The sequence below is a fragment of the Myotis nattereri genome, assembly GCF_964212035.1.
Source record: "Myotis nattereri genome assembly, chromosome: 20".
NCBI lineage: Eukaryota > Metazoa > Chordata > Mammalia > Chiroptera > Vespertilionidae > Myotis > Myotis nattereri.
The window spans coordinates 3,606,149-3,675,576 of NC_138096.1; the positions used below are offsets into that span (position 1 = coordinate 3,606,149).

The 69,428-nt window shown below is 51.3% G+C and overlaps 4 protein-coding genes across 9 annotated transcripts in view; 1 reads left to right on the forward strand and 3 right to left on the reverse strand.

Moving 5' to 3' along the window:
• Positions 1–4,371, reverse strand: part of LOC308535425 (uncharacterized protein C1orf198) — a gene marked incomplete at its 5' end in the record, with an annotated part of 18,342 nt that extends 13,971 nt beyond the window's left edge. Inside the window, one exon of the mRNA XM_081114316.1 lies at positions 4,039–4,371. Coding sequence (XP_080970442.1) covers positions 4,039–4,371 — 333 coding nt within the window. The remainder of the gene's footprint in view (positions 1–4,038) is intronic.
• Positions 4,372–11,228: 6,857 nt separating this feature from the next.
• TTC13 (tetratricopeptide repeat domain 13) lies at positions 11,229–54,453 on the reverse strand. 6 transcript variants are annotated; one of them, XM_081114293.1, is made up of 23 exons: positions 54,164–54,446; positions 47,494–47,588; positions 44,271–44,346; positions 41,736–41,806; positions 35,744–35,809; positions 34,600–34,692; positions 31,557–31,673; positions 30,479–30,589; positions 27,473–27,555; positions 26,116–26,257; positions 25,680–25,854; positions 23,977–24,133; positions 22,533–22,663; positions 21,313–21,445; positions 20,226–20,318; positions 19,530–19,613; positions 18,744–18,828; positions 17,324–17,430; positions 15,527–15,662; positions 14,599–14,678; positions 13,158–13,236; positions 12,949–13,028; positions 11,229–12,088 (listed from the first exon to the last, which is right to left on the reverse strand). In XM_081114293.1, exons 1-23 carry the CDS (start codon positions 54,423–54,425, stop codon positions 11,974–11,976), a joined length of 2,571 nt encoding a protein of 856 aa, XP_080970419.1. In that variant the 5' UTR covers positions 54,426–54,446; the 3' UTR covers positions 11,229–11,973. The 6 variants fall into 6 exon arrangements, with proteins under 6 accessions (XP_080970419.1, XP_080970424.1, XP_080970421.1 ...); XM_081114298.1 differs by having other exon boundaries at positions 17,324–17,433; XM_081114295.1 differs by lacking the exon at positions 34,600–34,692.
• Positions 54,379–60,579, forward strand: ARV1 (ARV1 homolog, fatty acid homeostasis modulator). The gene is made up of 6 exons (XM_081114319.1): positions 54,379–54,901; positions 56,393–56,512; positions 56,688–56,841; positions 58,084–58,308; positions 59,294–59,440; positions 60,102–60,579. The coding sequence occupies exons 1-5, from the start codon at positions 54,698–54,700 to the stop codon at positions 59,434–59,436; spliced, it is 846 nt and encodes a 281-aa protein (XP_080970445.1). The 5' UTR covers positions 54,379–54,697; the 3' UTR covers positions 59,437–59,440; positions 60,102–60,579.
• A 3,079-nt stretch (positions 60,580–63,658) lies between these two features.
• The window catches only part of FAM89A (family with sequence similarity 89 member A), a gene marked incomplete at its 5' end in the record, with an annotated part of 10,983 nt that continues 5,213 nt past the window's right edge, over positions 63,659–69,428 (reverse strand). The window contains one exon of the mRNA XM_081114323.1: positions 63,659–64,805. Within this exon, the coding sequence (XP_080970449.1) occupies positions 64,533–64,805 (273 nt within the window). The 3' untranslated portion in view covers positions 63,659–64,532. The remainder of the gene's footprint in view (positions 64,806–69,428) is intronic.

Genomic DNA, 69,428 nt, shown 5'->3' on the forward strand with positions numbered 1-69,428 from the left:
AGACTGAAGGGTTCCAGGTTCGATTCCGGTCAAGGGCATGTACCTTGGTTGTGGGCACATCCCCAGTAGGGGGGTGTGCAGGAGGCAGCTGATCGATGTTTCTCTCTCATCGATGTTTCTAACTCTCTATCCCTCTCCCTTCCTCTCTGTAAAAAAATCAATAAAATATATTTAAAAATAATAAAAGGACTGGTCGTGCCCGGCTGGTGTGGCTCAGTGGTTGAGCGTCAACCTATGAACCAGGAAGTCAGGGTTCGATTCCTGGTCAGGACACATGTCCGGGTTGCAGGCTCCATCCCCAGTGTGGGGCGTGCAGGAGGCGCCAATCCATGATTCTCTCTCATCGCGGATGTTTCTCTCTCTCTCTCTCTCTCTCTCTCTCTCTCTCCCTCCCTTCGTCTCTGAAACCAATTAAATAAATAAATAAATGAAAGGGCTGGTCTTATTTTTTCGAGAAATGGCTCTTTTGGCCGGCGCTAAGGGGATCTCTTGCTTAGGGTGTAAAAGTGACTCCTGCCAATCAAATGGTGACTCCAGACCAGCCACCGTGCTCTCAGCGGTCCCTCCCTGCCTGACGGTGAGCTAGTCATTTCATTTCTCTGCCAAACCTGTTCCCCGGCAGCCGGCAGCCGCGGGGGCCAGGGAGGGGCCTGTGCTGCTTGCTCCCCGGGCTCAGCTGGGTCAACGGCTTTCCTCCCAGGAGCCCCAGGGGCAGGGTACCTGCCAGGTGCTGCTGTGGGCAGAGAACCCCCCTGCCCCCCCCCCCCCCATCTGCAGGGCAGCTTGTGCCACTGGCTCTGGACTCATAGCCACGTTCTCTCTAACTCCTGCCCAGAGCCAGGGCTCAGGACGCCAGGGGCAGAGACACCAGAGCCACACTACCCTGTCATCTTTTCTAAGACATCCACAGACCTGCCAGACGGCGGTGGGGACCATAATGACACATCCACATTCTTTAAAAAAACAAACAAGTCCAGAATGCCGAAAAGCAACCCTCAAATTTCCCTTTTGCTTTTTCTGCCGAAGGCTGCCCTAGCCGGTTTGGCTCAGTGGTTAGAGCACTGGTCCTCGGACTGAAGGGTGTCACGGTTTGATTCCAGGCCAAGGACATGTACCTGGGTTGCAGGTTTGATCCAGGGCTCCAGGTGGGTCTTGAGCAGGATGCAACCAATCCATGTGTCTCTCTCACACTGATGTTTCTCTCTGTCTCTCTCTCCCTCTACTCTCACTTAAAATGCTATGGGGCCTGGCCAGCGTGGCTTGGTGGTTGAGCGTCAGCTTATGAACCAGGAGGTCACGGTTCGATTCCCGGTCAGGGCACATGCCCGGGTTGCGGGCTCGATCCCCAGGGTGGGGCGTGCAGGAGGCACCAGTCCTCCTCCATGAACGGCCAACCTTTCGCCAGCTCTAGGGGATGCATTTTTACTTATTTATTTTTAAATATATTCTTATTGATTTCAGAGAGGAAGGGAGAGAGAGAGAGAGAGAAAGAGAGAGAGAGAGAGAGAGAGAGAGAGAGAGAGAGAGAGAGAGAGAAACATCAACGATGAGGGAGAGTCACGGATCGGCTGCCTCCTGCACGCCTCACACTGGGGATGGAGCCTGCAACCCGGGCCTGTGCCCTGAGCGGGAATCGAACCGTGACCTCCTGGTTCATGGGTCGCCGCTCAACCACTGGGCCACGCCGGCCGGGTTAGGGGATGCATTTTAAATTCCATGGTGCCGTGAAACCACAGCCACTGCAGGCAGAAAGACAGACGCCCGGGACAATGCCCGTGGATCTCCCCTTGGAGGCCGTGTCTGTGCCTGTGCCCTCCGTGCTGAGCTGGTCAGGGCCTCAGCCGCCTGCTCTAGGCCCGCCTGGCACAGCTCAAGGCTGACAAACAGGGCTGGTTTGGTCTGGAAGCACCTGCAGGTACGACCGTAACAGTTCCGTTTGTTTTTAAATCAAATTTAACTCAGGAAGGGCTCAGCCTGGCACCCGGTTCAGGAATGACAGTCCTAAGTGAACTTGGCCACCTCTTCCTTATCAGGGGCACTGGGCCCTTGTTTGGCCCCGGCTTTCTGATGGGGAGCAGGCCTGTGGGTATTCTTAGCGAGACCCCAAACTAAGGGAAACTGACAGTCACTCGCCAACATTTGGTTTGTTTTGTGTGTGTGTATGTTTTGATATTTTTTATTGATTTCAGAGAGGAAGGGAAAGAGAGAGTGAGAGAGAAACATCAATGATGAGAGGCAATCATGGATCGGCTGCCTCCTGCACGCCCCACATGGAGGATCCAGCTCACAACCCGGGCATGTGCCCTGACCGGGAATCAAATCCTGACCTTCTGGTTCATAGGTTGACGCTCAAGCCCTGAGCCACACCGGCCGGGCACGGGCCAGCATTTGTAAGTACAGTGCTTACAGGTTAACTTCCTCTCGTATTTATTTCTTCATGACTTTTCCAAAGAGGCGCTGCCGGCATTTTCACCTCCCCGCTCTGAGCACAGACCCTGCAGACATCTTTAGAGAGATGCATATTTTCGCTCTGGAAAGGTCTCAGCTCTGGGAATACATTTTCGACCTATACTGTCATCCCTCCGGCTTGCCCCACCCTCTTTTTCCTGGCTAAGCAAGTTCATGTCTAATGGAGACTTCTTTTTTTTTTTTTTTTTTTTTGTAAATATATTTTTATTGATTTCAGAGAGGAAGGGAGAGGGGCAGGGAGATAGAAACATCCATGATGAGAGAGAATCGTGGGTCGGCTGCCTCCCGCGCGTCCCCCACTGGGGATCAAGCCCGCAACCAGGGCATGTGGCCAGACCGGAAATCGAACCATGACCTCCTGGTTCATTGATCAACCACTGAGCCACGCTGGTGCCACCCTTTTGCCAGCTCTAGGGGATGCATTTTTATTCATTTATTTTTTAAAATATATTTTTATTGATTCCAGAGAGGAAGGGAGAGGGGGGGAGACAGGAACATCGATGGCGAGAGAGACTCTTTCTTTGATGCTTTCAGAATAAATCGACATCGGCCGCCTGTTTCTGTCCTTCCCATGTCCCCGGCATCCACGTGGGCTTAGGGCCCGACCACAAACCTTTTGTGTTAACAAATGTCCCCGCACAGCCAGGCCTGGAGATCGCATGCAAACCTCCTTCTTGGCCAGAATCCCTCCCACCGGCCGCAACTTCCTTGGCCAAGCTCTCCATGCGGGGCGCCTCCTCCCTGCCACCTCCCAGCCTCACCACCAGCCTGTGCGGGTCTCACTGTCACGCCTCCTGCTCCCTCTGACTTGGCGGCTCTCCTGCAAAAGTTAAGTCTCAAAGGCCCCCCAAAAAGCACCGCGCGAAACCTAAGGGCAGGTTTCAGCTCAACCAACTTCGGAGGAAAAGCCCGGCTTCTGAGCAGCGCGGGGCCCCTCGGGGCCTGGTGACCGGGTGGGGGGCACCCCTGAGCTTTTCTTTGCAGCGTCTGTGTCTCCCCAAAACGTACCCCTGCGTTTTTTTCCGGCGGAAACAAGAGGCCACCATGCTCGCCCCCCAAAACAAGGCTTGTGCATCTATTGGCTCCCTCGGAAAATGTCCCTTTCCAGGCCTGGGTTTTGCCCCTTATCTCCGGGGGGGCACCTCTTCCTCCCCCTTATCTCGCCTGGCAATTCCACGGCCCCTGGCAGCTCACCAACGCGACTCTGTCATGTGCGGGGCGCCCCCCGCGGCCGGCTCGGGGAGGGGGGGTCTGAGGGGGCCAGAACCCGCTCGTCCGGCTTAACACCCCCGCTGTGTCCACTTTGAGAAACAGCCCGGGAGGCCCAGCGGAGAGGGCGACACGGGGGGTCCTTAAAGACCTCCTCCTGCTCTCGGGAGCCCCCCAAACTCCCGGGGAGCCCCCACGCCGCCCCTCGGCTCCTAGACCGCCGCTCGCACCCCTGCGCCCTCTCCGCTCCAGCCCCCGCTGCGGGCAGGTGCCCCCCCTCCCCCGCGCGCCCCGGACGGGCAGCCTCGGCGCGGGGAGGGGCGAGGGTCCCGGTGCTGGTCCCGGCCCGGCCGCGCCTACCTCGTCCCCGAAGCGCACCAGCTTCTGGCCCGTGGGTCCGCGCAGGCCGGGGAAGCGCGCCGGCTCCTCGGGGTCCCCAGGCGCGCGGGGCGCGGGGACGCTCGGACCCACCAGGCAGCGGTCGATGATCGCGTCCTGCTGCGCGGGCGGCAGGCGCGCCCACTCGGGCCCGTACTTCTCGCGGATCCGCTCCTTGTCCTGCATGATCTTCCGCGCCATGGGGCTCAGCGACGCGAAGTAGGAGAAGCGCTTCCGCTCCCGCTCGTCCAGGGGCCGGTTCCCGCTCATGACGACCGAGCGCGAGGCCGCGATCGCCGCCGCCATGGACGCCATGCCCCGCCGGCCGCCGCTCCCCGCGCCCCCGCCCCGCCCGGAGCCCCCGCCCCACCCCGCGCCCCGCCCCGCGCGCCCTCCCGCCCCGCGCCCCTCCCCGCGCGCGCGCCCCTCCCCGGAGATCGGCGCCCTTCCGCCCCGGGAGCCCCGCCCTCCACGTCCTCCCACCCCCGGAGTCCGTCCTCCGCGCCCCGACCCCCTGGGATCCCGTCCCCCCTATCCCCGCCCCGCCCCCGGAATCCCATCCTCCGCGACCCCCACCCTCGGGAACCCCGCCTCCCGCTCCCGCCCACCCCCGGAACCCCGCCCTCCACCTCCGCATTTGTCCCCTGGTGACACCCCAAAGGTCCCGGCGGCGTTGTCCGGGTCCGCCCTCGATGGTTCCCGTGGGGCCCCCACTTCTCGGGGCTCCCCCAGGCCAGCTCCGGAGGTGGCGGGCGCGTCCCCTGGTCCCGGCGGCCCGGCCCGGGGCTGCTGGAGCCGCCATGGCGCCACGTGGCCACTGTTTGACAAAGGAAACTTTTCTGCCCGGTAACGTGCTGGGAAGCGGCATCCAGCGACCCAGCCGCCGCCTATGCCTCCCCGTCCCTTGGCCCGATGAGCGTCTTCTGTTTGTTTTTAAAGATGCTTTAACAAAATAATTTTAAAATTGATTTCAGAGAGGAAGGGAGAGGGATAAAGATGGAAACATCCATGATGAGAGTCATGGATCGGCTGCCTCCTGCTCGCCCCACCCTGGGGACCTGCCACCCGGGCCTGTGCCCTGACCGGGAATCCAACGGTGACCTCCTGGTTCCTAGGTCCACGCTCGGCCACTGACCACGCTGGCCCGGCTGTTCTGCTTTTCTTCAAGCCCAGGACACTGGGCCATTGTCCTGGCGCCGGGCGCTGACACAGGAGGGGCGGGCAGTGGGCAGCGAGGAGGCGGAAGGGACGGCCTGGACTAGTGTCCGGGGTGTTAAAAAGAAAATTAGTCCCCGCTCCTCCTAAAGGGAAAAATGAAGTGGGAGGTAGCTCACAGTGCCTTCCCTGCAGGTGGCAGTTCCTCCCACAGGGCCGGCCACCTGCCCTGTGTTTTGTCGCTGTGGATGGAGAGGTCCCCAAGATGCTGCCAGGCCTCTTGAAATGACACTTATTTTGGAGTCTCGGAAAGCAGAACTCAGCCGCTGGATGTTTGCAAACAACATGGAGAGGGCCGGCCAGTTTCCTTAGGCAGAGACACACCAACAGTGGGGGCCAGGTTGGTCATTTTGAGATGAGGCCCACACCTCAAAAACCAAAATTACACTGAGCCCGTCCTGCGTGGCTCACTGGGTGAGCATTGACCTGTGAAGCAGGAGGGCATAGTTGATGGCCGGTCAGGGCACATGCCTGGGTTGAGGGCTCGATCCCTACTGTGGGTGTGCAGGAGGCAGCCAACCAATGGTTCTCTCATCATTGATATTCCTCTCTCTCTCTCTCCCTCTCCCTTCCTCTCTGAAATCAATAAAAATATATTTTTAAACATTATACAGAGCTCTTATCTATTTTACCATCTGGCTGATTTGAACTAGACTGTAACCCGGTCTCAGATGAGAATTAAGTATCATCTCTTAAATCAAAAAATTGCATTTTGGCTGTTCCTTTGCTTTCAAAGTAACACTTGGATAATTCTGAACACAATTGTACAGATAATTTACAAAGTTCTGTTGTTTTTTTAAAAATATTTTTTTATTGATTTCAGAGAGGTAGAGAGAGATAGAAACATCAATGATGAGAGAATCATTGATTCGCTGCCTCCTGCACGTCCCCTACTGGGGATCGAGCTCACAACCTGGGCATGTGCCCTTGACCAGAATCGAACCTGGGACCCTTCAGTCCGCAGGCTGACGCTCTATCCACTGAACTAAACCGGCGAGGGCCAAAGTTCTGTTTTTGTGGTTTTTTTAAAAATATATTTTATTGATTTTTCACAGAGAGGAAGGGAGAGGGATAGAGAGTTAGAAACATCGATGAGAGAGAAACATCGATCAGCTGCCTCCTGCACACTCCCCACTGGGGATGTGCCCGCAACCAAGGTACATGCCCTTGACCAGAATCGAACCTGGGACCCTTGAGTCCTCAGGCCAACGCTCTAGCCACTGAGCCAAACCGGCCAGGGCCCAAAGTTCTGCTTTAAATGTGAAATGGCCTTATCATCTTCTGGCCCAGAAAGTCTAAGAAAATATTTTTAGAATGTCATGAATGTGGCAAGCTCTGTAATAAATGACGCTGTTATCAACAATGTTATCAGCATGATATCCTGGGAACAGCCGCCAGATCACAGCCCGGATTGCACAGTATGTGGAAGACTATGTATGAAGCCAAAAGGATGAGAAAAACTTTTGGGGATTATTATTCTCTACTAGAGGCCCAGTGCATGGAATTTGTGCATGGGTAGGGTCCCTAGGCCTGGCCGGCGATCAGGGCCGATCTGTGGGGCAACCGGGGGACCCCCGCTGGCACCCGCCTTGGTTGGCCTGGCGCCACCTGCTCATCAGCCCTGCCTTCTGCTGCCGCCACCAGTCAGGGCCTGCAAGCTGGGGGCAGCTCCTGTGTTGAGCATCTGCCCTCTGGTGGTCAGTGCACATCATAGCAACTGGTCATTCCGCCATTTGATCGATTTGCATATTAGGCTTTTATTATATAGGATTTAAGTTGCTACATAGGTCCAGTACACTAACCTGAGTGCCACTGATTTCTTCTGGGAATCCTTGCTTAATAGGGAGTGGCATATAAAATGTGTTCTTGAGAGTTAATTGACATCTCGGAATTTGCATAGGATACGTTCTGTGCAATTAGAAACCGGGTCCCCTGTGGTTCTTAAAGCAGCTGCAACAAACAAATGCTGCTTTAAGTTTTTCAGACCAAATGTAATTTATTGCCAGAGACGTCCTGATATAAGATGACCTGACACAATTCAAGGCCATCAGCCAAAAAGTATGTCAAGCCCAGGATCTGGAAGATGAGGGGTAACTAAAGAAAGACTCCTTCCAGGTTACAAGAAACTCGGGGAATTAAAGAACTTGGCTGAAACTGCTGGGGAATGAATATACATATTCATGCACTCCAGGGAAGAAATAAAAATAGACAAATTCCAAATAGCTAATAAGGTAAAATAGTGAGATGGATCTAGTGTTAAGAATTGTAAAAATTAATATAGCGAGCCTTTTTTTTAAGAGAGAAAGAGCGAGGGAGAGAGAAACATCCATTAGCTGCCGCATGCACACTCCCTACTGGGGATCGGGCCAGCAACCGGGCATGTGTCCTCACGGGGGAATCAAATCGGTGACCTCTTGGTGCATGGAACTATGCTCAGCCAACTGAGCCCCTTCGGCCGGGCCCAAAGGGTGCTACTTCCCGTGTGTTCGTGCCATGGTGAGCAGTTCATCTAAATAAAGATGATAGGCCGGCTGGTGTGGCTCAGTGGATGAGCGTCGACCTATGAACCAGGAGGTCAGGGTTCGATTCCTGGTCAGGGCACATGCCCGGGTTGCAGGCTCGACCTCCAGTGTGGGGCGTGCAGGATGCAGCCGATCCATGATTCTCTCTCATCATGGATGTTTCCATCGCTCTCTCCCCCTCTCTAAAATCAGTACAAATATATTATATATATTAAAAAAACAAGATGGGGATGGCATCTGCAACCTTTTGGGTGTCATATGAGCGAGGGGAGGCCTGGGGAAGCCCCTCCCTCGGGCCAGTGAACCCCTTGGACTCTACGTCCACTGGCCCTGCGTGTGCTGTATGTGACGTGTTCACCCACATGTCATGTTCACGTCCCTGGGGCTCATGAATGGCTATCCCAGGACCGTTATCTTCTAGTTGAAGATCAGGGCATGGCTCCTCTTCTCTCTCCGCTGCCCATCCCAACGTGCCAACGACACAGCCGAATGTCAGCCACATGTCTTGAAGGCTGTTAGTACAGGTGTCTGGGGAATGGCCCGGCCCGCATGGCTAGGTGGTAGAGCATCGACCTATGAACCAGGAGGTCACAGTTCAATTCCTGGTTGGGGCACATGCCCTGGTTGCCGGCTCGGTCCCCAGCATCCCCAGTAGGGGGCGTGAAGGAGGCAGCTGAACAATGATTCTCGTCACTGATGTTTCCATCCCTCTCCCTCTCCTTTCCTCTCTGAAATCAATAAAAATATATCAAATCACACACACACACACACACACAAACAGATGTTTGGGGGACGAATTTGTTTTCCCAGTTTGCGTGCCCATTGCCCCACGGAGAAACCGTCGAGATCATGGAAAACCACAGAGCCAGCATCCCGGCCCACCTTCTCCCAGCCCATGACCAGCTGACAGTGCCAGCCGGTTCGGAAACTGAGCGTGAAACCCCGGGCACCGTGGCAGATGATCGTCTGGGGGAGCCGCCCCTTGGTGACGGGGCTGGGCAGAGTGTGCGCTGGCGGATGAAGCCGCCTTCCTAATAGACACTTTCTGCTCGGATGCAGGCAGGCCCGAGGACGATGACTCAGCCGGCATCTGTTACTGGTTAGTCCAGATGCTGCCCTGCCTGGGCTCTGCACTCCACTCCCACCCCAGAGGATGGGCGGGGGGCGGGAGTGAGCCTGGCTTGTATTTTTGTTGTGGTTAATCCCCTCACCTGAGGGTATTTCCCCACTGATTTTTAGAGTGGAAAAGAGGGGGAGAGACAGAGAGACAGAGAGACAGAAACAGCAATGTGAGAGAGACACATGCGCTCTGGCTAGGGCCAGGGATCGAGCCTGCAACCGAGGTACATGCCCTTGACCAGAATGGGACCCGTGACCATGCAGTCTGCAGGCTGATGCTCTATCCATTGTGCCACACCGGCCAGGCGAACCCGGTTGATATAGGAAACCAGCCAGTACATGGTGTGGTTGGAGGGCCGAGTTCATGACCGAGAAGGGAAAGACAAGATGATCTGACAGACTTACTCTTGGCAGAAACGTCGTTGAATGTTTTAAGGGGTTCGGGTATTTTTCCGATTGTAGGGAGAACTGTCACGGAGTCAACCATGGTCTGTCACCAAGTCGGAACAGGGGCGAGGCACCCTCATGTCTAAGGAACAGAATCGCCTTTTCTGGGCAAAGTTACACGAGGCTCAAAACAGGGCCCTTCTGTCCTCTGATGGCATTTTTTTAAAAAAATATTTGTATTGATTTCAGACTGGAAGGGAGGAGAAACATCAATGATGAGAGAGAATCACTGATCAGCTGCCTCCTGTACGCCCCACACTGGGGATCAAACCCGAAACCCAGGCATGTGCCCCAACTGGGAATCGAACCGTGACCTCCTGGTTCATGGGCCGAAGCTCAACCCCTGAGCCACACTGACAGGGCTGGAAGCTTCTTGAATCTGGGTCCAGAGGCTCTTTACTGGATAGAACTCTTGCTAGGAAGCAAGTCCACACTTCATATGAGAGCTGCCCAGGGGCACGAGGCAAGCAGATCCACTTGCAAGGGGTCACCAGGGCCCCGGCTTGCACTTACGGGGCGGGGCGCATGCTGTGGTCACAGCTGATGTGTGTAGGCCCAGGACCCGGAGCACAAGTGGAATTTTCCTCTCAGCGGCGGAGGCCGGGTAATTTTCCAGACTAATTTAAACCAGAGGACGGCTCCTGTAAATCGCAGTGATTCAAGCCCCTGGGCAGAGGCAGAAGCCCCAGGCTCGGAGGCTGTTGCCTAACTCGGGTTAGCCCTCAATGGTAATCCTGTTTCCTGGTCCTGGGGCCTAAACAAGAACCCTGCTCGGCTTCCAGAGCATCCTAGCAGCTCCCAGAGCATCCTAGCGGCTCCCAGAGCATCCTAGCGGTTTCTAGAGCATCCTGGCGGCTCCCAGAGCATCCTAGCGGTTTCTAGAGCATCCTGGCGTAGGGCGGCCACACCCAAGTGGGGGCTGCAGATGTTTGGGGCTACAGATGTGATTCTCACGCACGGACCTTCCGGACTTGCTCTTTCATGAACCCGCCGTCCTGCCTCTCGTGATTTCGAACCCGCTGTCCAGGAGGCCGCTGGGCACTCGAGGACACGAGGCGAAGCAGAGAAAGGGAAGGGGAGGAGCCTCAGACATGCAAACAGGGTTCAGAAAGTGGCCTCTCTTAGACAGGCAGCTCACTTATTCGGACCATTTCACGAAGTGACCAATGGGTCTCTCGGGATTTAAAAGCTTAAAGGGCTGGTGATAAAGTGAGGAAAAGTCCTGGATAAAATAGAAGGATTTGACTTTGAGGTAAAAAGCAAAAAGAGGAAAAAGTAAAAACAAAACAAAAAACGTTCCTCCCCGCTCTCTCTAACCTCGTGCTTTGCGTCCTGCAGAGCAGGGGAGGCGGCCCTCTGGGCTTCCAGGCCTCGGGGGCACAGAGCGGGGGCACAGACCCGCTGGGTCAGGACTTGAGCGCAAGACGCGGACAGACACACAGAGGCTCCCGTGGACGGTGCCTCTGAGGCTAAGTGCCTGGGAATGGAGTCGTGGGTCCAGAGACGACGGTGGGCAGGGCAGGCCCTGGGGTCAGAGAGGACCAGCTGGAATCCGGGCCCCCACCCCTCCAGCAGCTGGTGACCGTGGACAGTCAGGACTCCCTGCGCCTCAGCTCCCTCGCCTGCAACGTGAAAAGCAGCGACACCTGTCTCCCATGAGCGCAGCCCACACAAACACGAGTGACAGAACGCCGGCAAGAGGTTCGCTCTTCAACCCAAATCAAGAAAAGGAAGACGAGTTGGAAATGGCAAGTTTAATGAGCCCATTTCACTCACGGCCACGTACCCTGTCTGCAAAAAATCATCAGTATTTTCTGAATGCTCTTATGCCTGAAGTGAAACTCGTTCACAAAATAAAAGCATACGTGATCCAGTGTCTAACACCAGTGATTCAGAGAAATCACCCCTGTTTATTTTTCCCAACAAAGAGGGGGGAAAAAAAACATGGTTCGATAATTCAGTGTTTCGGTCGCTGGCAAAAACCGTCCGCACCATTCAAAGCCGAGCTCCCGGCTGCGGGTTCCGCGCAGGCGCTGACGGCCGGCACCCCCACGGCAGCCCCAGCGGAGGGCAGGCACCCCCACGGCAGCCCCAGCGGAGAGCAGGCACCCCCACGGCAGCCCCAGTGGAGGGCCGGCACCCCCACAGCAGCCCCAGCGGAGAGCCGGCACCCCCACGGCAGCCCCAGCGGAGAGCCGGCCCGTGAGGTCACAGGAGTCGGAGCCAGACGCCCGGCACGATGTGCCTAAAAAAGAAGCTTTGGGAAAACGCAGACCTGTACAGGGAGGCAAACACTCCTGCTGCCGCCGGTTCCGTTCCTTTTCATTATTAGTTTTTGGTTGTGAAGTAAACGTTTTTGCTGTGAGGGAGGAGCTGTAGGACTTTTAAGTGGAAGCCAGCAAGCCACTGGCTAGTACACGCCTTCCCTCCCCCAAATCCTCTCATGATTTCTGTTCTGGTTCCGAAAGTAAAGAGAACGATTTCAAGTATTCAATTCCTATCAAAAATTGGTATCAAAAGTAATAAAGGACCTAATTTGTTTGTAATTCCACGTTTTAAAAAATAACTTAAGAAGCACGAGTCCGCCCTTTACTGTGTAAACCCCGCAGCGCGGCTAGAGCTGCTGCAGGCAGCGCGGCGAGGAGTCGGCGTTCAGCACCTCGATCATGGACCGCAGCGTGGGGAACGTCTCGGACACGGAGGGCAGGGCCTTGTAAGAAGGCGAAATGCTGAAAAGGAAAAACACAGGAGGGGTGTGAGCGGTCACACAATTTTACAAAAAAGGCAGAGCGTATGCTGCCTTCCTTCCTACTGTGACACCCACTTTCCAACAGCCCACAGAGGTAGTGACAGTGATTACAAACACGGAGCTGGGAGCGGAGCACACCCTCCTAGGCACCGAGGCACCAGAAGGCTCATGCGATGAGCTGCTCAGAAGTGCAATCTGAGTCTTTGGGGAAAATATTAAAACTGATTTGCACATGACCGTGAGGTGCACACGTCCCACGGGCGGGCACCTGGGTGGAGCAGGAAACCGAAACAAGGGTATCCCGGAAGAACGTGGGGCCGCTAGACACGCGTGGCAAGGCTAACGGGACGCGCAGACGGAACCAGAGTGTCCGCAGACAGGGGCTCCGTCTCACAGCCAGGACCACGAGGCATCCGCGAGCGGTTTCCTCCCAAGCCCACTCCCCTGCGGCTTCTGTAGAGCAGAGCCAGGAGGGGCAGAGGCGGCCGATCACGTGGCGTCCGGCCGTGTTCACTGACGCACACGCGTGTCCCTCGCTCCTGAGCACGGAACCCGAGGAGCGGGGGTGAGCGGGACACGAGCCACGAGAGCTGGCTGTCTGGTTACACAAATAATAAAGACGTTTGCCACTTCCTTCACAGCGTCTGTATTCATTACTGTCACCCACACACTCGCCCTTGAAGGGGCCTTACAGGACCGCAGACCACCTGCCCTGCACGCTCCTGTGTGAGAGGAACTCGGGGAATCGAGCGAGTCCCAGCCCCTCGGAGCAGCAGCCCCGGGAGTGGCCCCTTCTCTCCCGTCAGCTCAGCACCCTCTGCAGACCCCGCGAGGACTGACCTTTTCAAGTTCATCCAGCTTTTGGCTACTTTGCTGAAGGCCTCGGAACCAGGGGCTGTCATGGCTTCGAAGTCCACCAGCTGAGAGAGGAGCGTTAGGGAGGGGGTGAGACATGAGGCGCGGCTCTCCTGGGACACCTGGTCCCCTCATGGGTCGTCACAACCCATAGCCCGGCTGGAACGGCCATCCTCCCCGGGGCCACCGCCTACCTTGCCCTTGGGGATCTTCCCGGCCACTTCCTTCCCGCTGGCCATCAGCGCCCCCACGATCACCGAGTACGCGATCACACTGTTTAAACGAAGCACAGGTCAGTCCCCAGCTCACCGGGGCTCCCGTCGTGAGACACGACATTTTCTTTTAGGAATCCTCTGAACATTAAATGTAAGATTGCTTTCATTTGGTTTAAAAGGTACAGACTGATTTACTTCTACAAAAGGATCTACGATGTAAAATGCAAGGGTCAATGTGACCGAGAATATCCTTTTCTGAGGAATAAAAGCCTTCTTTTAATTAGGACGTTTCTTCCCACTTAGGTTTTCGATTCCTGGGGACAATGAGTTAGAAAATATGTCTGTTTATATTTAACAGCTTCATGTGGCTTGGCTGTCACATGCATATCGACAATATACTTGGTAGATTCAGGTTAATCCTATCACTTAAGCATTAAAAACTGGCCTTCAGAGAATAATAACAGAACTCGCTCTCCAGTGCTACCAGCGGGTTTGAAAAGCGATACGTTGTGTCCGTCTCCTTCCTGGCATCGAACACACTCCCTCCTGATTCTCGCATCTTTGTGACGCCCGAGCGTGTGCCCGTGCCAGGCGACCCAGGTGGCCCAGGACGCAGATAACTAAGCGGGGTGAGTGGGCCCCTGGGACAGGAGTCGCCCGGGGCTCCCCTACCAGGGACGAGCTCACAGAGGGCACGGCAAGGGCAGGAGGTGGAGGAGGCGGCAGGGCCTGGGCTGGCACAGCAGGAAGGCGCGGCCTGGGGGGACTTGAGGATGTGAGGAAAGGTGGGAGGCGGTGGGGGTAGGACCCTCAGAGGTTCCGCAGGGCAGAGAGGGAGGGAGGGGACGAGGCAGGATGGGGCCTGGCCCGGGCACCCTACAGACAGGTGCCAACAGCACATGCCAGCGACATGCACGCAGCACTGGGCACCCTACAGACACCTCCCCTGTTACTGACATCTAAACCCCTGAAGGGTTCATGAGCCAGAATTTATTCACATGGTAAAAGCAGTACAGAATGGGGGGTGACTCAAAAGTATAAAATATTAGGGCTACAGGTCAATTAATGGCCAAAATTTGGGGGAGAGAGAAGAGGGTGGGGTAACAGTGTGGGCGAATATGAAAATTAAGGTACAAGGAGCACGAAGCCTGCACACAGTAGGCCTTCAATACACCTTCGTGGAACGAATGAGCCCGAGCCATAGCACTCCAGCACACAACATCAGGACTCTCGAGCAATTATTTTTGATGATGTGGTGGATCAAGGACATAATGTGGGGGTGGACTTTGAAAAAACCAAAAGGCAGGCTTCTGGTCTTTGATTGGGCTACTTCTGTACCCACACCCACAGAGGGAAGTGTAAGCAAAAACAGAACATGCTTTTCCATATGAAAACTTTAAAAGTATAGGACAGCACTCACCTGGATCCTCGAGAGAGTGGCATTAAATTATAAAAGTAATAAACTAAGGATAAGATTAAGTTGCAAACAGCGTCAGCCTCCTAGGAAAAAAGACACATGCCCGTGAGCTTACACACCAATGACAGACTGAGTCTTTATCAGAACACATTGGGAGCAGGGTCATCTCACTCCTCCCCCACAGCTGCTCCCACTCCTGACACCTGGTGCTCTCCTGTAGTTTTGCTACAAAAGGGTGCACAGTCCAGCCTAGAGCCTACCTTCCCAGCTGTTTTAACAACTGCAAACGTTTCTGATAAGCATACAAATCTCTACCTCCTTTAATGCTATTTGCAAGGTCAGAATATACATTGAGATGAAAATAAGGCACTTATTAGTATCCATTATGCTCTTGACAAGCCTCCCTACCTCAAAAGATTCTGGTAAGCCCTCCTCTGCACAGAAATTTAGGTGGTAAATATGCTTAATTATGTATAAAACTTAGATGCTTAATCATAAGAAGTAATTGATTAAAACTGTGAGAGAAAGAAGGTGCCTTCGCGGGGCCACGGGCACCCGTTCCAGGACGTGGATGGAGTCCTCAGACTCTCGGCCCAGGGACAGCGCAGACATCCAGGGGACAGGCCAGATCCTGCCTCTGGGGAGCCCCCCTTGCGTTGGGGTGGGCAATGGAGGGACAAGGTCACAGACCAGAAAAGGTCACTTTCATCACATTTTTCATTTCAATCGTGACAAAGCCCAAATGTATGATAACATCTCCCCAGTGACTGCAGGTACTAAATATGGGGACCGTCTTGATCAGCACATCTAAACTACGTACAGGACCGTGAAAGCTGGTTTCAAGCATAAAACGCGTAATCCCAATGAGGGCAGAGGCTTAACGTTCACAGAGAACCGCGGGCAGCGTGGACGGAGGGACACACACACCCACCCCAAACTCCGACGAGAGAATGAGCACTTTCCCCTTTGCTGTCAGGTCTTTATAGAGGGCGTCGATTTCCGCGTGATATAATTGTGTTCTTTCTTCTGTGGTCTGAGTTTCCACAGAAAATAGTATGTTGCCGACCCTAAAAATACAAGAACGCGAGTCAGAGGCATGGGCGCTACAACCCAGAGCCAAACAGAGAGTCAGAAAGGAAGCAAATGGCACGCTGATGTGGCACAAGCCACGCGGAGAGCAGACCCCGCCTTCCAACCACACGGATGAGGGACGGGCCATCCCACCTTTATGACCACACGGATGAGGGGTGGGCCACCCCACCTTTCCAACCACATGGATGAGGGATGGGCCACGGGATGCCATTTTCTCACAATCCAGAGGTTGCTGGGTCTAACCATATGCACTTATTCTAGGAGCTTAAGCGAATACAGGGGGAAATGGCTACTCGGGGCAGAGACTGGGTTTAAACGCCCAGGGGTTTAAACGCCCAGAAACGGCCACCCTGGTGTGACCGGGGCGCAGGGCCTCAGAAACCTCTGGGACACCAGTTTCCTCTCCTTTCGTTAAGCCTCTGCTGCAGGCGCAGCTCCAGGCCAGGCCTGGGAGGGTGTCATTTGACGCCGCAGGTGTTTGAGGGAGGGGGCAGAAGTAAGGCACGAACTACTAGGATCTGAGACTGCTATTCTAAGGACCCGAGGCCGCGGGTGAAGTCTGGATTTTAGAATCTATATATATAAAAGGCTAAGCGGCCAGCTGACCGGCGGACGGGTATGACGTGCACTGAGCACCAGGGGGCAGGTGCTCAACGCAGGAGCCGTTGAGAGGCAGCAACTTTGCAGAGTGGCCTCGCACTCCGGGACCCCTTGGGGGATGTTGGAGAGCTGGTTTCGGCCCGTTCCCCGCAGGCCAGGTCAAGGGGCCCCCCTTGCCGGAGGGACCCCACTCACTCTGCAGATGCCCTTTGAGCCTCAGCGCGCCCCAGGTGAGGCCAGCCGGGGAGGGACCGAGGGAGGGTGGCTCTAGGGGATGTCCGGCACGTCTCGCCCAGTCCCGCCTGGCCAGCCACCTTTTAATTAATTTCCTTTCAGTGTGCTCAAGTCTGTGCACCGGGCCTCTAGTAGTTAATAAAAACGCCCCTTCGGGGCTACTGAGAGTGAAAAAATAGGACACCCCCTCAATGGTCAATAACAAAAAATAGTAGTGGGGAAAACGACAACTCCCATAAAACGGAGCACTAGCAATTATTACACATGCTGATGAGAACAGGACATGGGACACGCTATAAAGCAATGGTGAGAATAGTAAAGCAATATGCACAACATAATCGGTTTCTAAAGAAAAGAACTTCAGGGTTTGTATTTGTTAATCTGGGCTTATCTGCATATGCTATTTTTTAATTTTCATCTGTGTATTCTACATGCTGTACACCAGGCGCTGTTCTTGTAATACATTAACACCTGCATTAGAAGAACTTGCAATGGCCAGTCTCTCAGCTCTGTTCGTCTGATTAGGGAAAGCCTCCCCCACAAAGAACTTCCAGAACCCAGAGGGGCACTGCCGCCTGAGACATCACCCTCAGCACCGACAAGGCTGCCACCCAGCACAGTGAGGAGTCAGCTGCCGTGCTAACACTATGGCTGTCACGTGAAGAAACGACTGGCCATGGCCACACGGGGCCTTGTTTCGCGTCAGGGGACAGGGACAGCCCTGCTGCGGCGTCTCCGTGGCGACCGGCACAGAGCGCAGCCCACTCTGCCCCGGCGTCAGCCCCACCGGCCGAGCACGTACTTGTCGCCGGTGATGGTGATGGTGAAGCCATCGTACTCCTTCCCTTGGTCCTTGAGGCTGGGGACTTTGGTGTTCACCGTGAACCCCTCCTTCGTCTTAGTATTGAACTGCTTTCGGGGGAAAAAGCTCACGTTACTCGTGTTCAAGTCACTGTCAACCCCCACCCGCCGCTGTGCGGGGCGGACTCGACGCCCGTGCCCCCAGGTCACCGAGGTCCCGGACGCACAGACCAGCCAGCAGTGACGGAGCACAGGCCCCAGCACGGACTCCGGGCCCAGCTCGCACCCCGCAGGGCCCCCACGAGCCCGCAGAGAACCGCAGCACCGTAGACTCCCGGCTCCTGGACCGGCAGGGGCGCCCTCACTCCTGGAGCTGCTTTGGGTTTGGGTGGCTTCTATGCTCATCATCGGCTGCAATTCTAAGTCTGAGCGGAAGAGCTGCACCGACACCCGCACTCAGAGCAACACCGTGCCCTGCTGCGCGCCTCCCGAGCGCGTCTGATTGTTCTGGAAAGTGTTCCCTGTGACATTGGCAACTGGGAACTTGGACCCACACCGACTCCGCAGATCACGGGCCAGGATGTTCCAGGGATCCGCCAGCTGCTCCCTCTCGGCTGCACTGAGCCACTGCGCCCAGCACGCTTCCTCTTTAAGCCGACACCCGTCTGACATGTTAAAGCCTCCCTAAGCTGACTGTGTGTCCTGCCTAGAACCCCCCCCCCCCCCCCCCGGGAACTAGAGGTTACAGAGGCGGCCAGTGTTCGGAATGGTGCATCCCAGCAGCCCTGGTGGAGCCTTTCTGCCCTCTGGGGGGCATTTGGGGAATTCGCGGGGCGTTTGGTGGCCACAGCGATGAGGTGGGTGGGAGCCAAGACTACCCGACGCCCCTCTGGACTTTCCTGTAGATGAGAACCTAGTTGTAACTTAGTAATGACCGAGGCCTGGGACTCCCGTTACGCTTACGCACTAAATGTTTGTTACAGTTTTAATATGCACGGAATTTTCCAGGATTGCCAGCAGCACATAAACTGAGGAAGCGGTGTACCATGTACTGTCTGGACTTTCCGGAGCGTGGTTTACCGTTTCAGAGAACCCTGTCACCCGTGGCAGCGTCGCTCATGGTACCCGAGTCCCCACATGCTTGAAGCAGGATTCACCTGCGTGTATTTTTAAGGTTCCTTCTGTCTCCCACATCGACTGCTTCCTCACAGACTTGCTTCTCTGCCTGAGTGCGATGCCCGAGTTTCACTTTATTTTGGTTATTACGCAGCGTGGGTATGCGAGGGTTTTCGGGCGGCGCACTTTATAAACTTGACGACACTGGCAGCGTAATATTAATGAACATGGCATTTAGCGACTCCAAGAAGGCTGCAGCTTTACTGTTCCCTGAAGGTGTGCTGCGGACCTGAGGGTAAACTTACCTTCATGATCGGAAGCAGGTCTTCCACTTTGTGTACCTTCTCCAGGGCCTCTCTCACCTCCAACAAGCCTTTGGGGTTATTGGCACTAAAGAGAGAGAGAGATGGGACTAAAATCAACACAGAAATGTAGTAATTGGGTGGCTGCCTCTCGCTGGGCCACAGCGAAAGTTCCTAAGTAATGGGAAGGGTTCATCCGAACGAGTCCGGCCCACAGATGAGAAAGAAGGAAACGGGGAAGCAGATTGGACGAGCATCCTGTGTGGCCATGAAACCTCGCTCGCCGATTCCAACTCTGAAGTTAGAAGCAAAGGCTTTCTCTTTGCTCACACGGAAGTACCTGCTAGGTGGTGGTTGTTGTTTTTTATTAATTTTTTATTTCCCTGCTAGGTTTTTATATCAATTTTATATTTACTTGGTGATAATGACTCACTCAGAATTTTTTTTCTCCAGTGTTCTGTTCGCTGTTATAACTATGTCTTTACATCTCCCTCCCTCTCCGGTGAGGAAGAATGAATATTAAGACTGAAGTCCCTTCTAAAGGATGCCAGAGGAGCATCCTGCCTTTAGAAGAGACTAGGAAAGCCACAATATTGAGGTCCATGGAGTCTGTTAAGTTATATAGAAGCAGGTTGATAAGTCACTGTGAAAGGCTTTATGATTCCAAACACGATGCAAACATGTAATACACTTTGTTTACTCCATCAATAAGCTGAGTTTTCAAGTTTCATAAACATAACAAAGACGTGAAATCAATCCATCACCAGGAAAAAGAATGTAAAGCATTACCCGTGATAAATAAGAATTCTGTCTTTAATAAAATGAAGAATTTTCTCAAAATACTCCAGGTATCTCATGTTTATCACCTGCCCCCTGTAAGAAAAATAATAAAGAATTTTTACAAAGGGATAGATGCCAGACAACATCAAATGTCCAAGTTAATTCAAAAGAACAATAGGAAAGCGAATAGGATGAGGTAGCCACACCTACAGGGAATTCACCCGTTTGCAACCAGTGCACGGAGCGGCAAGGACTGCTCGTCGGCTCGTGCACCCGGCTCTGGGGGAGGTGCCGCCCTGGAGATGCCCGAGTGGGGAGGAGGGTCCTCAAGGACTAAGGCTCAGACGTCTGTGCCACTTCCCTCCCCGGGATGCCCGCACTTTCCCAGCGACACGCCTTCTCCCCGTTCTCCTGACAGCACTGCTGCTGCTGCTGCCTGATGTCCACCCGCAGGCAGCCCACCATCCCCACTACCCGCCCTAAAGGATTTCTCTCACATTTCTACGCCCACCCCCACCCCCACCCCCAATCTGAAAACCCCCAAACTCCATGCACAGCCACACGGTGATGTGCACACTCCACGGATATGTACATGGGCCCTCGGCCAGGTCACCAGGAAAGGAGCCACGGGCCTCTCGTGGTCTCCAGGCCCACGACTGAGAATAAACTCGGATGAAGACAGAGAAGACGCACGGGGGGTCCTACCTGATTAAATTGATGTGGTTGTTGAAACCTCTGCTCAGACTGCGTGCCGGCATCTGATCTAACCACAGCACCGGCTGGTCCGGGTCCGCAATCCTGTAAAACAGAGCTTGTTAGAGACGAAGGCCTCCCACAGCCCAGAAAGGTCCCAACGCGTTAACAATAAAATACCGTCTTTGCACAGCGGGGAGAAAGCGGTGGCGCAGACCAAACTCCAGCCAGCTGTCCCGACGGCCACGGAGGAAGTCAGGACAGGCTCACGAGCAGGGCGGCACTTTCTCATGAAAGTGAGTATCATCCGGGACCCACGCCGGAGCCGGGCACCCGGGCACACACGGCAGCTACAGAGACACGCACCAAAGTCCACGCAAAGGCCACAGCGCACGCTCTTTCGAAACGACTGCTCTTCTGGCCGGTGCGGCTCAGCTGGCGGAGCGCCTTCCCACGCGCCAAAAGGTGCCGCTTCTATCCCCAGTCAGGGCACACGCCCAGGTTGTGGGCGCAGTCCCGACGGGGGCAAGGGAGGTAACCGATCAATGTTCCTCTCTCTCCCTCTCCCTTCCTCTCTCTCTAAAATAAATAAAAACCTATTTTTTCTTAAAAAAAAAAAAAGATTGCTTTTTCTAAAATACTTTTTAAAAAAATGTATGTGGAAACATGGTAACTCCTATTTTGTCAATAGTAAATGAGTGTATTTCAAAGAATAATGATGCCAGCAATACTCGACAAATTTAGAGGAGATAATATAGTGTATGAGGCTTCTTGTTAGGAAATAAAACAGAACTTGAAACCTGTTGAAGAGACTTTTTTTTTAAATCCTCACCTGAGGATATTTTTTCCATTGATTTTTAGAGAGAGTGGAAGGGAGAGGGAAAGACAGAAATATCGATGTGAGAGAGACACAACGAGTGGTTGCCTCATTCCTGAGCCCTGACCAGGGCCCAGGCCGGGGAGGAGCCTGCAACCGAGGTACGTGCCCTTGACAGGAATCAAACCCGGGACCCTGCAGTCCGCAGGCCGAGGCTCTACCCACTGAGCGGCACCGGCCAGGGCGAGGAGACCTCGTCTCTGTCATGCAAATGCTGGTTACCGTCTCCACTTCACCGCGATGTCGAACATGTCCCTCCACTGCATCAGCCGCGTCTTCCCGTTCATGCGCACCTTCGAGCTGGTCCAGGTCCGCTGCACGGCCTGCATGACCTCCAGGGCGGCCAGGCCCATGGCTGCGGAAGAAACCGTGAGGGAGCGGCGGCCAGGACAGCTGCGGGCCTGAGCTCGCGTCCCAGGGGTAACTCCGGTCGCTAACAGCGGACCCTTGAACACTGGGTTGGGGCACTGGCCACCTGCAGAGCTGGAAACCCAGGGACCAGTTTGATTCCCCCAAACTAACTGCCAATAGCCTGTTGGCCATAAGCCTTCCTGATTACATAAACAGTCCTTATTACATAAACAGTCGACTAACACATATTTCATCTGTGATGTGCGTTATGTACTCTATTCTGAGGATACAGTAAACTTGAGAAATAAAAATGTTATTAAATCCTAAGGAAGAGAAACGGCCTCCACAGTTCTGTGCTGTATATGCCGTTACGTTTACATCGTCTGTTGGCAAGACAACTGTCTGCCAGCACCCACATCAGTACTGTCTTAGGCGATGCACTGTCGGGGCTACACCTGTCCGTAACACCAGACATGACACAGGGAAAGCTCATGTGGGAAAGCTCAGATGTATCTGCAGGTGTCAGGGTTCGTGCACTGACAGGGAAGAGCCAGCAATCTGACTGCTTTGGGATAGCCGGAAATCTCTATGAGCTTCCACAGATGCACTGAAAATATCTACGCACGAGTGGACCCTGCAGGTCCAACCTGCGCTGTTCAAGGGTCAGTGTGTAAAGAAAGAATCATAAGTGTGGAGATTTAACAAGACCAGGTGCACACTGCAATCATGACGGCCCTGCCAAAACTCAACCTTTCTGAGGGGACTAGAGACACCCCAAAGGTGTCCCCTCCCCTCGGCTCCCTCCCAAAGCACCCGGAGGCCTCCAGGAAGGAAGCCGCCCCGGGGGACGGGGGAGCCGCCTGCCCCTCAGGCCTCGGACCTATGTTTACGTCCACACCATGGCAACCGCATGGAGCCAGGGCAGGAGGCAGTCTTCCTTCGGGATGCAGATGAATGAATCCACACGTTGCTGTGATGATCACGTGGAGATGTTGAGTAAGCACAGCAAATGGTTTTTTAAAGCACAGCGCGGTTTGGCAATCCTGGCTCCTTTGTCTGAAACGGCTCCATTTTCGGAGCCTTTCACGTACCTCTGTGTATTCTCTTGTTGGGCAGGAAACCAGGCGTTTCATACTGCATCAGTGACCCCAGACGATCCGCTACGCAGATCAGCTCTTGTACCTCCGGCTTGTAGCTCTCAAAGTTCTGATGCAACACGTCTCTGGAAGAAACAGGTCCGACATGCTAAGGACTTTTACAACAGGCATCGGGTCATCGATTTCCCCGAAGAGCAGTCGCCGCCTCCACCGAAAACCAATCAGGAAGCTGAAGGCCACCCGGTTGCTGCCGATTCTCACATTAACGATCTGATTCTGTGGGATGCTGGGCCCGAGTCGGCACTGAGTTCTTCCTCGGCAGGATCGGCACCTGCTTCTGGTGAAAGCCTCCCACGTGGGATCAGTGCAGCCCTTTCCAGTCCAGCCAAGCCCTCCTGCCTCTGCCTCCAGCATGTTTTTTTTTTTTTTTTAATGTTTTTATTGATCTTCAGAGAGAGGAAGTGAGAGGCATAGAGAGATAGAAACATCATCGATAGGCTGCCTCCTGCATGCCCCTACTAGGATGGAGCCCCCAACACTGGGATGTGCCCTGACCGGGAATTGAACCGGTAACCGCTTGGTTCCTGGGTTAATGCTCAACCTATGAGCCACAGGGCTGGGCTGCCTCCAGCATCCTACCACCACAGCTGTTAGATACGCTCCTCTCTGGGACACCCTCCTTGCAAACGTGCTGACCATTCGCCACTCCAGTTTGGACGCCTTTCTTTTCAGAGAGTGAGAGGGTTGATCTTTACGGAATTTCCTTAATTTTTAAGACACTGTGACCTCCCAGGAATCAGTATCTATTCTAGATCTAACAGTGTTGTGAGCGGAGAGCCCTTTGGCATCTCCGCTTTGCCCTACGGCAGCAGTCTTTGGCCAGTAGTGGGATTTCAGACCTTCAGTATGTTAAGTAATTTGTTTTAAAAGTAACACAGCAGAAGAATAATGAGTATCAAAGGCTGCCAGTCAGTCCAAGCACATCTGAAGGTGGACGACTGTCCACAATTAGCAGGGAAGATCCAACTAGAAGAAATGACGATATCCAGAGGTAAGTTTCATGGTACTTTATAACCTAAAGAAGCCCGGCCGGTACAGCTGAGAGGTTGAGCGTCAACCCATGAACCAGAAGGTCACGGTTCGATACCCGGTCAGGGCACATACCCGGGTTGTGGGCTGGATCCCCAGTAGGGAGCATGCAGGAGGCAGCCGATCCATGATTCTCTCTCATCATTGGTGTTTCTATCCCCTTCCCCCTCACCTTTCCTCTCTTTGAAGTCAATAAAAAAAATATATATATATATAAAAGAAATATTTGCAGACGTGTCAAATCCAAAAATGATCAGAAACAGGAACAGAAAGCCGTGCATTGGTGAAGAGACAGCCCGACGGACTACGGTTCAGCCTGAACAAGAGGACACGCCCGCAGGGCACTCACTTGATGTGGGGCTGCAAGCCCGGCTGCTCCTCGTAGTCTTCTATGAGGAAGGGCAGGTTCTTAGCCCAGTGGTCCTTGAAGCTCCCGGGCAGGTCCGCGTCCACGTTGTACTCCGTGAGGGGCGTGTCCAGGTGCGCGTGGAGGTACCGAGAGTACTCTGCGGGCAGGGAGTACAACCTCACACATCCAGTGCCGCTAAAGGAGCGTCTTCTTTAGCGGGCGGCCACACAAATGTTTTGTGACACACGCACTTCATTACAGTAACTCTAAATGGGGAGCACCATGCTAAGCGGAAGAAGCCAGCCAGAGAAAGACAAGCATCACATGATCTCACTCACATGTGGAATCTAATGAACAAAATGAACAGATGAACAAAATAGATGCAGAGACACAGAGGCATGAAACAGACGGATGAATTTCAGCGGGAAGGCGGGGGTGGGTGGGTGGGAAGAGATGAACCCAGGGAACTTTTATGCTTGTGTGCATAACAATAATGCAGTGACTGCCTCCTGAGGGGGTGGGAGCGAGGTGGAGGGGGTCAATGGGGAAAAAAGAGACATCTGTAATACTTTCAACAATAAAGATAAATTAAAAAAAAAAAGAAGAATCCTACATGGAGACTCCAAATTTAATTAAGTCACTATTGTTATATGCTAATCGGAGTGACCTGCCACTGACTTGAGTCTCCAGGTGAATACAAGCGTTACCCTGGGCCCACAGTGGCTGAATTTTAACCACCTTCCCATGAACTACACCACAGAGCTCACGTTTCCCTTCCAGATGCTGAGAATCCAAGTGTCAGATTGAGCCTGGTTCTCCGTCACCTGCTAGATGAGTAGCTGCCTATATGGTTTCACCCACGGACCGCCTGCTGCTGATCTCTACAAAGCAGCACGGAAAAACCCGGGACCTGGCGCCCCATCCCTCCATCTAGAGCTCACAAGTCCAAGTTCTCCGAACCAGGAAAAAAGAGGGAATTCAGAGGACAGGGCTGTGCTGCCCAATAGGCAGCCCACAGCCACCCAGCCACGGAGCACTTAAATGTGGGTAGGGTGCCTGAGAAGCTAAATTTAAATGGATTTGAATGAATTTAAACTTAAAAACATTTGATACAGTTATTAGAAAACTTCAGTATGTTTGAAAGAACTTGCATATGTGAATCTACTTTTTCAACGTTAAATTTTATGAAACTTAAATTTAGATCAAATATGCCCCATGGAAATTTATATTGAAATTGAGATGTACTGTAAGTGCAAGCTTGGAAGACTTCGTACAAAAAAGGTAAAATAGCGAATGAATAGTGCTTTCCTATTAGTTACATGTTGAACTGATACTGTGGATATACGGAATTAAATCAAATGTCCTGTTAAAATTCATCCCACCTGTGTGTTTGGACCTTTTCAATGTATCTACTAGAGGATTTAAATTACACACAGTTTGCGATTATTTTCTGTTGGACAGTACCGTTGTGAAGGGCTCATGGTAACAAAGGAAAGAGAAGAAATGGAAGGAAAGATCTGGCTTTACGTGAAAAACAAAAACATCCAGTTCCGAGTCCCACCGCTCACCACGGGTGGCTGTGGACAGGCTCCCTGGAACCTCTGTCCAGGAACTCAGCTGTCCATGGAACATAAGAGACAAGACAAGCAATACGCTTCCTGGTTTTCCGCGTGAGAATACAGTGACTGTCGTTTCTGACTCACCGCGGAGGTATTTCACTTTCAGGTACTCCGGGCTGGCCTTCTGGCCCGGGAGGGGGTCGTTGAGCATGACTTTAGTCTGTGCCTTTATCCCCTCGTAGAACTGCCCCATGGCCACGTGGCTGAGGCCCCGCATGTACTGGCACACCTCGTTGTACGGCTCCAGCTGCAGACACCGCTGCCTCGGCAAAGGAGAAACGCATGTTAGTGTCGATCCAGTTTAGGGAAACGCTCATGTGCGTCATCCTTTCATCTGGAACTAGGCGAGCTCTCCCTCCAGGTGAAATCAGGCCCCATACATGCTCTGTGAATTAGCCGACAGGGCGGGGCAGCGGCTTTCCTTCCGTTTTGAGGCAGAAACCCGACTCCCCAGCAGCCTGCTCATCCCGGGACTTCCCGGGGAGCCGTGCACACCTGCAGCCGGCTCGCTCGGGCTCACCTTGAAGTTCTTCAGGGCCTCCTGCAGGCTGCCGTGGTGGTAGAGCATCAGGCCCCGGAGCTGCAGGGTCTGCACGTGGTTCTGGTTGAGCAGCAGGGCCTTCTGGAAGCTCTCGGTGGCAGCTTCGAAATTGCCCAGTTCTCTAGGGGTTTCACAAGAGTCACGCACACGGTACAGACCCGTTAGAACACATACTCAGTAAGTCATCTTCAGAGTTAAGGCCTAATCTGGGAATCGGATAGCTTGGCAAGGGGTTTCCCTTTTTATTTTTATTGATCTCAGAGAGAAAGGGAAAGGGAGAGGGAGAGGGAGAGAGAGAGAAAGAAACATCAATGGTGAGAGAGAATCATGGATCGGCTGCCTCCTGCACGCCCTCCATTGGGGATCGAGCCCCCATGTGCCCTGACTAGGAATCGAACCATGACCTCTGGGTTCATAGGTTGATGCTCAACCACTGAGCCACGCCAGCCGAGCTCTCAGAGTTTTGAATAGAGTTTCTGTTACTGTCTTCCTTTTCTAACTTTTATGGTACCTTTGAATAAATCAGAGTGCATTTTTTTTCCCCCAAAGCCAAAATCAGAATGGCTCTGTTTCTGAGGGCCAGGCATGGAGCCAGGGAGCCAGGCAGCCAGGGTCACAGCACAACTTCTCCCTCCCGACAGAGAAGCGTCAGAACTGTAACACTTTATCCCTCTACTGCAACCTGCACCCAGATCATAGCCATGTGGGCAGTAGCCTTAGTGGCGGCTTAAAAAAACAGCAGCGTCTATAACTCCACAGCTCGTGAGGCCGCCATTCAAACCATCACCCGGGGAAGCCTCTCACTTTCCAGACAGATACGCATACACACGGAAGTTAGGAGCGTAAGAGTAAGTATCATGACACCCTCTGACACACGGGTCCTGCTGTATTCCAGACTCTCAACAAGTGCGCACATGCCTTTGCGATTTAGAATGACCATTTCTTTTGGTTAAGAAACAAAATTTTGGCCCAGCCAGTGTGGCTCAGCGGTTGAGCGTCAACCCAGGAACCAAGAGGCCGCCAGTTCGATTCCTGGTCAGGGCACATGCCTGGGTTGGGGGCTCAATCCCCATTGGGGGCCGTGAAGGAGGCAGCCAATCGCTGATGCTCCTCTCTCATTGATGTTTCTACCTCTCCATCCCTCTCCCTTCCTCTCTCTCTCTAAAAATAAATAAATAAATAAGTAAATAAATAAAATAAAAACATATTGAAAATAAAATCTGACTCATAAAACAAGGAAAAGAAACACAACTTTGCTTAGAGATCATTCCTATCTGAGGCTCTGGCTTCCCCACTTGCCACCCGCCTGCTGCCCACCTGGCGCTCCTCTCCTTACCTGTAGGCCTGCCCCAGGCTTTTATACGCATCGATAAAATCAACCTTCTGCTTCAGAGCTTCTTTGAAGGATTCAATAGCTTCCTGCAAAAAGCATATAGAACATTGTTTCGCTTGCAGAACAGTTCAAATTGAGTTTTGCTTCAATCACTAAAGCACCTGAATGTGTATTTCACAGGGTCTTAGTGACTTTTTAAATAGGAGGACTTTACAAAAAGAGAGAGGTAGGAAGTGCAATCAACTGAACCTGGAGAGTTTACTTCAGTCAACAGATGCATCCCTGGGAACCACAGCTTCTCCCTGCCTTAGGACGTTCCGCCTAAAGATACCACCTTCCTATTAATATCACTTCCTTAATGACTGAAAGCCCCGTGGAACCACAAGGCCCACCAGCTGTGGGAAAAACTCAGATGATCATATCTAGCAGCAATAAAATAGAACCAACAAAAAGGGGAAAAAACAAGCCCACAGTGAAACTGTTCACAAAACACGTGAAAAGGCCCCTGTATGGGCTGTCCGAAGGGTTCCCATGATCTATAAGGAAAAAGAAACAGGGACACAAAATAAAACAGAAACCTTAAAGGTGGGCGTGTGGGGCCTGGCTCCTGGCAGCACCGTGGCAGGTCTGCGGCTGAGGGAGTGGGGGCCACGCAAGCTAAGGGAGTGGGGGCCACAGGGCACCCTGCTGCCAGGAGGAGCCGTAGCAAACACAGCGCTGGCCGCTGTGGGACTCTCCCTGTGAAAACCGCTACAAAATGGACCCTTCTGTTTCAGAACCGACATCCCAGGCTTAAACCGGCACCAAGTGTCTTTTTCATTCTGATTGGCTCGTTGACTGTAATAAAGATCATGAAGACATTTCACACATTTCCCCAGGAAAAGAAGTGTCTCACTTAAGTGAATGGCTACAAAGCCTGACGCTTTAATGAGAAAGACTTTACAACTTCTGTGATCATCATTTCATCCTCGATGAGACAGGTCAGAGCAGAAAACTACTAAAGATGTCACATGCCTTGCACATGGTAGGCACTCAATAAATATTTAATGATTTGGTGGGCACACAAGATAATTTTGCAAAAGCAGTGCAATCCTAATTCTTTAAAAAGTCACGCATTCCCTGCTTCTGGATTTTCTTAGGGGCGAGGAGCGGGCAGCGGGGCAAGAGGCTGGCATCTAAATATTCCTCAGGCAACAATAGGACAACGTGCACTTTAAGGAATTCAACTGAACACTGTTTGGTAGAAAGAGGAGGACCGGTAACTTCAGTATTTAAGAAATGTTCAAGACCGCTGTAAACTAAGGCTTCCTGTTATGACGTATTTTTGACTTTGAAAATTTTTGCAACTATATTTTTGATTCAGCAAACGTGTACTGAGCGCCTACGACGTGCCGGGCCGTGGGAGGCACAGGGGAGACACGGTGAGCGGGTCGCGACCTCTGTCCTCTAAGCAATCAGTCGAGTTAGAAGCTAGGATCTACCCCGGTTATTAGAAGGCGCGCTAAGAACTACAACAGAGGCACGCGCCCACGTCCTGGGAACAGAGGGAGACGCCGCTACCTGACCCGGGTATAGCACAGGCTCCCGGAGGAAGGGGTGGTGGGCTGGGCCTCAGAGAGCGTGGAGGAGAGGAACTTGGGAAGGAGAGAGGCCTGGTGGACGGGAAGGGACTGCGCAGGGGGACGGGGCGCTCAGAACTGGGGGGAGGGGGAGGGGAAAGGGGTCAGCAGGAGTGCAGGCAGCTCGGGTGGGAGTAGTGGGGACAGAAGAGTTGGGGACCAGGCCAGTGTGGTCACCTGGGCCATGCTGGCAGTGAGGGCTGGGGGCTGCAGGCAGGGGTGCGGCCTACGAATGGGCTCTGGGCAGGATCACGGCTGTGCACCAGCAGAGCAGACAGACTGGGGAGGGGGGAGAAAGGGGCCACGTGGCAGGGTGCTCGAATGGAGACAGTGTCTCAGGAAAGAAAAGCAGGGTGCAGTTCGGGAGACACCTGTAAGAGCAAACTAGGACCGCCCGGGGCGGCTGTTTGGATGTGGGGATGAGGAAGAAGGCAGTCAGGGAGCTTATCAGCCGGAGAGCCTGGGGGGGCCGAGAGCTGCCCATCCAAGGGGTGGGGGCGAGGGTTACCCAGCGTGAGGAGGACCGGAGGAAGGACAGAGGCGGGAGGGGGAGGGTCAGAGCCCAGGGAGGCGGGTTCAGTCTGGGTGTCTGTGGACGTCTGGGGGAGGTGCCCAGGGCCATCGGCTGCCCACTGCACTTACAGCATGCTCGGACGCCACAGATCTTCAATGTGTGATTTCTCTTCAGCTTTTAAGAGGCTTTGGTTTCGGGGTTCCTGTCTAATGACTGCACAGCTCTCTACCTCATTCTGCCAAAGAGGGGACATAGCAGAATCAAGATTTGAAGCCGTTGGGAACACAGAAACTACGTTCAAATGCATCAGTCTCTGTGGATATGCGCTGGCTCTGGGCTGGCTGGTGCAGGGAGTGCCCCTCACACCTCTGGCCGGGCCTCCTCCCGGCTGGCGGGCGGCCAGCTCTCCCTCTGGCCGACAGCACAACCTCAGGGAACCCTCAGAGTAAAGGCTGATCGAAATACGTGCTCAGAACGTACACGTTCTTAAGTATCCTCGAGACACAGATAAAACAGAGAGAATCCAATAGGAAAATGTTTGCTGTTTTTTCCCTAAAACATCCAAACTGTCCGGTACAGCTACTCAACTGGACAGCTGTGCCATCTGCCATGCAACACTGCCTGGTAGGTTTCTAATGTGCTAGACGATGACGTAAATAAGGGGTCACCCATCACCCACTTCCTGGATTTCTGAACTGCCTTTGGCCTGGAGAGACCCCTTCACCAGGGACACAGAGGTATCTACACGAAGTTCATTCATTTAATGAAGGCGTTTCACCACTGACTCAGGGTCGGGTCTGCGCCAAACTCAATTCCACGGCATTCTCCCCACCGCGCAGCGAGGGCAGGGTCCGCAGACCACGCCCACCACGTCACCTTCAGGAGTCCGCGGTGGAAGAAGGTCAGTCCTTTGTACAGCATGGCGATGGGCTGGTTCCTGTTCAGCGCTAGGGACTGCTGGAAGTCTTCGTGGGCCGTGGCGTAGTCCTGCGGGAGGGAGAGTGGGAAGAATGAGGCAGCACTCGCTAGACACCTGGACATTTCCTACCTCTGACCTGGAGAGAGAAAATCCCCATCTATTCTCTGTCCTTTCAGCCTCAGAGGAAACATTTCATGACCATAAATAACTCGAATGCTTCGACTGTTAAAATAGTGGGTTTTCTTAGGAAATGGATGGGAAGACCGACAAAGGTTTAATATAAGTATACTGTTTCAACTATTCAAACACTATTATTATTTTAAGTAACATTAAAGTGATAACCTGTTAGAGGAACTTTAAAAATTATTTTCTGGTACTCACAGGTTATTATATTAAATACTTCTAAAACAATTATGCTATAAATCGACCTTCACATGTACTATGCTGAGATTTTAAAAATATCTATTTTTTGCATTAAAAATTATTATAAAAATTACATAAACCCAAAAAAGATAACTGGGGCAATCAGAAATGCCACTGTGATGATAAAAGACAAGCCTGCTAGACCTGGGTCACCCACAGAAGGAACCTGCGGCCTGGGGAGCCACAGTAGCTCAGCTCATGGTTCCGGGGTTGATACCCAGAGGAATTCAAACTGTACCTCTAAGTTAAATAATCACACTGACAGCAGGCCCACCTGCTTCCCTACGCTGGCAACCACAAGAGAGGCTGAAGTGTAATCCAGGAACCAAATTTCTCTTGTTTCTCTCTCTTTCTCCCCCCACCTCCCTCCGCCCCGGCCAGAATTAGTTCCTACTGACAGTTCAAGCAAGAAAATGTGTTCTTGGTACTTGATATTTCGCTACGGGTTCTATTTCAGCGAAAAAATAACAATAAATGCTCTTATAACGAACGGTCTCGTATCACCAACATATTACTATGCGGCCCCAAACCCAAATCTTCCGGGAGCAGAAGGAAAGGTGACTCGGCGTTTATCATCGAACAAGGAAGTGTTCCTGGGCAGAAAGGACCCACCTCTGATATGAAGTGCAGGGTCCCGCGGTGCCGGTACAGGCGGGCGGAGGGCTGCAGCTGGATGGCCTTCGTCAGGTCGTTCACCGCTTCACTAATTCGTCCCAGAGGGGACAGAATCTACAAACCCAAAAAGGCGGTCAGGAGAGAAAACGCCCAGTGAGCAACCCTAGAACTGCCGATGTTTTCATTACGCTTCAGCACACTCCACTCTCAGCATTTACTCCCTCCGCGGACTAGAGTCCTTGACCCCAGGCACTGGGCAGTGGGGTTCAAGGTCAGCAAGCTGAGCGGCCTCGCCTCTGTCCGCCCAGGGGAAGGCTAACGAGCTGGGACTGCAGCCATGGCCTTGGGGCTGCTCCACGCTCTGGGTTAGCACCAATGCTGCTGTTCTTGAAATGTGAACATTTCCCCTCAACCTCTAGTTCCTCTTTCAGACCCAAATGTGGGGTCAAAATCAATCGGAAAGAAAACTGGGAACCATTAAGACAGAGAAAGGGCTGGACCCAGAGAGAGCCGCCCATGACCTGTGGCTACGTCCTCAGAGGTAGTAAGTGCCCAATGACCATTTCTAAGGTTTCGGGTGTTCGTAAGCCCTGGTGTGTTCACGCTTAGCTCGACAGTCATGATCCGCGACACAGAGAGACACGTCGGCAAGCCTGTCTGGAGAGCTCTTTGGCCCAGCGATGGTGTGTCCAGGCCACAGGACCCCACAGGAGATAGTGCGGAAGGCAAAGGTACACCAAGAAGAGTGAGGAAACCCCAAGTGGGTGTCAGTGTGCACGCCTCAAGCTCAAGCACTTTCTCCTCAGCAAACGTTCTTGGTTAGGATTGGTTTTCTCCTGATAATACAGGTTGTTTTGATCAAGTTTTACTAACTGGCTTCCTATTCTGCAGAAGCTGCCAACCAGCAAAACGGAGGATTCAGGGGGCACATGGCCAGTGGCAGGAAGAGGAAGGAACAAAGCACAGGCCTGGGAATCCCACAGGCAGAGTGGGCGGGGCTTCTGTTTGGAGGGAAAAATATCCCTACCCAGTTTATTGACCCCTCGGTACAGAACCATAATCAATAGGCAGAATAATGACCCGAGTAACGAAAAATGCTGCATTATGTTCATTGAATACAGACTATTTCAGAGAGTAAAACCGTTCTCCTAAGGTAATTTTTGACATATATGTAAGTGGTATGCTATAATTTAGCTGGAAAAAATCGCCATGTAGTGACATCATTGCCCAATAACCCTGGAAAAGGGCAAAGTTGAAAATTACTTTTCTAATTACCAATGTCATTTTGGGATACATAATTAGCTTTTTATTAGATATACAAAACTTTTAAACCTTCTAGATTACTCTTTTTTTTCTAAGTAAACTTAGAAATTAAAGTCATGCTTTATCCATAATGTTTTAACCACCACGCACTCACCAAAGTAGAGAAAGAAAGAACCTCAGGATTACAATCCAACATAGACCAGAGGTAATGAATCATATCATTGTTTGAGAAAGAATTTTCTTCTTAAAGCTAAATCCCCAATAAAACATAAAATTCCCGCCCTAACCGGTTTGGCTCATTGGATAGAGTGTTGGCCTACGGACTCAAGGGTCCCAGGTTCGATTCCGGTCAAGGGCATGTACCTGGGTTGCAGGCACATCCCCAGTAGGAGGTGTGCAGGAGGCAGCTGATCGATGTTTCTCTCTCATCGATGTTTCTAACTCTCTATCCCTCTCCCTTCCTCTCTGTAAAAAACAAAAAACAAAAAACAAACAAAAAACATAAAATTCCCTTTAAGAAACGGAACTCTAATTTAAGAGACTATAATTTAGAGAACAAAATCATCACAAATAGTTGTGAATTACTAAAATACGGCCAGTGTGGGTCAGTGGTTGAGCGTTAACCTATGAACCAGTCAGGGCACAGGCCCAGGTTGTGGGCTCGATCCCCAGTAGAGGGCGTGCAGGAGGCAGCCCGTCAATGATTCTCTCTCATTATTGATGTTTTTCTCTCTCCCCCTCCCTTCCTCTCTTAATAAAAATATATTTAAAAAACATAAAATAAAATGCTTAGTGCTTCCTTGCTAAGTTTTCTCTCCCCAAAGAGGAAAAAGAAGTAATTTATTCCTTTAGTTCAACGATGACATCCCACCTGATCAGATGACTAAAGTTAAGTTTTATTTCAGTTAAATACATTAACATAATCCCTAAGCATTCCCCATGGCTAAGTGTGCAGTAACATAAACACAACAGGAAACGTGGATATTCACTATTATCTTATGAAAACAGTAAAATGAATACATTCCATTAAAAAGCATTAAAAGTGAGTGCCTTCGCACACATCCCCTTCTCTGCTCTGCACCCCCGCCTCCGCCGTGTTCCCCAGAACATGGGTCTGATGCGTCTCAAATCTCCTCCCGGTGAGGGCGAGGCCTCTGCGAAGCCGGCACCAGCCCTCCCCTTGCCAACCTCGCGCAGAACTCTGGGGCCGAGGCCACACCGTCCGGCTCCTGAGGAAGCGCCCTCAGGGCAGCTCTCGCGATTACCTGGAGTCCCGCCTTATGTGACCTCCTGCTCCACTAGTGTTCCTTCAAGGTCTGGTGACAGGCACCCTTACCTGAGCTGTGTCTCCATGTGGCAGGTGTGTCTCATAGGAGTTACAGATAAACACGTGCACACATGCGCACACACACATGCTTCTAAAGGCTACACGTTTCATTTTGACCACACCGTCATATTACGTTTTGCTAAGGTATGTCACATATACAATAATATACTTTTCAATGAACACACAGTAGTACTAGTCGTAAATAAGAAATATTACTATTACATGTTAAATCAGGAGTATCATGTTTTAATACTCAATATTACTATTATATGCGAAATCAGGAGTCTCATGGGCCCACAGTTGCCTAGTAACTTCAACCATGTTTGATATTTGAGGAAAACATAGCAAGCATAAGGGGGCTTTAAAATTGACAAGTGATGAAATAATAGAAAAAAAAATTGAGACTGAACTAGTCTGGGAAGGGCAGAGGGAAAAGAAAACCACACTCACTTCTGCTCGCTGCTCAAATACCTCTGGGCGGTCTGGTTCCAGGGCAATGACTCGGCTCAGTTCGAACAGAGCGAGCTCGGCATTCTTAATGTCCTTGAAAAGGCACCAGCTCAGTATGAGATGCACTGTTACTCAAGACCGGGCGCAACAGATTTCTGCAATAATAACTTAGTAACGACAGAACTGCTTATTTAGAAATAAATACCAACTTAGCATCTGTAAGTTAAATAAGTTAAGGTACCATTATTCAACTCACTCCAGTCTACCTACCCATCAACAGCACGCTGGCCCTGGCTCCTATCACAGGTTCCACAGATGGTGGAATAGTTTCTAAACTTCACCCAGTAAAACCCCGAATCAATACATTTCAAGGGATGAGCATGTGGACACCAGCAGGCACAGGACACCGCCGACCAGCGGTATTGGGGGAACAGAGGGGCCAAGTCAGTGCCAATGAAAGCCCTAAGCGTCCTACACAACAGGAAGTCCAGGAAAGTTCTCTCTAAAATCGGCACACTGCCCAGTCAGTGTGGCTCAGTGGTTGTGCGATGACCTATGAACTAGATCATGGCTCAATTCCTGGTCAGGGCACATGCCCAAGTTGTAGGCTCGGTCCCCAGCGGGGGGTGGGGAGGTGGGCGAATGCAGGAGGCAGCCGATCCATGATTCTCTCTCATCATTGATATTTCTATCTCTCCCTTCCTCTCTGAAATCAATGATATATATGTATATGTGTTAAAAAAAACACATAACTAAGAAAGGAGCTCCCATTCCGAGTCCTGCTGCGCTGCTGACGCCCAGCCCCTGCTTGCACCATGAGTGAGTCTTGGGAACCAGTCACAGTATCCTGCTTCTCTTGGTCTACGTCCAGTTCACTACAAACTAAAGTGTGGGCTGGCCAAGACTGTCTTTTAAGAGTAGACAATATGGCAAAATTGACCTCCGCAGCCCTGGGTAGACATCCCCAGTTCACCACCTCCCGGCCACCTGGTCTTGAGTCAGTCCTCTCCTGCCACCTTCTCCCTGTGACCTGAGTAGCCCTCTGCACGTCCCACCAGAGCTCCACCAACAGGGGGCGCTCCATCCACCCTGGTCCACGGCAGGTCGTGTAGGCACTACGCAAGCGCGACTATTCCATACTCACATGTAGGCCCTTCTTTCCATAGGCTATCCCTCGGCCATAAATGGCACTAACCAGATCAGGCTCCTCCTAGTCAGACCAAAACAGAAACACGTCAAAAACTAGAAACGAAACAAAACAAAACAAAACAAAGTCAGTTTCTGCTTAAAGCACGTTAACGCCCCAAGTGACAGCTCTGTGCTACCACACATAAGTCAATACGCAGTCCCCAAGCAGGGAAACCTGTATCCTTAAGCCCATGGGAATGAGACACGCAGGAAGAGTTTTGCATTAAAAAAAAACAAAACAAAACAAAACAAAAAACCTAAAATAATGAGAACCAACAATACTGAGCCCTGTGCTGGCCTCTTACACAGGCATCTGATTTAGAATGTAGGTGACTCTCTCGACCACTCCATGGCTGGCAGCGTCAGCAAGCAAGTCCTACAGAAAACGGGGGCTCGGGGATTCGACAACTGGGTGATGCCGCTTCCTGGGCTGCCTCCTGTCTTACAATCATGAAACCACCAGGAAAGGGCTGACCCTCGGAGCCAGCACGGTGAGGAACAGGACACCAGTGGGCTCCACGGGCGGTTGGGGACACAGGGTCCTTTACACTCAGAGGTCAGACCGTTCTGCAACCTGCTCTCAGATGGGCCGAACGAAGCGCCACTCAGGCCCAGAGGCAGAGCGACTGCCCAGCCATCGAGCCCTGCACACAGGGGCAGGAGCTGCCCCCCGTGCTGAGGGAGATGCCTTCTGAGTCCACGCGGCCGCTGCCATGTTGACCTGATCTCTGAATCCGCCCCAGGTTTTAAGAAGGAAGAGGGCTACGATCCTGGTGGAACTCTCGCCCCTGCTGAAGAATTTAATAGAATCGCACCGGACGGGCCACTTTAGAGGCGAATCTATGGCTCAAATCAGACCTGAGAGGGTGCCGGTCAGCCCTGCAGAAAGGACACCTCACCTCGCTGTGAGCAAAGAGAAAGAATAAAGGAGAAGAGGCCATGCACTGGAAAAGGAAAAGGCTGCTTCAGACAATGTGAGGTCCATCTACACCCAGTGGCTAACGTGGGTTGCTGGCTCCACCTGACAGGCCTCACGCCGTATGGGAAATTGGAAAACTGCAGGGAAACAATGACAGATTTCTAGCTTCTCTTGGAAAACTAAAAGATTCAACAAAGATAGCCCACGTGACAAAAAAATGACTAGAGCTAAGGACTGGCTGGCTGCCTCTTCAGATGAAGGTGTGGATTCGTCTGTCTCCCCAAGCCCACCCACGGCTCTGTCTCACATCAAGACACTGCGCTCATGTCAGGCGCTTCCCTGCGCCCCGTGTGGTTCTGGGTTTGTGATTTGTAACTCGGAGGCAGCTGGCATGAAAGGCTGTCCATGCTACTTGCTAAAAGGAAAAAGAGGATAAGCTACAGAGAACCACAGAGGAGCAGCAGCTACTTCCTGTAAGTGGAGCTGACGTGTGATTGTGTGGGTAACTGATTTCCCCTGGGGGTGGGATTACTAGATACGCTCTCCTTCTATGTAACACCCTGCTGTATTCCTTTCAATTGTTTAAAACAAATACGTGTGCATCTACAAACAGAAAAAACGTTAAGTACTATGTATTGTAGAAAATAATAGAAAATTATATTACGAATAAACATCTTATTTAAATAGTAAATAAAACATTTAGTATCAGTGGCAGAAAATTTAGGAAATAAAGAAAAGCACAAAAAAGAAAGGGCCCTCATCACCTGCCACCCAGGGGTGACACGGGAAACACTCAACCCCCCTCCTGGCTTCTGGCAGAGCAAGCAGTCTGGGGGGGAGGGGCAGCGGGGAAAGGAACTTCGGAGGCACGGAGGTCAGACAGCCTTCGGGTTTCCCTGGGCAGTCACCCCAGCCAGCGGGCCCCAGAGGGGCGGGCAGTGGTCCCCTGGGATCACATTCTCCAGTGAGAGGAAAACCCCTCAGATCTGTAATGTCTCAAAAAGACACTCTCCAAGAAGTCTTTCTCCTAAAACTGAGAAAACCTTTATACCAGATGATCATCAGGTGAAGCAGAAAGAAGTGAATTTAAATAGATACTTATTCTCCTGGCAGGACGGTCATCCCCATACACCCTGTGGCCAAGGCCAGCCACCCTGGGAGTCCCCCACCTCCCCGCCCCACACGGCGACGCAGTTCTAGAAGTTTCACTCCTGAGTATCTCCCATGTCTCCTTCCCCACCCATAGGCCCCCGACTGGCCACGGAAGCCTTCCTCCTCACCCAGGCTGCTGCAACGCCTCACCACCTTCCTACCTCTGCCCCCTGCAGGCCTGGTCTAAGAGCTACCTGTCTAGCACTACAGTCTGACCATGCCACTCCCCTGGCTGGGAGTATTCTCTGGCTCCCAACACCTACAATAGTGACATTCATATCTCTACTCTCATCCATAGTAAGAAAGGATTTTACATTGCAGCCCAGTACACACATGTATACGTACATAACATACATATATACACACATGTATACTGCGTATACTCCATCTGCACTGTTATCTGGTATTTTCTAGTCTAATAGAAAGTGCATTTTCTAAAAAGTGCTGCCTGACGTGCCAGTTAATTTCAGGCCCTACGGAAGGGTGGCAACTGGTAACTTGAAAAAGAAAGAAATCACATCTAGATGCCTCTGCAGAAAATACCAATCACTTTCCTGCCTTCTGTTCAGCCTGCTCACACGCGCTCACAAGCGCACTCTGGAAGTCAGCACTACGGACAGCTCCCGGACACCAAGGCTCCCCAGCTCCCTGCATCTGCAAGCACCACCCACCCACCCACCCGTGTTTTCATAGAACGAATATTTCCACCTTTTAATATTATTTACTTCATGCAAATGAAAAACCCTGGTATAATAAGGTAGTTACTTTATTGGAATGATGGCCACTTAGATGTCTCAAAAATAAAGGTCTAATTCACTATCCTCATCGTATTATTTACATAGTGACTTTAAATTTTAAAAAGATTTATTCTTCCACCACAAGGCTGGCTTTTTAAATTAAAACTCAAAAGTATTAGATTGCCATAACCGGTTTGGCTCAGTGGATAGAGCGTCGGCCTGCAGACTGAAGGGTCCCAGGTTCGATTCCGGTCAAGGGCATGTACCTTGGTTTTGGGCATATCCCCAGTAGGAGGTGTGCAGGAGGCAGCTGATTGATGTTTCTCTCTCATCGATGTTTCTAGCTCTCTATCTCTCTCCCTTCCTCTCTGTAAAAAATTAATAAAATATATTAAAAAAAAAAGTCACTGGATCGCAGACAGACAAATCCAAAAAAGTCACCACAGAGCAATGTATGGAAGACTACGTTTGGGCTAAGCTGTAGACACACACACGTATTTACATAAAGGATGTTTATTAAGGATCATACCAGAGTCACTTCCACCAGAATCAGATCATAAGCGGATGAGCTCTAGGTCACATAATCAATCGCAAAAGCCAGCTAACTGCCTCCTAAAATGGTCCTAATGCGGCGAGGGGAAGGCACGGGTGCACGCTGGGAGAGACGCAGCACCACTGTTCTGAGGACTGGATAAGGAAGGGTGTTGTTGGGGTAAAAATCAATTTCACTGCCACAAGCAACAGTACCACTGCCTTGGCCAATGATTGAAAAAGAAGAGCAGTCAGGTTTAAAGAGTGATCATACTCCTAAAATATTATTTAAAAAGACTGATTTATAAAACCCTTTGAGTCATGGTGAGAAATGAAGCAGTAACTGTTCTTTGCACCTCTGCTACCACCGACTTGTACAGTTTCCTGACGAGACTGGCTATCAAGAATTTGAAGAACTCAACAAAAAACTCTCACTTTCAAACATAAAGCCTAATATGGAAAAGTTTTGTCCAGAAAAGCAGGAACGCGTTTCTTATTAAAATAGTAAAAAGAACTTCAGCATTTGCTATCAAGTCCTGGTATTTTGTGTTTGTTATAGTCATATAATCTAAAGACATGGGACAATCGTCACCACGCTCTATGTGAAATTTAAGTTGGCCTCAGGTTCCTCCAGTGTGCCGTGCAAATATGATTGTCCACACCCGTCATGATGTGGAAAACCTAAGAGGCACCAAACGAGGGATAAGAAGAGAGAAAGCGCCCAGTCGGTGCGGCTCAGAGGATGAGCATCCACCTATGAACCAGGAGGTCAGGGTTCGATTCCCGGTCAGGACACATGCTCAGGCTGCGGGCCCAATGTGGGGAGTGCAGGAGGCAGCTGACCAATAATTCTCCCTCATTATTGATGCTTCTCTCTCTCTCTGAAATCAATAAAAATGTTTAAAAAAAAGACTTCCCAGACCAAAGCAATCCATTACCTCAGAGACTGATGAAAATGCTCTATTACATTTCAATATATTAATATCTTTTCTCAGCACAAAGAGAGACTTACTTTCTGAACACAATTAGAAGAGAAACGGTTTGCAGCAATAAATGGACAATACAAAGACATGTTATAGGGCCATTAAAGTAAGATTGTAGAGAAATACTGAAAAACATTTACTTATAAAACTAAATGAAAACGTAATACAAACAGTACATATAATCAGATTACAAAAGACAAATGTGTATTTTGAAAAGATCATCAATAAAAAACTTTAATGGTAGAGTGGCAAAACTGGAATTTTTCTTTTTCTTTAAAATTTTTTTCTTTAACATTGTTTTATTTCCTTCAACTACAATGGTAATAATATTTTCAAAGAGTTGAATGGATTGATAATATATCTGCGAGCTCATACTGTTTTCTGCTGTTGATCTCCATAGGTTAATTGACATTTGCGCCTATAAATGTATCAAAACCTCCCTTTCAATCCAGGCCCAAGTGTTCGCTGTGTACAAGTTTAAATATTGCAATGTTAAACAGAAAGGTGCTTTAAAAACTATTTACACTCTATCCTTTGTACTGTAAACTCTACTGAAGAATATTATTCCATATGTCCACCCAAATGCACAGCTCCTTGGGGACTTTAAAGTAATAACTAAAAAATATACCATCAATTTTTTTGAGAGCAAAGATAGGGTTATCAACATAACCAAGCCCATGTTTAAAAAAGAGAAAACACATGCGCAGCAAAAAAATTCAAAATTATTTTCTTAAAATGAAGTCTACGTGCTAGATTGTAAACTAGCAATTGGCCCTTACTGTATCAGCACAGATAAATATGCCAGAATGGTGCTGTGAGCAGTTAAAATTTACTGAGCATTTACTGTGGGCCAAGTACTGGATCCGAAGTACTTTGTAGGATATTGCATTTAGGACTAACAGGAATATTTTGGAGGTAGTTATATCCCCATAATCTAGGAGGTTAAGTAACTTGCTTGTGAGCAGCTAAGTGGATTGGAACCTGAGTATCTCTAACTCTAAAGTCCACGTGTTCTTCACAGTCCTCTACGTCAGCCATCGGAAATGGGGATGTAGCTACAGAAATACGGTTAAATGATGATGGGACACATGAGGCCAACCACATTGGGCTCCATGAAGAGTCCCTTTGCAACTACGTATTTAAGCATTTCGCCTTAACCAGATTTTAGCGCAGTTATCCATCATCCAAGGCCCCATAATCCCACGGAGGCGTCTCATAATTAAAAGTGAGAAACAAATCCACAAGTGGGACTTAACCACTGAGAGCAATTCCTGCACAGAAAGCAAACAACTGGATTCCAAGAAGCACCAGTGCCCACGCCCGCGGGAGAGGCCACGGTAGGGAGGAAAGTGAACTAAGCTAATGACTGTCTTCTTAAACCTGCATTTGAGGCCCGCCTGCCACCGAGGGCGGGCCTCGCGTTCCTCATGGACAGTGACACTGCGGAGGGAACGAGACCCCGGATGAGGCCTGCACCAAGGAAGTGCTCCCAGTCAGGGCTGATTTCCTGGGCTTTCGTACCTAACCCTAAAATAGACGGATTACTAAAACACTTCAAGGATGCGTGAGTCCGTATTTTTGTCATGACTCTGAACTTGAAATTACATAATTAAGAAGAAAAATTACCTGAAGCATTGTTGAGAAATGTCTTATTGCTTCATCATAGAGACCACTGCCAATCAACACATAAGCAATAGCTGTGGAAAAAAATGCAAAAATATTAAAGAACAGAATAAAGGATCTCAGACGAAAATTCTTTACTGAATCTTAAAAGGCAGCTGTAAGGACTAGAAGCAGTTAAAGAAACCCTAGACGTTAATAAGATGTAATCGAATTCCTCTACCACTCAGCACTTGCTAATCAGTCTCCTAGTTTTATCTGGATTTAAATTATTAAAGCCATCTATAAAACATCTGCCTACAAGAAGTAATTATCTTTTTCCAAGTCCATCACTCACTTTCAAATACCAAATAACCTTTATGAGCCTTCCTATCTATATCTCAAAAGAACTAGTAATGACCCTGAATAACATCCACATAACATGCGATTTTACTGCGAAAGTCATGAGAAATACCCAAAGAGCATCACAAATCTCGATTCCTAGGGGTGCTAAATTTACTACCAATTACCTAATAAGAACAAAAACAGAGGCTCAAATTAACATATATTAACATAATACTTAACTGTAAATAATTCACATGATTGCAATGAAATGATAGTCTTTTTTCTACCTCTCCTATTCAAAATACAGTCAAAACACTACTCAAAATTTACACTAGTGAAGAATGAGTAGTTTTGATCAAACTGTTTAGGTAAATTTTAATATTATGTATTATATTTCCATCTATAATACTTGCCCAAACTCTGTACATCCCCAAATACACCTGAAAAAATATTCTTCATTCAACATACTATATTTCTTTGCAAAAAAAAGCTGTACTGCAACTCTAAGATGTCATAGGTGTTAAGAAGATGGGCAACTAAAACTTTTACTGTCAGTAGAACTTAAATTTCCTGACAGTTAAAAAGTAGCAAAACGCTTAAATGCAGGAAAACATTAAATGCAGAAAGAGATTTAAATCATCTTTATAACTAACTTGAGAAAAGCAAAGGTCCAAAACATTGAGCATCATAATAATACAAGAGTTTTTGAGGGCATTCTCCAAAATAAAAAAAATAAATAAAACAAAGGACTGTTTTTATACTAACGTCTTTGAAAAGACACATTAAGGTCAAACTTGTATCCAGCAGAACAGTGGATGCTATTCAGATAGTCGTATCAGGTAACAAGATAACCAAAGACGTCTTTGGTGAGGGCCAGTCATATCAGAGGGAAAAGCAACAAACAGTAATAACAGTGACATGTACTGCGTTCTTAACACGTGCAAGGCCCTGCCCTGAGCACTGATACAGGCTAACGTATTACTGCAATGAGGCAGGTACGGCTATCATCTCCATTTACAGACAAGCGTAAAGTCGTTAAACAAACTGTCCAAAGACAACGTGCAGTGAATGAGACGCAAGAACCAGGCTGCCCAGCTCGGCTCCGGAGCCCTGCAAACCAACACCTTCCAGGGAAATACACAAGCTGCAGCGGAGCTGCTGGGCACTGGCCCGGAATACAAGAATGGTTTCAATTCCTCGATGAGGACTTCGGAAAAGACTAAATCTGGGCCTTAAATGGGTCATTCCTTGTCAAAGGCTGCTCCAAAAATAGCACCAAAAAGTGATTAATACTTTCAAAGTGGGCGACTCTCAATCATTGGCACCCCCAGAGAAAAGGAGGCAAGACAAGAAGTGCTTGGTCCTCACATACAATGTGCATGGCCACAGAAAGCATACAATGGTTACGTGTAAACTAGAGGCCCGGTGCACGAAATTCGTGCAAGGGGCTTGGCCCTTGCAGCCCCAGCTGCCTCGCGGCCCAGCCCACTGGTCATTCCAGAAGGTCGTTCTGGAAGGTCATTCCGCCGCCCTGTCTAATTAGCATATTACCGCTTTGTTATATAGGATTAGGTAGGAAATCGTTGTATAGGTGCCCCGAGCAGGCACGTGCTCCTGTGAGGTCTGCCCCGCTGCCTGGTTCAGTCCTGTATCTCGAACTATTTCCTCTCCTTCAAGGGTGAGCTGACCAGGGAATGAGAAGACACACCCAAAAGCCTACCAGACACGGGCCAGCCCGCCTGTTTTAAACACGCCCTGACAGGCCAACTGCACGACCCACTTGCCGACCTGAATAAACTCAACTTCCTCCACCCACGTTCTCAGCCCGTGGTGATGACTGTCCCCGTGAGCGAGTGAACCCACACCTACCCTTTTTATTACACAGAAGGCGGGAGTAGGCGTGGTTCCCTTCTGCTTTCACTTCTACATTGTTCACACTTGATGACTACACACGACCTTTCAATGAGTGACAGTTCCTAGGAACTCATTCCCATAATTATTAATTTCCGTGGAAGCACAGGCTGGAACAGTCCTTCCCGATCATTCCTTTCCTTTATGCTCCGACGCATGGACTCGCACAGATCAGACCACTCGCACCAGCAGAGCCCGTCTCTGTCGGTCTCCGTGCCCTCTACCGCTCCATCCTGCCTACCGGCTCTGCGCGTCATCACAGATTTGAGGGGAAAACCACAGCTGCACCCCCGACGGAAGTCTCACCTAACTCCTCATTTGTGCTGTCGTTGTCAGTAGCAAACGGAAATCTCTTCTGTTCTGCGATAGACTTGGCCTGGCTCTGAAATAAAAAAACGAGCAGACACACACGTTAGCTTATGAGAGATGAAAACATAATAAAAACCTATCTTGGGAAAAGTAAAGCTACACTGAATTTATAGAAGCAATAAATTGTCCCTCTGTCACATCGATTGTGTACGTCAAGGACACTATCTGCGTGTAACTCATGTGCTTCCTCCCCCGATTGCTGGTGGTTCCATGTCCAAGAGCCAGACCTTTCCCCTCCGAAGGGATTCATCTCGCTGGCAGCCTCAACGCTCCCTCTGCGTCTCCAGGGACCATTTAATGACCTCAGCTGTGTTGCAAACATCACATTCTAGTGACCAGTTCTTCAGTGGGTCTTGATAACAGGACATTGCTTTTAAACCCTGACACAGTTTAGAAATAAGAGCTACACATTGTGCAGAGATGGCACCGTAGAAGGACCAACAAAATCTGACCAGGAAACAAGACAATCCGTTGAATAAAGCATGGTCATGAGCATAACCCTCCCCGTAAGGCAGGAAGGAGAACGGCCCACGCGGAATCCATGCGGACACGCGCACATCTGGCGGGACTCAAAACCAAAGTGGGGCCGGGGGAAAACAGATGAGATGTTAGCTTGTAAGTGGGGTGATTCCATAAGCAGCATCGGTCCAGCCCACAGAATGAGGACTCCGCCAAGTGATGGAGACAAATCGTGTCTGATAAAGAGCTGCTACTTCCCCAGGAATGGCTGTCAACGCTCAACGATGACACCCTAAGCCTATGGGGTTCACGTTAATGTGACAACTTCCTACCGGATTCACCTAAGACAGGATCAAACCTGGTACACACACCCACAGACAGGAAAAGCTAAGACGACCCGTGGCTCTTGGCAAAACTCTAGGATTGGAATCTGGAGACATCCCCATTATTTCAATTCTTTTTTTTTTAACCCCATATTCCATAGATTCCAGCCAAATAATTTCACGTGGGAGACTCTTCTGACTAATGTACATGCTGCTTAGCCAATGACTGGGATTCATCCCCGCGATGAGCTTCCTACTCAAACTGAGTAACGAGGCATGTCCACGGGCGTCCGAGACCCTCCAAATCCAGGGGGTACGTTCAGATACAGGGCGGTATTTGGTTTGCCCAGACAACAGATCAAGAATAAGCGACCTCTGGTTAAGACACAAGTACAAAGACACAGGTCAGAGGGCACCGCAGCTCAGGAGTCAGTTCTCGCTTCGCGCCAGGACTCCAGAAGGAACGAGACACCAGAGAATCCTACCAGGACGGGGATGTTCTACACTTTGCTTCCTCCAGCAGAACCTTAATGACGAGAGCAGCTCAGCCAGCTCTCTCCTTGAGCTGGGAGCTCCCGCCCCTGGCGACCACGTCAGGCTTCGTGAGGAAACAGCACATTTAACAACACGGGACAGAAGCACAGGACGGTGCGCACATCCGGGGGTGACCAGGCAATGGCCCGTCCTCTTTGTCAGATGACTGAGAACAGCACACAGACGCAAAAGATTTTTCTGCTTAATAAGTTGCTTCGAGCCGAGAAAAGGAGGCTATAAATAATTCTCTGAATGCGGAAGAAGCCTTATTAATTTCATCTGGCATTCGGTGCGAGGTTGCCATTTGTCAAGCTTTGTGCAAAAAAGATGTGGGAGAGAGCAGAAATGAAGTCCCATGAAGAGGAGAAATCACTTGCCAAGCAACATCAAGAGTAGACTGAAGAGCATTCCTGACTTAAAACTGTTTATTACATTCAAGTCTGTAACAGAAGTGGGCAGGGTAGAGTAGGGACGAATTCATTTCTTTTTTTTTTCATAAAATTTTATTGATTTCAGAGAGGAAGGGAGAGGGAGAGAGATAGAAACATCAATGATGAGAGAAAATCATTGATCAGCTGCTTCCTGCACACCCCCTACTGGGGGTCGAGCCCAAAACCCAGGCATGTGCCCTGACCGGGAATCGAACTGTGACTTCCTGGTTCATAGGTCGATGCTCAACCACTGAGCCACACTGGCTGGGCACAAGTTTCCTCTTCTTATAAGGACACAACTCATAGGGCCATCTCAGACTGGAAAGCCAGTTAGTAGAAAGCATCTGAATCACTATCAACCAGAAGTTTCGCCATTCTCTAAGCACCTAATCATCTGTCCACGGTGGGGATTATCCAATCTCTGGTCACCGCTGGCCTCCATGGCCCACTCACTACCTTGTGAGACAGCCCAGTCTGGTCTTGGACAGATCCAATTCAAGCGTCCATGTATCAGTCTGGCTGCTAGGCACCGAGTGAGGCCAAGTCAGTTCATCGTCCTCTGGTTTGCAACTCCTTCCTATCGTCAGTAGTTCTCACAGGAAAAGGCAAAGCTCTGTTCGGGAAAGAAAGCGTGTCCTACAGTGGAACTTTCAACAAGAGGAAAAAGCAGTATCCAAGTGGATGTTGAAGGAAAGGTCTGGAGAAAAAAGATGGGAACCCTGGGCACCGGAAGAGAAACCCGGCTTCATGGAACTAAGTGTGAACAGCAGGCAGAGCCCCAACACCTCGAGGCAGAGGGGCCGCGGAGCACATGCTAACGTGGACAGACAGACGGACGGTGCCAGTGCCGTGCGCTCACCCGAGTGGAGAGCTCTCCTGCACAGTTAGGTGGGCTGATAAAAAATACAGACACAGCTCAGAGGGAAGGCGGGGGAGAGATAATCAACCGAAGATGTTGTATGCACATATGCATAACCCATATGTGACACAGAGACAGGTGGTGGAGGCCTGGGGCTGGAGGTCACTGGGGAAAAAGGGGGACATACATAATACTTTCAACAATAAGGATTTTAAAAAAAGAAACAAAAATTAAAAGTACAGACATATAAGATCCCCACACAGCCGAAGGCTGGGAAAATGAGATTAGACTCTACTTTCAAACACATGAAGCTCCTAGAAATAAGGTTCCTGACGCCCTTTCATCCCTGAGGACTTCACAGTGACATGTCCTAGGTCCCGAGTGACCGGCCATCCAATTCCTAAGTCACAATAACTCAACGTGACCCAATACAGATGCACGATCTTCGTCTTATGCCCACAGGCCCACTGGGCTCAACCCCTGGTTGATAAGCAGGGACCTGCACCTTCGGGGATGCGCATCACACACAGAGGGCGTGGGCGGAGGATGCGTACCAGGATCTTCTCCGTGTTGAGGGAGAGCAGAGAGTCGCAGGGCAGCGATCCCCGGGGCTCGCAGTCCGAGTCGTGGAAGTTCAGGAAGGAGGACTCTGAAAAGCAAGCAGGCCTTGTTACTCTCCGCGCCTTAAATGCAGGGCTCTTAGCGGCTCAGCTGGGAACTGGAATGTGAAGGATCCTCAAAACCAAAGTAAGGACAAGTGTCTAGTCCACTTGACAGCTGTGTGCATGCGTTACAGTGTCCAGGATCGTGCACACCCCTTCGTGGCTGTCCTCACGGCCATCCTGAAAAGGACCAAAGCCAGCTAGACTTCCCAGAGACGCGGTTCTGGCAAGTTAGAACTTATCCAAGGCCAACAGGGCAAACCAGTACGAGTCCAACGCTAGTCCCACCGCAAACATGGAATCAGTTTAGTTGCTAAGGCCCTTTCACTGCCCTCTCCCACCTGCAGCATTTACCACAGGTTAAAAAAAAAAATCACGCCAAAACCGGTTTGGCTCAGTGGATAGAGCGCCGGCCTGCGGACTGAAAGGTCCCAGGTTCGATTCCGGTCAAGGGCATGTACCTGGGTTGCGGGCATATCCCCGGTGGGAGATGTGCAGGAGGCGGCTGATCGATGTTTCTCTCTCATCGATGTTTCTAACTCTCTATCCTCTCCCTTCCTCTCTGTAAAAAATCAATAAAATATATTAAAAAAAAAAAAAAAAAAGAACAAAGCCAGGCCGGGGGACCTAACATTCCAAGATATGCATAGAGGGTCTCATATCACAACATACAAATAACTCCTAAAATTCACCAAACAAAGGGCAACCCAATTAAAAAAAAAAAAATGGTCAAAGGTCTTGAATAGGCAAATTTCCAAAGAATATGTAGAAATGGACACTGCATTCATGAAATGATGCTCTACGTCATTATTAATCAGGGAATGCAAACCAAATCATGAGGGACCACTTCACACCCGCTAGGATGGCCATCATTTTTTTTTTTAAATGGACAATCTCAAGTGTTGGCAAGGATCAGAGAAACTAGAACCCTCGTGCGTTGCTGATGGGGATGGGAAACGGTATGGCTGCTGCGGGAAACGGCTTGGTGGTTCCTCAAAAAGTTAAACACACGCTGTGCACATGATCCCATCACTCAACTCCTCGGTATACGCCCCAAAGAACTGAAAACAGGAACTCAGACAAGAACAGTATTCAGCCTTGGAAAGGAATGAAGTACCGCTACATATTACAACATGGGAGAAGCTCCATGGCCCCACTCTGGCCAAGCAGGGGAGGCGGGACTTCCTGGAGCCTGTGCCACTGACCAATGAAGGGAGAGGGAAGTTAAGAATTTCACAGGTGAAGGGCGGGGGGGTCCAGGCAGAGATAAGCACCCCGTACATCTGCCGTCTTCTTCATTGGCTGGAGCTGAGTATTTTCTGTGCCCACATTATTGAACTCTCAACAGCTCTAGTAACATCTCCATTCATTCAGTGAATAACAGTATCATCGACATGTAACTACATCAAGATCTTTTAAATATTTATACTCATTTGGCATCTTCTGGCACTAGATAAGACCTCAAAAAAGTGCTCAGTAACACGAGTGACAATATGCACTCCTGCTCATCCCGACATTAATATTTCATTCGGACATGAAGTAAAACGACAGGCATGGCAAGTGGCACACGGCACCGGCTTCCTGCAGCTGGAAGAGAACCAGTGCTACTGGTTGAAATGGGAAGTTTAGGAGGAAGGACAGTCCTTGAGGGAAGGGCGACCTTTAAGTCGAGAGCTTGTGCGATGCGGGCTGGAAGCTGCCTGGCATGCAGGTAGGAAATAAATTCCGGGCAGAACAGATAAGAGCTGCCGACATGAACTTGATCATTACCTTGGGCTCCTTGAACACATGGGGAAGTAAGCTCAGCAAGAAGGGACACGTTCAAGGTCACAAAACGAGGAAAGAGCACAGCCGAGCCTTGCCACATCTGCACTCACGGGCACCACGTCAATAAAGGTCCAGGGTCCAGCTGCCACCACTCCCTCCCCGGCGCTGGGCGCTGGCAGTAAACAGGGGCTGGCAGAGCAATGCCACCCGCTCCTTCCTCCCCGCCTCACCCACGGCCGCCTGAGAGGAGCAGTTTGAGTGCAGAGACAAGAAGCAGAAGTTTTTTTTGTTGTTGTTTTGTTTTGTTTTTTTAACAAGGTGACTTTTTTTTTTTTAAATCTATTTTATTGATTTTTTACAGAGAGGAAGGGAGAGGGATAGAGAGTTAGAAACATCGATGAGAGAGAAACATCGATCAGCTGCCTCCTGCACATCTCCTACTGGGGATGTGCCTGCAACCCAGGTACATGCCCTTGACCGGAATCGAACCTGGGACCTCTCAGTCCGCAGGCCGACACTCTATCCACTGAGCCAAACCGGTTTCGGCAAGAAGCAGAAGTTTTTCTTCGCTCTTCCTCAAAGGCCTAGAATTGTTTAGACGGAGGGCCTGTAGCAGCCGGGAGAGAGCCATTACTAGGAAGGGCGACAGACTGGGAGCCGAGTGTCCTCAACTGGGAGAGAAACTGACAAGACCTGGTTCAAAGTCCCCTCCGCGTCCCTGGGTCTCTGCACGGAACGGCCAACGTTTACCACACAATTGTTCTTCCCGTCTCCCTGTGACCAGCCCTCTTTTCCTCTGAAGTCCCGGTCCCCCGCCCCTTTCTTCTCAGCTCAGGATGGCAGCTAAGCCTCCATTGCCCGACTGACCGCCTGTGGGCTTCGGTCCTTGCGGAGCCCCCTTACAGACAAAATTACATTCTGTTTTTCTCCTGTTGATCTGTTTCATGTCGATTTCAGAAGAACCTGGACGGGTAGAGGAGAAATGTTTCCTCCCCAACAGAGCTTACTGGGGCAGGTTCAAGAGAGCCCTGGACACGTGGAGGCTGAGCACGCGAACATCTCTTTTGAGGAATTCTGCAGAGATGAGGTTGTGGCTGGAAAGACCCTGGTCCTGTCGCTGCTGCTTGCTTTTTCCAAGATGGGGGCTGCTACAGCCAGGTGCGTGCTGATGGGAGACAAGGGGGCGTGATATCCCGGGAGCAAGGAGAGAGCACTGAAGGCAAAAGCTGCAGGCAGGCTCGGCCGGTGTGGCTCAGTGGCTGAGTGTCGACCTATGAACCCAGAGGTCACAGTTTGATTCCTTCTCAGGGCACATACCCAGGTTGTGGGCACGATCCCCAGTAGGAGGCATGCAGAAGGCAACTGATTGAAGATCTCTCTCATCACTGATGTTTCTATCTCTCTCTCCCTTTTTTCCTTCCTCTCTGAAATAAAAATATATTTTTAAAAAATCCGAAGATACTTGTCACAAAATTATATATGTCAACAAACACACAAAATCAGGATCAAGGAGAGAAAAAAAGGATTGAGCAAATATACTAATAGTAAGGGTTACTGCAGTTGCCAAAATTTGGTTAACTTCCTCATAGCCAGAACAAAAAAGGAAATAGCTCTCATTATAAAAGCTCCCATCCACTGATTCCTTATCACCTCCAAGGCACTGCAGATCAAAGTGCTGTGGGCAATCAGACCGATTTTATTGATTTAAACAACTGGCCCCTCAGTTAAGGAAGTTACCATCTGTACTGGCCACCTTTTTTTTTCTTTGTTAAATATATTTTATTGATGATTTCAGAGAGGGAGAGAGAGATAGAAACATCAATGATGAGAGCGAATCATTGATCAACTGCCTCTCCCTGCAGTGAGAATCGAGCCCGCAACCCTGGCATGTGCTCTTGACCGGAATTGAACCTGGGACCCTTCAGTCCGCAGGCCCACGCTCTATCCACCGAGCCAAACCAGCTAGGGCTGCACTGGCCATCTTTAAGTCTTATGGACTTGATCAGGATCAGAGCTGAATGCTAGCTGGCATGGGCAGGTCTGTCTGATGCTGAAGATGGGAGTAGTTCTGGACTCTGGCACGAATCTAGACCCTGATGTGGATCCTATGGGGCTTCTGGATACAGAACATGAGCCCCTCGGGCTGTGACAGAGTTCACTGTAAATCCCGAATTGGTTCCCACACCTTTTCTTCTTAGGACAGGGAGGGGCTGGCGATGGCTCCAAAGGGCCCAGCATCCATCCACCTGCTTGTCCAGGGGAAGGAGGGAGACATGAGACACCCCAGCGTCTCCACCACATGGGCACATTCTGCAGCCAGGGAAGCCACGGACCAGCGGGAGCCCCCGGGAGCGCCAACAGGGGACTCTGGGAACTATGTGACATCATCAGTGGCAAAGGCCCTTTAGCACCTGTCAGCAGCTGCTGGGACATGCATGTCAGCCAGCGAGGCCGGCTGAGAGGCTCGCGCTGCTCATCTGCAACAGCACGTTTAAAATTCCAAGCTAAGAAAAGAAGTACTGCCTGGGGGAGAGACGAAGAAGAGTGAAACATTGAAAGTGAAACATTGAAATAAGTTATGCTCCAAGCCTCCCGGGACAGTGTGCACCCTCCCAAGCAGAGAACCTTAGACAATGGTGTCTACTCGTGAGGGAACAGAGGGATGGCCAGGATGATTCCTCTACATGCCAGTTTAGGAAAACTCACATCTGCCCGACCAGCGCGGCTCAGTGGTTGAACGCCGACCTATGAACCAGGAGGCCACGGTTCAACTCCCAGTCAGGGCACATGCCCGGGTTGTGGGCTCGATCCCCAGTGTGTGGCTTGCAGGAGGCAGCTGGTCCATGATTCTCCCTCATCATGGTATGTTTCTCTCTTTCTCTCTCTTTCTCTCTCTCTCTCTCTCTCTCTCTCTCTCTCTCTCTCTCTCTCTCCCTGTCTCTTCCTTTCTGAAATCAATAAAAATATATTTAAAAAAGAAAACCCACATCTATCTTTATTGGGGGGGAGGTGCATACCGGCATAAGCCTGATGCTACAGGATAAAATGTGCCACCTGGATCAATAATATCCATTCATTTCATAATATCAATTGATTGCATAATATAAATCCATTTGTAGCTTCCATTGCCTAGCATCTGGGTCTCCTCTAGCCAGTGAGCATCACCCAGCTATACTATTATAGGCGGGAAGGGGAATGAGGATTTACACGACATATACTGTTTGCTAGTAAATACTACAGACGTGTGTTGCTACCTACAAACACTTCGTGTTCAGATGGGGTTTTATCCGGGGCCTCACCACCTGGGCTCCTCCTCTGGCAGCTGTGGGGCCGCAGGAAGGGGTGATCTCACTGTGCCTGGGTTTCCTCTGAGACAGGAACTACCATTCAATGCGGCGGTCACCGGTGTGCCGATCGACTAAGAGAAGAGGCAGACCCACCCCGAGCTCTGACAACACAGGGGGCACACCGCAAGCGCTCAGATAGGTTAGTGGTTTCTCACTTCCCTCATTTCCCTCGCCGCACTGGGGGGGGGGGGGGGGGTAGGAGAATGAAAGAAAAAAACCCTGCAATCAGGTAAGTGTCTCCCCCTTAAAGGGGAGACAATTTTGCAAAGACAGGCCATTCACTTATTTGGATTCCCAGAGAGCGACAGAGTATAAAACCCATTCCTTTTTCCCCCACTCGGCCAGGCTGGCCCTGTTATGCGGGCTGTTTACTAGCCAAAGTCTGTGGCTTCACAATAAGCAAGTCACATACCCCTGACTTCCTCCAGGAAGTCAGGCTGTGCTAAAGGGAAACGGTGTGTGCTAATCTTGACATCTCATCTCAACCAAAAAGAAAAATACTATTGTCTTCCAGGTACAGAATGCCCAAGAGCAGCGCTCTCCGGCCGTAAAAGCCACGGGAGGGAGGTGGACACAGACCTTAGAAAAGTGAGCCTTAAGGCGACTCACTGCAGGGAAGCGGGTAGGGAAGGGAGGGAGGGAGGCGGCTGCAGGGTGAAAGCATCCAATACAGAACTTGGACACAAAACCTGCACGCGGACTACATCCTGCCCGGGCGGCATCTCTTGGGAGCCCATTCCCCGGAGGCCAGGCGCGCCCCGGCGCAATGAATGGGCTGGCCCGGCTCCCTGGCTCCCCGGTGCGCGCGCAGCTCCAGCTCCAACTCTCACGCAGGCTCGGGGCCCGCGGGGCCCTTTTCACCTTCGTGGCGACACCTGACAGGTCACAGGTCAACCCGCAACAACCGGAAGCCAGATGCCGACCAGCAGATAAGACGGGCTCGCGGTGCGGTTCCCCTCTTTCCTTCCAGGGATCGGATGGCAGAGGCTGTTTAATACGATCAACAGCCGGGGGAGTCGGGACACCCGATTTCCAGGCCTAACGCGGGCCAGGCATCCCTGCTCCGGGCCCAGGCCGCGTCCCCCTCCGCCCGTCAGTCCCTCCCCGGTTCCCACGGAGCCCGAGGGGCCGCCAGCCGTCTCCTCCTCCTCCTTCTCCGCAGCTGCTGGCCTCGGGAGAGGCCGCCCTGGCCCGGGAGCCTGCGGCCGGCTCTTGGCTCCATTCACCGGCCTCCCAGGGCGGCTATGGGAGGAGGGCGCGCGGCGGCGAGGGTGCGAGCGGCTGGAAGCGGCCCCGGCGGGACACCGCGCGGAGCCGGCTCGTGCAGGGGCACACGCCGCGGCCGGCGGCGGAGAGACCGGGGTTTGGGGGGACCCGGCCCGCAGCCCCCACGGCCCCGCCGGCCCCGCGGCGACCCGGACGCCCGCGCGCCGCCGCCGCCCACTCACCGCCGCACTCGGCCGAGAACTGGTCCCCCCAGTCCCCGGACTGCGGGCTGCAGCCGCCGCCCGCCGGGGCCTCCTGCTGCCGGTGCTGCAGCTCCTGCTTGAGCAGGGACAGCGGCGTGTAGTGCTCGGTGGCCAGCGCGCCCGGCATGTAGGGCAAGACCGCGAGCAGCAGCAGCACCAGCGCGCGCCGAGCGACGGCCGCGGCGCCCGCGGCGTCTCCCCAGCAGCAGCAACAGCAGCAGCGGCAGCCGGCAGGTGCCATCTTCCCTCACGGCGCATGTGCGGCGGCCCTCACCGCGCGCCGCGGCCTCCCAGACTTACCCCGCGGCCGGCATGTGGGCGGTGGGAAGGGGCGGAGGGGAGAGTGGCATTGCCTGCTGGGCATTGTAGTCCCTCCGGACCAGCTTCGGGGCCCGTTTCAGGTGGTGGGACTACGAATCCCAGCAAGCACCGCGCGGCGCAGACCTTCCGGTCTGCCTTCTGACGTCTTCCCGCGTCACTGAATCGGAAGTTCTGGGCTTCGGTGGCATAGAAATGGGTACTGGTGGGCGGGGAGGGCTGCGGCCCGGCAAGGGGAGCCCCGAGGGGGTGACAGCGGGCAAGGGCAACCCCGAGGAGGTGTCAGCCACTCCTCCTGCCGCTTCGGCTTCCTTCCAGTACAGGTGCATCGAGTGCAACCAGGAGGCCAAGGAGCTGTACCGAGACTATAACCACGGGGTGCTGAAGATAACCATCTGCGTGAGTGGTCCGGTGTGGGGAGTCCTGGGGAGAAAACGGGGTGGCGAGATGTGGGGACCAACTGTACCAGCTTTTTAGGGTGATGAGAATCGAGTGTCAGGATCTTAAGCGGGATGCTCTGCAGACCCGGCCGAAGTCTGTCTCACCTGTACTTGAATACCTGTCGTGACGGGGAACTCACTACCGCACACTGCTGTTCTCTTAGGGGCCAGTCATGTCTGCGGGTGAGACCTAACCCGGCGGACATGGATTGTAGGTGCTGTGCTGAGGAATTAAAAAGCAGATTAGGTCGACATTTGGGTTCACACTAAAGCCGTTTTTATTTCTAGATATGCTCCCTTTGATAGACAAGTGTTAGCATTCGTACACCCCATAACCCATGTTTAGGTTCTCTTCGTAGAATGAGACTGGAAGACCAGAGATGCTACTTATTTTGTTTTTTTAATATGTGTTTATTGATTTCAGAGAGGAAGGGAGAGGGAGAGATAAAAACATCTATACTAATAATCTATACTAATAAAAGGGTAATATGCTAATTAGACCAGACATCTTCTGGACGTCCTTCCAGACAAAGCCACAGTGGCAGGGGCCTAGGCAGAAGTGGTTAGGGGTGACTAGGCAGGCAGGCGAGCAGTTAGGGGCGACCAGGCCGGCAGGGGAGAGCAGTTAGAGGCGAGCAGGCCGGCAGGCAGGTGAGCGGTTAGGGGTCAGCGGTCCCGGATTGCAAGAGGAATGTCCAACTGCTGGGATTGGGTCTAACCCGGCAGTCAGACATCCCCCAAAGGGTCCCGGATTGGAGAGGGTGCAGGCCAGGCTGAGGGACCCCCCCCCCCCAATGCAAGAATTTTGTGCACTGGGCCTCTAGTCAATGATGAGAAAGAATCATGGATCGGCTGCCTCCTGCACACCCCACACTGGGAATCGAGCCCTCAACCCCAGGCATGTGTCCTGACTGGGAATTGAACCGTGACCTCCTGGTTCACAGGTGGACGCTCAACCACTGAGCCACGCCTTGTACCACATTCTTTACCCAGTTGTAGCTCTCAGAAGCTCTGGGTGCGGGGTTACTTTTCTGAACACTTTTCTCCAAATCATGTTTCAAGAACCACAAAGTTGGGACCATCTGGCCAACAGGCAAGTTTATCAGTGAAAGTACATTGTAAATGTATAACAATTCCTGCAAACTGAACGTAGAACTTTTCTGAGATACTTTCCTGCTAAAATCAGTCTTTAAATCAAACATCCTTTTACCTTCTTAAATGTGAGATTAAAAAGTTAATGTTTCTAGCCTGGAAGATTATTTTTAGTCACTTCTGAAACCGTGTTTTGAATAGATGAACAGTTCGTGTTGGGATGGACGTGTATTTACATAAATGCTGGTGTGGCCTCAGCGCTGTGCAAGTCCGGAAGAGGCTCTGCTATTTTGAAACCCTTTAAGATTTCAGAATGTCTGAATTTGCTTTTTCTAATATTGTTTTTGCATCATTTCAGAAATCCTGCCAGAAACCTGTAGACAAATATATCGAGTATGATCCTGTTATCATTTTGATTAATGCTATTTTGTGCAAAGCCCAGGCCTACAGGCATATTCTTTTCAATACTAAAATAAACGTAAGTTGTGACAGTTGTTGTTTTTAAATTTCCTAACTTTACTTGGTGATGCTTTTGCATTTTAAAAGAATTAATTGTGAATAGAATGAAAGAACGTTTTACATACCCTGTCGGTCCCCGTTGGTATAAAGCACTGCTTTCCCTGACTGGCTGCTGCTGTGTCTTTGACTCCCAGATGCACGGGAAGCTCTGCATATTTTGCTTGCTTTGTGAAGCGTACCTGCGGTGGTGGCAGCTGCAAGATTCCAGCCAGAACACCGATCCCGACGACTTTATCAGATATGCCAAGGAGTGGGACTTTTACAGAATGTTTGCCATTGCTTCTCTGGGTAGGAACAGGCCCTGCTTTCTTTCTTTTTTTTTTTTTTTTTTTAATTGATGTCAGAGCCCTAACCAGTTTGGCTCAGTGGATAGAGTGTCAGCCTGCAGACTCAAGGGTCCCAGGTTCGATTCCGGTCAAGGGCACGTACCTGGGTTACGGGCACATCCCCAGTAGGGGCTGTGCAGGAGGCAGCTGATCCAATGTTTCTCTCTTATCGATGTTTCTACCTCTCTATCCCTCTCCCTTCCTCTCTGTAAAAAAATCAATAAAATATATTTTAAAAAATTGATGTCAGAGAGGAAGGGAGATGGAGAGAGAAACATCAGTGATGAGAAAGAGTCATGGATTGGCTGCCCCCTGCACGCCCCACCCTGGGGATGGACCCTGCAACCCGGGCATGCGCCCTGATGGGGAATTGAACCGTGACCTCATGGTTCATAGGTCGATGCTCAACCACTGAGCCATGGCTGGCCAGTGTCATGCTTTCTATATTTAGTTAACTAGCACTTGCACTTGTGATTGAAAATAAGGCGCATGGTAAGAGGAGCCAGTTAATATAGGACTTGAGACTTAATTTTCAGTTCTACCGCTAACCTGCTAAATGAGTTTATCTAAATTATCTGGGGTTTTTTTACTTTTTTATTTGTTACCACACTCATGGTATGGAAATATCGTCAATTAAATGGTCTTTATCCATCTGATGGATGTTATCAGAATAAAGAGTTTCATAAAATATTTTGAGACATCACATTGTTGATAAAATCCTTCAATTTAAGTTCTCATTTTCCATTTTGAAAATGACCTGTGCCCCATCTTTATAAAAACAGATTGAGCCCGGGTCGGTTTGGCTCAGTGGTTAGAGCGGCAACCTGTGACCGAAGGGTCTCGAGTTCAATTTCAGGTCAAGAGCACATACCTCGGTTGCAGGTTTGATCCCCAGCCCTGGTCGGAGGCAACCAATGAATGTCTGGCTGGCTCTCTCTCTTTCTTTTCTCCCTCCCTTCCACTCTAAAAATCAGTGGAAAAAATATCCTCAGGGGAGGATTTAAAAAAAAAGAATTGTTGAGATATATTTCCAAAATTATACCAGCAGGATTTGACACAAAAGGCAAAAAAAATGAGAGAAAGGGGAAAAACAGTTGTTCTTGATAATACGTTGTACTTTGGGGTTGTGGTTTGCTTTCATGGGGATACGGTGTTTTTGGATTGGGACATTGGTTAAGGTTTTCATTTCCCATTTCCTTCTTAGAACAAGCTGCCTTTTTTATTGGCATCTTTACCTTCCTATGGATAGAAGGAACCATCGCGACGAAAAAGAACCCCAACTTCGTCTTGCTGCTGAAGGCATTGCTGTTATCCAGCTACGGGAAGCTCTTGCTGATCCCGGCTGTCATCTGGGAACATGAGTACACACCACTGTGCCTGAGACTCATCAAACTATTTGTCCTCACATCAAATTTTCAGGCAATCAGAGGTATGTCTGTCTTCTCAGCTTTCCACCATATAAAAGCTTCTAGGCTTTGCCCAGCGGCCAGTGTTGCTCAGTGGTTGAGCTTTGACCTATGAACCAGGAGGTCACGGTTCGATTTCCTGTCAGGGCACATGCCCGGGTTGTGGGCTCAGTCCCCAGTAGGGGTTGTGTGGGCGGCAGCCAATCAATGATTCTCATCACTGATGTTTCTCTCTCTTTCTCCCTCTCCCTTCCTCTCTGAGATCAGTAAAAATAGACGTTTTTAAAAAGCTATAGCCTTTTATTTCTAGATCACAGTTTTTATATGACCTGTTAAACACTGGAAATCTTTATAGAATGATGACAATGCCTACCATTTGTATAGTGTGTTCTACATAGCACGTATTCAGTATGTGTCCAATTTCACCACATGGTACATGTAGCTTTCAGAATGTCTTCTTCCTATGCATTGCCTCTGTCCTGTGGGGTTAGCAGGGCAGCCATTCTTATCTCCACTTTATGAATGACTTGCCCAGATTTGCATGGTCAGGCAGCTGTCGAGCAGGGACAATTCCTGCTCCACCAAAGGGACAGAGAAGCCACTCTGTGTGTCTTGTGAGAAGTGCTCTTTTAAATGAGCACTTTTTTATCATAATGCTCATCGTCTTGTCACCTGTAAAGCCAAAAGTACCCATTTTTTCTGCTATTTCCTTGATGACCTTAGACTCTGTATTTTCTTTTCCCTTTTAATATTAATGGGAATCTGTGTCTTGACTTCAGGAGTATTTTTGTTTTGAGCCGCCGCTTTGGTTCTCTCAAAAGGTTTGCAGCTGGGAAAGGGGGAGCAGGTAGCAGCATAAGTTAATAAGAACAAATAAGAGTTTTTCTAAAAACAGCCTCACCAAACGATCCCCTTCACACCCCGTCATCTACGTCCCACGTAATAATGACAGCGTCACGTCATTCCACTCTGAAAACTTACCCGGGTCCCGTGCCTTTGCTTCCGCAGTGACGCTCAACACCCGCCGCAAGCTGTCCTTCTCGGCCGTCGTGTGCGGGCTGCTGGCGGAGAGCGCCATGGTCCACTTCTTCCGGAGGATGGAGTGGGACATCGGAAGCGACTGCGCCGGCTACAAGTCTCAGGACTTCTGAGGAGGTACAGCGCTCACACAGGCGTCCCTCGCCAGGCAGACAGATGTCACCGTGACTAAGGAGGCCTTACGGGACCCCCCGCCCCCCCGACACACACACACACACCTGATTGCCTCCGGACATGAGGGCGGGCCTCACAGGGCCCTTCACTGCTGTCATCTTCAGTGGCCTCTGCATCCGGAGCCCTGGCCTCACAATTTCCCTGACTCCGTGGTCCCACTGACTCCTGCGAGGACCTCAGACTCAAAAGTCGGTCGGTCCCAGCGCCACCTTCCCCCACCCTTTCCAACCATCTGCTCCCTCCCTCCCACCCCCAGGGCCCAGGGCCCAGCAGGGCAGCAGCCGTGTGTCCCGGATCTTGTGGGGCTGCCCCCGTGGTGGACACGGTGCCCCCACTATGACTTCCGGTGAGGAAAATAAGGTCACCTGTCTTTGACAGCCCTTTATCCTCCATTACATTAGCTCGTGTCCTATCCCTGTTCATGTCTTACGTTACAATTCCCCGTGTTTGTGCCTGACTCCCTCAAACCGGGTCAAGTTCGGTGCCCAGAGAGTCCAGGCCCGGGTTACTCTGCCTCCCCTAGAACAGGGCCTGCCCTAATAAGTGTTTGTTGATATGGTTACAGCAGAACATGCTGTTCCAAATACTTATTTTATATCCACAGTTTTGTTCTTTACTACTTGTGGCATGGCCAGCTCCATCTGAAAAAGAGAAGACATAAATACAGCCGAACTCCTCATTCCTGTGGAGTAAAGTGAACCCAAGATTTAGATAGACTGCCGGGAAAGAAAGCGATGGTCATGGCATTCGAAACCCCAACCTTACCACCCCTCAGCCCTCACCCCACCTACAGGAGACAACAAAACCACATGCACAGTCACAGACACGCACAGGAACCTCACACACACACAAGGAATTGCTGCAGGACTGGGGCACCAGCGGAGACACACGTTGTAGACACTGCAGGTAAGCATTTCAATGAAGAGAGGAACATGCATTCAGATTCATAAACATCTGTCTCATTCCCATCTGCATGCTTGTATCTTTTCATTTAAATGTATGCTACTGACTTTAAATAACATATTTAAAATAATACTTTGTATTCTCATAACTTTTCTCTTAATAAAGTCAGAAAAAACTAAGCTTCTGTCAGTCTCCAATTCAGTATCTTTCCCTGTAAGTTACCTTGCAAATTAACCGACCCAGAAATAAATAACTAAAAACAGCTGAACTGTACACTTGACAGGAGTGGATCATACCTCAGGGAAGCTGTTACTAAGTAAGTGTTACCTCTCCCCTTTTCTCTCTTCCTGTCTCACACATTTGTTCTTTCCCTCATTAGTTACTCATTAAACAGACACTACTGAGCACCCTGTAAGTGTGTCAGACTCTGGGATACAGGGGCGAGGAAGGCCCGGCCCTGTGCGTAGTGACGGGTTTCGGGAGGAGGGTAGCTCATTGCAGCCCAGTGTGATGGGTGCTGTGAAGGTAGGTAAGGGTCCTAGAGTAGGAACCCGGATGAAGGTCTTCCGAGAGGAGCGGGACGGCAGGAACCTCCCGGTATCCCCGGGAGAGGAGCAGTGCACCCCGAGTCCTGAGGGCGGAGGGGGGACGCGTGCACGGAGCTGCGGACACAGCACGGCAGGCAGGGCGGCACCGGGTCGTGTTTTCAGTGGTTCCAGGAACTCGTGTGAAGGTCAGACTGTGAAGGGCTCCCTCCAGGAGTTGTCATTGACCCCGAGGACAACGAAACCAACAGTTAGAAGAATCCCAAGTGAGAATAAAACAAAACCACCGGGGCAGCATCCCAGAGCAGCCACTTGGTGGCGGTGCTTGTACTTAGAACAATGTGTTTCCCAAGCCTCCCTCCCCCCCAAATTGGGATGTGGCCGACTGACAACAAACAAGGCATTTCTATAGAAAACCACTTGAAGCTATAAAAATTAAACCAATCCCTTGTATGTATTTATTTTTAAGTAGGTTTTTATTGATTTCAGAGAGAGGAAGGGAGAGAGAGAGAGAGAAACATCAATGATGAGAGAGAATCACAGATCAGCTGCCTCCTGCACGCCCCACACTGGGGATCAAGCCCGCTACCCATGTGCCCTGACTGGGAATGGAACTGTGATCTCCTGATTCATGGGTGGGCACTGAGCCACACCAGCCAAGCTAAATCCTCTTAGATATCCCATATACTGAAGAGCACGTGCATTCGGCCGTCACAGTCATGGGTCAGATGGTGGCTACACTGTCAGCGCCCCTGGTGGCTGCTGAGTTCCCGACAGAGCCAAGAGCCAGCAGCGCTCAGTCTAAGGACCCTATGTGAGACGTGAATGAGTCAGACAAGGGGTCTTTTGTTCAAAGGTTTTCTACCCCTGTCTGAAGCCCTTTGAGCTAAATTTGGAGGAAAACGTCATGGTGTACATAGGAGCCAAAGAGAGAATATTTTTAGATATTTACAAGACAAAAAAAGATGAAAACATTTTAAAAGTGTTTTTTATTTATTTTTAAAATACGTTTTTATTGATTTCAGAGAGGAAGGGAAAGGGAGAGAGAAACGTCAGTGATGAGAGAGAATCATGGATCAGCTGCCTCCTGCACGCCCCACTCTGGGGATCAAGCCCGCAACCCCGGGCATGTGCCCTGACCGGGAATCGAACTGTGACCTCCTGGTTCAGAGGTTGACATTCAACCACTGAGCTAAAAAGTAGTTTTTAAATCATAGGCTTACATGAAGAAACTAAAGCTTGCGATGCTTAAGATTTGCTCACGGTCACGCAAGTATATAGTGGCAACGTGGGGACTAAAGCCTTGGCCTCTACGCCTGGTCTAATGGGGGACCGACCCCTGGAACGATGTTGGTCTGCATGCCTCGTCTAGTGGGGGATTCCTATTTTCCCTTGTTAAGAAAGGGGATAACTTACTGTTCGCAAAACACAGAAGAAGGATAAAGAAAAAGAGGAATTAAATAAGTAGGGCCTGGCCGGCGTGGCTCAGTGGTTGAGCTTCAACCTATGAACCAGGAGGTCACAGTTCGATTCCCAGTCAGGGCACAGGCCCGGGTTGCGGGCTCGATCCCCAGTGTGGGGCGTGCAGGAGGCAGCCGATCCATGATTCTCTCTCATCACTGACATTTCTCTCTCTCCCTTTCCCTTCCTTTCTGAAATCAATAAAAATATTTTTTTTTTAAAAAAAATAGGCCCAATTCAGTAGGTCCAGGCAGGCTGGAGATGGTATGGCCTTCTCTCTTTTTATGTTAATCCTCACCCAAAGACATCTTTCCACTGATTTTTAGAGAGGGGAAGAGAAACATCGATGTGAAAGAAACACATCAATGGCTTGCCTCCTGCACGTGCCCCAACCAGGGCCAGGGCTCCAGCCTGCAGCTGAGGTACATGCCCTTGACCAGAATCGAACCTGTGACCCTTCCGTCTGCAGGCCGACACTCTATCCACTGAGCCAAACTGACTAGGGCTGGTCTTATCACTTTCGATTTCTTGTCCCCACTGGACAGTATGTCACGCACTGAAAGCCACCCCCCACGTAGCCGCTCCTTTCAACGCAGGAAATGAGCAGGAACGCGCTTCCTCCCAGCACCTCGCCCAGTTCCCGATGCAGGGCCCCGCACACACAGGCCGCCAGCACGCGTTCCCGAGGAGTTCCACGTCCCCTCTCTGCCATGGGGTGCCAAAAAGCAATCTTCACCCCAAAAGGAAGAAGAGGAGCAGGGATTTAGAGTATTAAAGGCCCAATAGGCCCCAGCCGGTTTGGCTCAGTGGCTAGAGCATCAGACTGCAGACTGAAAGGTCCTGGGTTCGATTCCAGTCAAGGGCACATACCTCGGTTGCAGGCTCCTTCCTCCCCAGCCTGGGCCCTGGTCAGGGCATGTGCAGGAGGCAACCAATCAATGTGTTTCTCTCTGCCTTGCCCTCTCTCTTCCACTCTCTCTAAAAACAATGGAAAAACATCCTCGGGTGAGGATGAACCAAAAAAAAACAAAACAAAAAAAGGCCGAGCAGCCCTGAGACCTCCCTGCGAACGATCCACTGTGGACACACATGTCCGAGAAGCAGCCGACGGGGGAGCAGAGCTGCTTTCAAACTCTTCGTGGCAAGAAAACAGACTGTCATTTCCTCCCCGTTTCTGATTAGATTCAGTGCACTCCAGCCAGGAAAGTGGATTCTGATTTCAGGTCAAAATAAGACGCAACCACAGACAGAGTTCAACGTATTTTATCATTTTAATCTACAAAGTGTAACGTGTTCATAGAGGCTTTGAATAAATAGATTAAGGCTCGAGGTGATCTCTGTTCTGAGTGAAGGCGGGGGGGGAGGTCCGCTTTCTCACATCCCAGTGAACATCCAGGATCTTTCCAAACAGAAACATCTGCCCGCCCCCCGACAGCACATGACACGAGACAGGAGCCCAGTTCCCCCCCATTGGCAGACCCTCCCGTCCTCCTCCTTCCCCCCGCAGCTGATGGACACAGAGCGAGACGAATTTCCACAAGAGAATGCAGCGGCCGGTGTGACCTGCCATGCTTGCTTTGTCAGTAATGAGCTGTCACTGAGTCACCCGGATGGTCAGTGACACAGCCGACAGAGAAATAAAGCTCCGCCAAGAGGCTCAGAAGCTCCCAAAACAGCCGAAGAGGCTGCCAAAGAGGCCGGGAAGGAAGGAAGGGCGCCGTGAAGTGTCAGTTCCGATACATCGCTCACCGGCGAACCCCACAAGCCCCGCGACGGAGGGCGCGGACCATCTCCCAGCTGTCAGGCCTCCCCGCCTCGGAGTCCTCTCGCAGGAAACACCGTGAGCGTCTTCGCTGGGACCCTCCGTCACATTCTCACTCCGAGTCCTGGCAGGAGTGGCCCGTCCCCGGGTGTCAAGGATGCCGCCGGGCACCCCCTAACCACCTGAGCAGAAACCCCATCATCAACACCGACGGCCACCAGGTGTCCCTGCCTATGGAACTGGCCACTGGTCCCAGGTGCCTGGGGACCACCCGCAATGCAGGCAGGAGCAGAGGTGCCTCCTTGCCAGAGAAGCAAAATGCTGGCCCTGGGCCCAGGACGGGCGGGTCCCTCCAGAGACCGTCTTAGATGGACTCCAGAATCCAGTCGCTGCCGGAGAGGGTCCCTGAGGGCAGGGCCGGGTCCCTCGGGTCCCTGGGCGGGCCCCGCTGCCTCCCGTCAAGGAGCGAGCTGGGATCCTGGAAGAACTCCTCCTCCTCCTCGAAGAAGCCGTTCTCCAGGGCGTAGGTGCCGTCGGGGCTGGAGGCCGCCTGGCACGTCCCCTTGTATTCCTGGATGGACTCGTAGAGGCTGTACAGCTGGCAGAGCAAGGACATGTCCAGCTGTCGGAGGCCGACCTTGGGAGACGGGGCGGGAGGGAGGGGGAGAAAGGAGACGTCAGTTCTGGAGGCTCACGTCAGGGGAACCTCAGCCCCGCGTCTGGGCCTGCTCGGCCAGCACACGCCTCCCTCCCGCACCGACGGCTCAGAGCAGCGCCGGCATGGCCAGGGTCGAGACACCGGAACTGTGTGATGCCCACGCCTCACACTTCACGCCTCACACTTGACTCCGTGAGGCAGGGAAGGGTCACGCCTGTGGAATTCAGCCGGCACGCCCTGCACTGCACGGGCCGGTGGCCCCGCCAGCTTCACTCTGGATGCGGAAGCAGAGACAGTGTGTCCTGACCTCTTGCTATGATCAGAGAAGCCCCTGCGACAGTCACTGTCAGCTCCCTGGGGCAGTACAGAGAGGAAGGGAGAGGGAGGGAGAGAGAGAGAGAAACATCAAGGAGGGGAGAGAATCGTGGATCGGCTGCCTCCTGCACGCCCCCCACTGGGATCAAGCCCGCAACCTGGGCATGTGCCCTGACCGGGAATCAAACCATGACCTCCTGGTTCATAGCGACGCTCAACCACTGAGCCATGCCAGTGTAACCATTGCACATACAAACCTACTTTCTTAAACACCTTTTAAATAATTTGAAATAATTTTCTACCCGGCTTCCCCTTGAGAAAAAGCATCCGTCCTCTCCAGCGAATACCCTCAGGCCCTCGGGCTGTTCAAGAGGGCGTTCCGGTCTGTTCCCGTCCAGCCCTGCCCTCTGGACTCTCTCCAGCTTCCCAGAGTCATCCTCCCTCTCCAGTGTCCGGGTGTGAACACGATGACTCAGCCTGTCCTGTCTAGGATTGATGACAAAGAACATAAACTTTGATAACGTAAGTCACACCCTCCCAGAGTCACACCAATATCTGCTCAAAAAGTCACACAAGCCCTGGCTGGTGTGGATCCATTGGCCGGAGCATCGTCACGTACACCAAAAGGTCGCCGGTTCGATGCCCAATCAGGGCACATACCCAGGTTTGGGGTTGGATGTTTGATCCATGGCTGGGATGCATTCGGGAAGCAACTGATGTCTCTCTCTCTCACCCCCTCCCTCCCTCCCTCTAAAAAAAATCAACAAAAAATATATATATTTTAAAAGTCATAGAAAATATTCATCTGGAAGCTCTCTCTCCTGAGTCACTCGGTTGCCAGTAGGTCACCTGGGGGATCCCAAGACAGTTCCCGGCTAGGAATGAACGGTGGACAAGACAGAAGAGGGGGGGGGGGGGCGCGGTTCATGCCATCGGCCCACGCTGACCGTCACCTTCCCAGGCCTGGACTCACGGCTCTGCAGCCCTCGCCGGGTTTCAGAGGCTCTGACTCCCCAGGCTTTTCCCTTTAGGTGCCAATTGCCAGGGTGTCCCCAGTCTGGGAAGAGACTGACCGGGCTGGAGAGAGAACCTGCCTGTCCCCGCTGCCTGCAGCCGCCGCTGACTCACAGGCTGCCCGTCACCGGGCGGAGCGCTGGCCTAGCCTGGCTCACACCTACCACCCAACCCAGCAGATGCCAAGCCTGCAGGCGGACTGAGCAGGGCCTCGAACACACACACACACACACACACACACGCACTCCACGCCCACAGCCCAGCGTCCCTGCTTCTCCAGGCACTAAACTTCCTTCCATTTCCCGGAAACCCTCCTGCAGAGCTAGGACACGAGGTGAGTAGCTGCAGGGACAAACCTAGCCTCCCAGCCAGGACTCGCCGGCCTCGGCTGTGGGTGTTTAGACACTCGCCCGTGAATTTTCCAGAGGGAAGCTGGGAATCCCGAGGTGGCATTCTGTAACCTGTTGTCCCATAACTGCACCTCGTGCAGTGGGTCAGGCTGAGCACCCCTCCCACACACACACACCTGGACTGTCCCCCACTTGTCCCTACCACACGTCTCAAAGCCTCCTTCCTGCCCGCCCGGTGTGGCTCAGTGGTTGAGCGTCGACCCATGAACCAAGAGGTCACGGTTAGATTCCCACTCAGAGCACATGCCCGGGTTGCGGGCTCCATCCCCAGTGTGGGGCCTGCAGGAGGCGGCCGATCCATGATTCCCTCTCCTCATTGATGTTTCTCTCTCTCTCCCTTCCTCTCTGAAATCAATAGAAATATATTGAAAAGAAAAAACACCTTTTGACAGATGGGAGCAGAAGACACAAAACCAGGTCCCTCCCAAGTGCAGGTGGGAGGCGTGTGTGCTGGGAAAGCCTCCAGCAGGCGGGCCCAGCATCGGCCTCTACGCTGAAGGGCGCGGGGCCAGGGGCAAGACGGGGGCGGGGGGAGGGGGGCCGTGGGAAGGGGACAGGAGGACCACCCATCAGCACTAAACTGCAGGGTCCTGCTTCAGGACAGGCTAACATCCTGCACAAGAAAGGATTCCTCGTCCTTTCAGGAAAAAGTGTGTGGCGGGCGGAGGGGGGCGGGGGGGGGGAGCGGGCATCCACTAACTCCCACCACTGTCCCCAATCTACTAGCACAGGGAGCCTGTAGTCCCCACACGTCCCCACACGTCCCTGGAGGCCGGCTGATCTAATTCACAGCTGGATTCAGGAAATAACTCCTTTGTTTTTCTTGTATGTTTGTTTGTTTGGTTAATCCTCACCCGAGGATATTTTCCCCCTGATTTTTAGAGAGCGTGGAAGGGAGGCGAAGAGACAGAGAGACACATCCATGTGAGAGAGACATCGATTGGCTGCCTCCCCCACGCGCCTGGACCAAGGCCGGGGCGGAGCCTGCAACAGAGGGACTTGCCCTTGACCGGAATCAAACCCAGGACCCTTCCGTCCATGGACCAACGCTCTATCCACTGAGCCAACCCAGCTAGGGCAGAAAAAAAAAATTTTTTTTTTTGAAAGCACACCTTGAAAAAATTCAGATAGGCTCGTGGAAGAAAAACCCAGAATTCTCAGACCCTGTGATTTGCTCCTCGTTCTAGATCTATTCTAGACCTTCGAGACAAGAACAGCCTGCTCATGCCCAGTGCTGGGAAGGCCAACATCCTGCCTCCCTCCCTCCGTCCGTCCGTCCAGGCTGCCTGCTTCCCTCCTGATGTTTCCTTGTCTTTCCCACAGAGCGCCCTGCACCCGCCCGCACACACAGGTGTTCACCAGCCCCGACATCCACCAGGCGGCCCAGCCCGACCCTCCGAACGGCTTCCACTATTCACAATAGGCGGCTGCACAGACTCGCCTCAGACAGGGCAGGGCTCCCAGTGGCGTTTCGGGTCACCCGGCTTCTGAATGACTTTGGAGGGTGTCATCGGGGAGGGAGTTGTTTCTAGCATTCATAAAGTGACAACAGAAACGTGACCACGAAGAAACAAGGCTCAGCCCTAACCGGCTTGGCTCAGTGGATAGCGTGTCGGCCTGCGGACTGAAAGGTCCCAGGTTCGATTCCGGTCAAGGGCATGTACCTTGGTTGCGGGCACATTCCCATTGGGGGGTGTGCAGGAGTCAGCTGATCGATGTTTCTCTCCCATCGATGTTTCTAACTCTCTATTCCTCTCCCTTCTTCTCTGTAAAAAATCAATAAATATACTTAAAAAAAAAAAAGAAACAAGGTTCAGAAGATGAAAGGGACCTTCAAAGTTAAAGTTTCGTTTACTCACAATGAAGTATCCCGAAAAACTTTCGGGTAATTTTTAGCAATAAAAATTGTACTAAAAGAAAAAGTCTGTTTTACTGAAGAAACTAAAAATAAAAGTTGGGCCCGGCCAGTGTGGCCCAGTGGTTGAGCACCGACCTATGAACCAGGAGGTCACAGTTGGTTCAATTCCCGGTCAGGACACATGCCCGGGTTTCGGGCTCCATCCCCAGTAGGGGTCGTGCAGGAGGCAGCCCATCAATGACTCTCTCTCATCATTGATGTTACTATCTCTCTCTCTCCTCTCCCCCTTCCTCTCTGCAAGCCATAACAATATATTTTTAAAAATACTGCCCAGCTTTTAACCAGCTCACTAGCTCCCCTCGAGGGACTGGTTGTAGAGAGGACAGTCTGGGCTGTACACACATTTGTGATGGATGCCCTTGTTTCTGGGGGGCAGGCGTGGACTGTTAGGGTGAGGGACTGAAGCTCTGAGGGGTTGTGGCCATGGCAGAGCGGGCGCTGGGCCAGGCCTGCAGGACTCCCTCCACCCAGTGCCCTCTTGCCAGCCCGTGCTGCCCGCACAGACCACACTGCCAGCCGCGGCAGAGCAAGCAGCTGAGGTCACAGGTGGCTTTTATGGGGGGCTTTTCCTGAGACTTCTAGACGTTCTGCTATGAATGTGTGTTCACTGACAACAGGAGGACCCGTGACGTGATCTGTCTGCAAGGCAACGCGTGAGTCAGCACTTAAGGACGCTTGCGAGTGCGTCTTAGACTTGACGTGGTGAATGCCCCAAATCTAATCGAGTTGTCTCGCGAGGATCAACAGGGCCGGAATGGAAGCAAGCGGTGACCTAACAGACGGTAACCTGATTTCCGAATAAAAGATGTGTTGACAGAAGGACTCTGACCCGCATACTATTTAGAAAAGGAGAAGCAGGCCTCCCAGCTCCCCTGTGGGTGGTGGTTCCGTCTCCTGCACGACTTTCCCCGCCTCTGGGCCGAAATGTGCTGGTGCTACGCGACC

What these genes read in the sequence shown, in the direction of transcription:
- TTC13 (XM_081114298.1), bottom strand. Translation starts at nt 54,425, where the DNA reads ATGGCACCTGCCGGCTGCCGCTGCTGCTGTTGCTGCTGCTGGGGAGAC. An exon ending in AGGCCCTGAAGAACTTCAAG is followed by an intron (nt 25,855 to 26,115) that starts GTGAGCCCGAGC and finishes TTGCCGAGGCAG; the next exon opens with CGGTGTCTGCAGCTGGAGCC. An exon ending in ATCACCATCACCGGCGACAA is followed by an intron (nt 15,663 to 17,323) that starts GTACGTGCTCGG and finishes TTGTATTTTTAG; the next exon opens with GGTCGGCAACATACTATTTT.
- ARV1 (XM_081114319.1), top strand. Translation starts at nt 54,698, where the DNA reads ATGGGTACTGGTGGGCGGGGAGGGCTGCGGCCCGGCAAGGGGAGCCCC. An exon ending in TGCTGAAGATAACCATCTGC is followed by an intron (nt 54,902 to 56,392) that starts GTGAGTGGTCCG and finishes GCATCATTTCAG; the next exon opens with AAATCCTGCCAGAAACCTGT. An exon ending in GTTTGCCATTGCTTCTCTGG is followed by an intron (nt 56,842 to 58,083) that starts GTAGGAACAGGC and finishes TTTCCTTCTTAG; the next exon opens with AACAAGCTGCCTTTTTTATT.